Source organism: Coenobita brevimanus, chromosome 28 (assembly GCF_032717465.1).
Source record: "Coenobita brevimanus isolate Jiangsu-jjx chromosome 28, ASM3271746v2, whole genome shotgun sequence".
In the NCBI taxonomy this organism is placed as follows: Eukaryota; Metazoa; Arthropoda; class Malacostraca; order Decapoda; family Coenobitidae; genus Coenobita; species Coenobita brevimanus.
The window spans coordinates 6,464,914-6,525,850 of record NC_136981.1 but is presented as its reverse complement, the minus strand read 5'-3'; the positions used below and the strand labels follow the sequence as shown (position 1 = coordinate 6,525,850).

The window sequence follows — 60,937 nt, the reverse complement described above, 5'->3', positions numbered from 1 at the left end:
TCTTTCTGAATTCTGAGATACCATGGGTTAACGCACGATAGGAAGGGACCTGATAAGCAAATTAGTTCTTGCACGTGCTAAAGAAAATATGGCAAATGACTGATTTGAAACAGTATACCAAAATACTTTAGTCCGCAAGAGCACCTTAAGATCTTTCCATACAACATTAAACAGACGAAGATGACAATATATGGGCACATTTTCTCTCAGTACTACTAATAAGAATAGAAATGTTGAAAAAAAAAAAAATACATATTACAATTCAGCACATACATAACTATAGTCAGTTTGTTTTCATCTGACAGAACCAAGCAAATTTTATGACGAATACTGTACTAAGTTGTGGATCTGTTGAAATAAAAAAGCCTTAATGATGAGGTACGGATGAGTCTCCTTGGTTATTATTCAAATTAACTCTCCAGTCTGACTGCACTTGGCCATCAACCGAGCTAAGAGGTTATGAGTCTATGTTAGGTGAAAACAAACTGACTACAGTATAAAACAATAGAAATAAAAAGCCACCCCAAAATACGCCCATATCACTATATAGCATCAACACACAGGCGGCCACAGGAAAAAAATACATATATATTAACAAATAATGCAAATCATATTAACAACAAATTGTTTTACAAATAAAGAGAAACAACTTAGGATGATGATCAGTCTCTGGCATAAATGGAAGGAATCAACTGGGGATGTTTACTAAAGAGAACTGGATGTTTACTGATGGGAATCAATTCAGAATGACCTATTATTGGATATAAATGAAGGGAAACAACTCAGGATGCTGTTTAATTTCTGACAAATGGACGTTAACTAAGGGTAATCGTTAGTTCTAAATTTCTCAGTGCTCTGCAGGGCAGTTTTGTTTTTTTTCCTTAATGCAGATAATAGAGTGAAGGGATGAGTGTTTGTTGCTAGACAGGTGCTACGCGCCCGTCGTAGTGGTGAAGGGGTGCAAGGAGATAGTTCAGAGGAGCAGTGACCACTGAAGTAGCGACAGAAATGAGATAAAGATGCAACAGGCGGTGAAGAGACAGAGGTTGAAGGGAACCAGTAAGAGGAGAGTTAATGAGACGAAAAGCCTTTGGCTGCATCTTGTTGAAAAGAGCTGTGTGTGGAACCTCCCCACACATGAGTTTTACTCTACACAGGGGCGAATAAAACCCGTGTAGGCTACTGTATAGTGTCAACAACTGCGCAGGGGTAAAGAAAGCACAGAAGCGGCTTAACACCCCCAGTCTATTGGTAGCGGATATTATAAGAGGGGCAATAACTTCTTTCCAAGATAAATCCCCAGAGAATGAAACCTCAGGTATGTTTAAAGACGATGCAGTATTGAGCTGGATATTGTTAAAAATTAGAAGATTTTGTTGGGTTGATAGATGTAAGAACTGAGTTTCTGATGCTTTAAAAACAACAAAATTATTTTTATCCCAATGAGATATGAGCCATGTCAGACATTAGGTGTGCCATAGCCTCATCCCTTGATTCCTGGAGTAACTGCTGAGATGGATGCTGAGGGAAGGATAAGGAAAGATGATGGCCGGAATCATCACCGTATGAGTGGATAGGGTTAGATGTACAGCTTAGGTCATTAATGAATACAAGGAAGAGAGTTGGCGATAGGACAGATCCCTGAGGAACGCCACTATTGATAGCTCTAGGAGAAATATGGTGGCCTTTTACAACACCAACTATAGAAAGACCAGACAGGATGCTAGAGATGAAGGCACAGATAGAAGGACAGAAACCGTAAGACTGCAGTTTGGAATTAAAGGTTTATGCCAGACTCTCCTAGAATGGAGATTTCAGAGAATGGAGGAATGGACACGATGTGTTCCCTCTAAGAAGTAAGTCGAGGAATTTTTCATAGTCAGTAGAATTATGGGATAAGCAAACAGCACTGATATATTTAGTCAGAGAATGACAGGAAAGCCGGAGCCAGGGAGTAGAAAATTCAGAAGATTCAAGTTCAGGAACACGAGAGCAAAAAATGTTGCGTACGTATATACAACAACTACCTTTGGCTTTGAAATGAGTATCGAGAAAGTAGTAAGATAAAGAAAAAGGTTTGCTGTCACTCACCTCAAAGAGTCTCAGTTAGGAAGAGAAGGTGAGGTTTAATGGAGGACAAGTGGTGCTCAACAGAGAGAAAGTTAGAGGGAAGGCCGCGAATGTTGCAGAAATGAAGAAGTGTCAGACAGTGATTCCAGGCATCTTGCTGGGTTGTCACCGGGAGTGGGGAGGATGCTGGGGGAAGTTATGGTAACCCCCCCCCCCGGGGACCCCGAGGCTCGATTACTAGATATCATATTTTTTTTGTTTTTTGGGGGGAGGGGGGAAATTTTGAATAGGAAGTGAGGTGTGTAATGTGCATGTAGTCTGGTGAAGACAGTTAGAGGAACTTGTACTGCAGAGCATGCTGGCCTACTCTGTGTGTAACTGAAACACTGAAAACGTTCAGCAAAGGGGTATGGTCAGCAGCTAGTCTGGAAGGCTGATGAAACGGGAGCTCCAGCTCTCCCTGTCATCAGCTTTCCATCCACCTTGGGAGTACCACCCTGCTCGATTGGTGAGTTCGTGTCTGCGCTCTCGCACGCGTGCACACGAGCCTTTAAGTTTGTGTGTGCATGTGGGTGTACGTGAGAAAGGAGGGGGTGGGGGAGTCTTGCCAAAAATTTTCAGTGTCCGAAAGGAAAATGTGTGAAAATGTATGCTAGGAAAATGTACGTCCTTGTTCTTGAAGTGTAACAGATAAAAAACTAAGTAGTTTTTTTTAACACTGTCCTAAACTTATAACAAATACCTTTTAAAAGAGGCGGTGTCGGTGGATGGTGATATTTCCTCGGGCCCTTGACTTCCTTGTGTAAATATCTTCAGCCTGTTGGTGTAAATAACTTGTCCCTTGTAGTGTGGATATCTTCTTTCTGGCTCTAGTTTCTTTTTCAATTGTCCAAGAAGAAAACAACCTGAAAAAAGAATGGCCAAATTAGTACAGTAACTCAGTAGCAGTAGGAGGGAGAGGAGGAAGGCGAGGTAGAGACGGTGGGAGGGTGGAAAAGGAGGGAGGCGAGGAAGGGGAGGAGGAGAAAGAGGAAAATGAGGGTGACAAGGCGGCGAGATAGCTAGCTGGCTAGATAGAGAGATAGACAGATAGATATACAGAGAAAGAGGGGGGGGGAAGATAAAAGAAAAAGTACAATGGCACGCTACCGATAATGCATTAATGTGTGGGTTGTGGGAAACTGTATTTACATTCTAAAAAGTGCTCTCTATTCTATTAAAAGAATACACACACACACACACAGCCGGAGAGAGAGGACGTCCCAGGCATCGCTCCTAACCTTGAGTAGTTTCAGGAATTTTGTCTGTCCTGTCTCCTAGGGTCTTTCTTTAAATTTAAAATAATGAAAGTTGGTAGACTACCAAAAATGTAAAGATTTGTTGGCAATAGTATACATGAATGTTTGTGGCTTATTCGGTAACAGCTGTTTAGGTACTTTACCGGTACGTTAAACATGGCCGAAAATGTAAACAATGAGGGAATGGAATTTCAAGGATTTGATGCTAATACTAATGTCATGGATCTGGTGAAAACATTAATTATGAGGATTAGTGAACTCGAAAAAAAAGTAGAGAATCTAGTGATAAAGGATGTGTCAGGAAATACGGAAACCACCATTCAGAGTCTAATCCAGTCCAACGAAACAGCCAATGAAGAGATTAAGAATTTGAAGAGGGAAAATGTTGAACTGAGGAGGAAACTTGAAGAGAGTACTAATAAAACGGAGAAGGTGAGTAATGTATTAGAACACAAGGCAAAGTGGGCACACGTAGAAGAAGAACAGAAAGAAGTGGTCAGCTTAAGAGAGATCATCCAGGAAGAAAGGGAAATGAACAAGAAAGAAATGGAAGAAAATGTAGTGAAAATACTGAAGAGAAAATAGTGAGAGAAACTGTAGAAAGGAACAGATGTGTGGTAGTATTTGGAAACAGGGAAGAGGAAGAAAAGGTTAGGTTCGCAAGACTCGAGAGAGACACGAACATGGTGAGAGGAATATTAGGCAAGATTGACCCCGAAGGAGACAAGTGGGTAAAAGAAATTGAGGAAGTAAGGAGGATAGGGCCTTATAAGAAAGGGGAAACAAGACCAATGAGAGTCAAGTTTACATCAGAAAGTGTAATAAATGAGATACTTAAAGTGACCTGGAAATTAAGCAAAGAGGCGGGGATGGAAAATATTATAATAAGAAAAGATCTGAATGAAGAAGAAAGAGAAGTTTTAAAATCATTAAAGGAAGAAGTAAAGGAAAAAAAATGATAAGAGGACAGAGGAAGAACGTAATACTTTTTTTGGGAGAGTATTGGATATGAAAGTAAGGAAATGGTATTTAAGGAAATAGAAGTGAAGGAAACTGGGGGGGATGGTTGTGAAAGATCAGAAGTTGAGGAAGTGGTACGGACAGAGAGTAGGAGAGAAGAGGGTATTAATAATGTCAAAAATAATTTGAAGGTGATATATACTAATGTTGATGGTTTCATATCGACAAGGATCGAAATTAATGATTTCTTGAGAGAACATGAACCTGATGTCATGTGCTTTGTAGAGACCAAATTAAGAGAAGATATTGATGTTCATTTGGGAGATGGTAAATACAAACTGTGGAGAAAAGACAGAAAAGAAAAAAGGGAGGAGGAGTGATGATAGCAGTGAAGAACAACATAAATGTAAATACTGTGGAAATGGGAGAAGGCAGGGCTGAAGTGATATATATGAAATTAGAAACTGGAGAGAATGTTAAGAGAGATATGGCGGTAGTGTATGTTCCCCCAAAGACGAGAGCATGGAAAGATGACGAATACCATGAGATGTTGTCAGATATGGCTAGCTACTTGCAAAAAATAATTGAGAAAAGCAATAATATAATTTTGGTGGGTGACTTTAATTGTAAAGAGGTGAACTGGGAGGAATGGTACTCGGGAGGCGGCGAGGATTCGTGGGGTACTATGTTATTAAATATAATAATGAATAATGTGATGACGCAGTGGGTCAAAGAAGAGACACGGTTTCGAGGTGAGGACACACCAGCAAGGTTAGATTTACTGTTCACCAAAGAACCCGATGTAATAGAATCATTGGAATATCTCTGTCCTTTGGGAAAAAGTGATCACGTGGTCATTGAGTTCCAGATGTTAATAGGAAACGTCGAGCCAAGAGACGAGCTTCATAGACAGGGAAGATACAACTTTGGCAAAGCAAATTTTACAGGATTGAGAAACTTTTTTGAAAATGCGGATTGGAGAAAATTCAGAGAAACAAGAGAGATACAGAGGAAGTGGGATATCTTTCTAGACCTCTATAATTTGGGAGTGGAAAAATTTGTACCAAGAGTAAGAGGGAAAGAAAACAGGAAAAAGGAGTGGTTTAATAGAAGGTGTATGATAGCCAAAAAAGAGAGAGATAAGGCGTGGAACAATTGGAGAAAGAGAGGTAACGACAGAACAAAGGAAGAATATAAAAGAACAAGAAACGAATACACAAGAATACGTAGGGAAGAAGAAAGGAATTTTGAAAAAAGGTATAATTGACAAATGCAAGGATGAACCCAAACTGTTTTATAGATTTGCTAATGGCAAACTGAAACAAAGGAAGGAATCACCAAGCTGAAAGTAGATGGAGAGGTCTTTAAGGATGCGGCAATGCAAGCAGAAATAATGAACAAACGTTTCCAGTCAGTTTTCACTAAAGAAAAGGAGCTTGTGGAAGGGGGAGTGATTAGAAATGTTCCGGTGATGAAAGATATAAAAGTGGAGGTGCAGGAAGTGTATAAATTACTGGAAACTCAAGATGTAAGGAAAGCCCCAGGACCTGATGGAATTTCTAATTGGGTACTGAAGGAATGCAGAGAACAACTGGCGGATAAAATTCACAGCTTAATTGTATGCTCACTGGAAGAGGGGAAAGTGCCAAAAGAATGGAAGAGGGCAAATGTGGTACCAATTTACAAGGGAGGAAACAGGGAAGAACCCCTGAATTATAGACCAGTGTCTCTAACCAGCATGGTCGCAAAATTGTGTGAGAGAATCCTGAAAGACAGATGGATAAAATATCTGGAAGAGATGAATATTTTGGCTGAATGTCAGTTTGGATTCAGAAGTGGAAGGTCATGTGTTTCAAACTTGTTGAGCTTTTACTCAAGAGCGATTGATGTGGTACAGGAGAGAGATGGTTGGGTGGATTGTGTGTACTTAGAGAAGGCCTTTGACAAGGTACCTCATAAGAGACTAATGTGGAAACTAGAATATATAGGAGGACTAAAGGGGAAACTTCTGGAATGGATGAGAGACTTTTTGAGAGACAGACAAATGAGGACAGTAATAAAGGAAAAGATGTCTGGATGGAGGGAAGTAACAAGTGGAGTCCCTCAAGGCTCAGTGTTGGCGCCAGTAATGTTCCTGATTTACGTAAATGATATGGTAGATGGAGTGAACAGTTATGCAACTCTGTTTGCTGATGATGTAAAGATCTTGAGGAAGATAGAAGTTGAGGAGGATTGTAAAATACTGCAGGAGGATTTGGATAGGATACACAATTGGAGCCGGACGTGGGAAATGAAATTTAATGTAAAGAAATGTAAAATATTGGAAATGGGTAAAAGTACCAGGAGACCATCACTGAATTATTTTTTGGGTAATGAATTAATCACAAAAGGGAGAGAAGAGAAAGATTTGGGAGTGCTGGTCCAAGATAGTTTGTCACCAGAAAAGCACATTAACAAGATAGTTGGAGAGACTTATAAGCTCTTGACTAACATAAGAGTAGCATTTCATTAAATGGATGAGGAAATGATGAAAAAATTGATAGTGGCCATGATCCGCCCCAGGTTAGAATATGCAGCGGTAGTGTGGTCCCCACACAAAAAGAAAGATATAAACAAGATTGAGAGAATACAAAGAACAGCAACCAAGATGGTCCCCAGTCTGACAGACCTGTCATACAGAGAGAGGCTGGAAAGATTGGATTTGCCTTCGTTAGAGGAAAGGAGAAAGAGGGGAGACATGATTGCGGTGTTCAGGACCATGGTGGGAGTAGATAAAATTGACAAAGATCTGTTTGTATGGGATAAGAAAGCAACAAGAGGACATGGAATGAAATTGAAAAAGTCAAGCTGCTTGAAGGATATCAAGAAATATAGCTTTCCTTACAGAAGTATAGACTTATGGAATAGCCTGGACAAAGAGATCGTCCAGTCTAAAAACTTAAACGAGTTTAAAGTTAAATTCGACTTATTGAGAAGCAGCGACGGAAACCCACGAGCATAGTACATTCCGTGTATATCACAATTAGGTATATTCTTAAATATTTGGAACGACTTAGACAAAGAGGTGGTGCATGAGAAAAACATTCATGTGTGTAAAGGTAGACTTGATAAATGTGGATATGGAGACAGGACAACACGAGCATTGCTCAATTCCTGTATACTACAAATAGGTAAATACAAATAGGTAAATAGGTAAATACACACACACACACACACACACACACACACACACACACACACACACACACACACACACACACACACGGTATTGGTGGTTAGGTGGTACTGGCGATAGTGGTAGGTGGAGGTAATGGTGGTGGTGGTGGTGGTCGTGGTGATGGTGATGGTGATGGTGGTGGTAATAATGGTGGTAATGGTGGTGGTGGTAATGGTGGTGGTGGTAATGGTAGTGGTGGTAATGGTAGTGGTGGTAATGGTAGTGGTGGTAATGGTGGTGGTAATGGTAGTGGTGGTAATGGTAGTGGTGGTAATGGTGGTGGTGGTAATGGAGGCGGTGGTAATGGTGGTGATGGTAATGGTGGTGGTGGTAATGGTAATGGTGGTGGTGGTAATGGTAGTGGTGGTAATGGTGGTGATGGTAATGGTGGTGGTGGTAATGGTGGTTGTAATGGTGGTGGTGGTAATAGTGGCGGTGGTAATGGTGGTGGTGGTAATGGTGGCGGTGGAAATGGTGGTGGTAATGATGGTCGTGGTTTGGTGGTCGTAGTTTGGTGGTAGTGATAACGGTGGTGGTGGTTTGGTGGTAGTGGTAATGGTGGTGGTGGTGGTGGTGGTGGTGGTGGTGGTGGTGGTGGTTTGGTGGTAGTGGTAATGGTGGTGGTGGTGGTGGTTTGGTGGTAGTGGTAATGGTGGTGGTGGTGGTGGTAATGGTGGTGGTGGTGGTGGTAATGGTGGTGGTGGTGGTGGTAATGGTGGTGGTGGTGATGGTGGTCGTTTGGTGGTGGTGGTAATGGTGGTGGTCGTTTGGTGGTAGTGGTAATGGTGGTGGTGGTGGTGTGGTGGTATTGGTAATGCTGGTAATGGTAATGGTGGTGGTGGTTTGGTGGTAGTGGTAATGGTGGTGGTTGTATGGTGGTGGTGGTGTGGTGGTGGTGTGGTGGTGGTGGTGGTGTGGTGGTGTGGTGGTGGTGGTGTGGTGGTGGTGGTGTGGTGGTGGTGGTGTGGTGGTGGTGGTTTGGTGGTGGTTTGCTGGTAGTGGGGGTGGTGGTGGTGGTAGTAGTGGTGGTGGTGGTTTGGTGGTAATAGTGGTGGTGGTTTGGTGGTAATAGTGGTGGTGGTTTGGTGGTAGTAGTGGTGGTGGTTTGGTGGCAGTGGTGCTGGTGGTTTGGTGGTAGTGGTAATGGTGGTGGTGGTTTGGTGGTAGTGGTAATGGTGGTGGTGGTTTGGTGGTAGTGGTAATGGTGGTGGTGGTTTGGTGGTGGTGGTTTGGTGGTAGTGGTAATGGTGGTGGTTTGGTGGTAGTGGTAATGGTGGTGGTGGTTTGGTGGTAGTGGTAATGGTGGTGGTTTGGTGGTAGTGGTAATGGTGGTGGTGGTTTGGTGGTAGTGGTAATGGTGGTGGTGGTTTGGTGGTGGTGGTTTGGTGGTAGTGGTAATGGTGGTGGTGGTTTGGTGGTAGTGGTAATGGTGGTGGTGGTTTGGTGGTAGTGGTAATGGTGGTGGTGGTTTGGTGGTCGTAATTTGGTGGTAGTGATGGTTGTGGCGGTGGTGATGGTGGTTTGGTGATAGTAGTGGTGGTGGTTTGGTGGTAGTGGTTTGGTGGTTATGGTGACGTTGATGGTGGTTGTTTGATGTGGTGATCTATTGGTGATGGTGTTTTAGTGGAAGTGGTGATAATGGCTTGCTGAGAATGGTGGTGGAGATGGTTTGGTGTTAGTGGTGGTGACTGTGGTGGTTAGCTGGTTAATGATGGGCCAAGTGGTACTGCTATTGCTGGTAGTGATGGTAATGGTGTGGTAAACAGGACTGTGGTGGTGGTACGAGGCAGTAGAATTGATGGCTGTGGTCGATGGTGGCGGGGGCGGTAGTTTCGTCGGTGTTGGGAGTGGTAGTTTTCTCGAGATCTTCCTTCCTCCAAGTCCTCCAGCGGTTGTCGATTCAAAATATACTGAAAAAAAAAAAAAGGCTGAATCAGTATTGGAATTCTGTCTCACAGTAATAGCAGAATATTAAACCATTTCGCAAAAATTCTAGCTAACTTCCTACTTCAGCTCCCAAGCATCCAAACTGATTGTCTGCCTCAAGTAAACAATTATCTGCTTGAAACATATCCCATCAAATGTAAGGCATCATAAATTATCACAAGCAATGATAAAATGGACGTATTATTGGCGAATATTGGGACCAACTCACCGCTCCTCTTTAGACGCGTGCCCCCTCCGTCTCACGCAAGCTGGCCAACTGAGCCGTCTCGGACAACTACAGGGGTTCAGAAGATTCGAAGCTGGATGGTAGATTTAGCGATGGAGAGTTCGAACAGATGATTATGAAACAGGGTAGTTGAAACACACTTAATGGATAACTTTAGAACACTGATAAACTCAACATTCTTCTGATTATTACTCGGTTGGTATACTTCTGACTGGAATACAGTGGGTCGACGATAAAAATACAGATGCTTATTTCATCTCACCTTATTCATATTTGTTCTACTTGTCTATCTATTAACTTTCCATCTACCCATCTACTTTCGTAAATATCCACGCACCTATTTACATCCATTTACCCTTACATATGCTTTGATATCACCATAAAAGCTCTTTTCAGCATTCAGCAGAATTCTACCTATAATATGCAGGCATGCATACATAGCATTACGATGTCAGCAACAGCCAGTTTCAGATTGCCTCAACTGTAGTCTAGAATATTTAAGGCTCTGTGCCTAGTAGCCCACTGATACTCCCAGTGGCATTACTGACTGAAAACGCTGAAGAAGTGTTACAACTTAAGAGGCAGACTAAAAAAAAGACCTGGGACCAGGGTCCGTGTTCTTGTCGCTTAAGGAGGTTATCTATCAGCTCTTCCTTAGCAATTTATTTTTGGAAATGACTGGTTTATATCTTTCTGTATATTATTTATGCAAAGTATGTTGCTATTAGAAGGGTTTATATAACAGAAGAGAGCATTATGGTATAATAACCAAAATAAATTGCTTGGCAATGAGGTATTAGGAAGCCTCCTTAACCAACGAGTAAAAGGGCCAAAGTCATATAGTGAGAGCTCAGGGCTAGGGGACTGAATAGGGCGGCTGCCAGTGATTGAGCAGCATGGTGTGCCACTATCAGATGACCAAGGCTGACGCATGCAACCTTGTTGGAGCTTAGGCCCTAAATAAACGAAATCAAAAGAAAGACTCCAGCCACCTCTCAGGGATTCAAACCAATGTGCATGGTACCTGACCTTTACTTTTAATGGCATTTTAGGCCGCTAGATCGCATTACATTATCCCTCCGTTTGCCGTGTCACATGCTGTTTCCAGAACCTTTAATATCTCCCTTTCACACATCGTTTCTTTGCAATCTGCCTTGTTGCAATGGGAAAAAATTCTCCGAGCTAGACCTCGAGAGATCATGCAGCCCTGCTAGGTGACGGGAGAGTGCTACCTCTCCCAGCAAGGCAGCTATCCGGGCAGGGCGCGAACTCTCAACCTTGCAGACTCGGATCAAGCACTTGACCATTGAGTCACCCTGCCCCCTGCCTTTTTGCAAATATTTGATTTATACACTATAGTGTAATTAACCCTGCAGGACGACCTGTAGCTTAATTGATCTGGACTTCAGTATCTTAGCTATGGGCCTTCCTGGACCCAAATGGGGTAAAATGGGACTGAATGTTACTCTTTTACATCATAGTATCAAGGTATAATGGTGACAGAGAAGGTAACCTTTACAGAGTAGCACTGATATATAACTGAGCTGTTAGGTTATACAAACATCCCTCAACTCCCTTTCCATCCCCCTAACGGAGGATGGTGAACTGCAGGAGAAGGGCAGTGAATTTCATAAAAAGCAGACTTTCCTGATCTACCAGATGACCCGCCGACATGTCATAAAAGTACCCCCGCTAATACCAACACACCAGTCCTGTATGAGACAGCCCTAGCATGTATTCAGTATGGACGGTGGGTGTTAGCGCCGAAGTGGTGACATGTAGAGAGGTGTATGGTATGTAGGAGGACTACTGGGCCTTGAGAGCAGGCTGTGAAGCCTATGCCCAGAGTCGGACACATTAAAAAAAAAAAAAAAAAAAAACAGTTTGCAGTCCACTGGGTTCATGTCCAGAAGACCCTGGAGACACAACAAGAACCACTATGTATGATACTTCTATTTCAGCATGAAAGAAAACAGCCATGAATCCCATCAAGTTTATTACTTGCCTCCTCTGTCATGTCAAAACTGCTCCATCAAAATAACATTATCATGTTAACTCTGGCTATCTGACCAGGGTGAACACATCATTATGATTTCTGTCATCAGCAAGAGGTAAAGATCATTCGCAAGATACAGGTAGAAATCATAGCACAATACAGCACAAATCAAAATTATGAAGAACACACCAGCATGAAAATTTAACAAAGACTGAGAGAGAGAGAAAAAAAAGTACAGGTACACCTTTACCTGACTAGACACTAGGCTGGATCTTCTTTACTTGTACAGAACAAAAGGTCTGCTAGCAAGTTCCCAGCAATAATATAATGCATATTTTATATCAACAATTAGAATTACAATACACTGAAAAACTTAGATAAATAACTTACTGGCACTATATACGAGATTTGATAGTGTTTTAAATATACAGTATCTGATTCAACTGCTTAAACTATTACACATTGATTATGGAAGATTTAATATAAGTCTGGAGTGATTGCAACTATATATATATATATATATATATATATATATATATATATATATATATGTAATACCAGTAAGTGTAAACTGCATTACCCTGACAGTAAATGTACTGTGCACACATTCATCGATCATAAATTGATCCCATCTGCTTTGGCAGGAATTATAGTAGTTCCAGTATAGCATGGCCTATGTACTGCTGAGAGCAAAAGTTCACAGACAATCCCCTTCCAGCACTATACCCTGCATTCAACATTTCTAATTCCTTCCTAGTTGTCAGAGAATTCTTTCTTATATATTTTTTCCATGCATATCAGTATCAAAATAAAATTTCATGTAACACCTTCTATGACCACAGCCAACAGGGATGTGTCAGCAAATGTTTAATTAATTGTGATATACCAGTACGTACATGTAGCAACACAAAATGTACATTCTCATCAACTCTCTGTAAGTTGAATTTTTTGCTTGCAATTTTTTATGTTACTCAAGGCACTACATTTACTATAAACAAATGCACTGTAAGTGAATGACATTATGAACCATTACCAGTATAATAAACTTTTTATCTATGGATTTATGTCTTCATGCATTTTTGCACACTCCCATAATGTTATTCAATTTAACACATTAATGCTATATACAAAGGACAAACTGCTGATGAAAATATGTAAATTATCTAACAACTAGCAGAGTATTAAAAAAAAAGTAACTGATTGAGGTCAGAAAAAAAAAAATAAATAAATAAACATTCCATTAATTTCTGAAAAGGTTACTTGTGAACATTTATGCTACATGGAGATAAACCTGGAACAATCAGTGCTGGTGAAGTTTTAATGCAAGTATTCTTATGATGACCATACTGATATACACTATGCAAAAGCCTGCACTTCTATGGCTAACTCAATGGTAAAGTGCTTAAATATGACAGGTAATGACAAGAACATAATAATCTGCTTTTAACTGATGCTCACTAACATCAACAGCTTAGGCTGGTAAGAATCCACTGTTCTCCCAATATGAAAACAGTATTACCGTACTTTAACATCCTCAGTCCAGTGATTTTTTAGTGTATTCTTGTCACCTCTGCATTATTTTATTTAACTTAGGAGACAGATCTTATACTAAGAGTGATAATTAAGGATTTGCCTAACCCCTCCAGTTTGAAAAGTTGCTCCTAAACTAAATAAAAGCCTCTAGAAGCACCCAAAAATAATGTAAGAGCCATTCCCAGAAAGAAGTGATTAAACAACAGTTGCTTATGTTCAGCTCATTTGATCAGGAATTCCAGAGTCTACAGCTTCCTTCAAAAACACTGAGTGGTCAGAACCCAAAAAGAAAACACAGTCAAGTTGAATAAAACAAACCAGAAATTCAATTATTTAAGCATATAGTATTTAACATCCAATTGGCAGCCAACAGTTACAGCATTACCGGTTGCATTACCCAATTTAGAAATAAAGTGTGTGTTCAGTAACAATTGTAAACTGGTTTCAGCACTAGGCAGCAACAGAAAACATTTTACACTGAAATAAAGCTGAAAATATCTTTTGTATGTGTATGTCAATATTACAGGCAAATCATGCCCAAAAAGATTATTTGAAGTGTAGTCAAGTTAAAAATTTAAATAAAAACAAAATCACATCTAGTAATATATGTAGTATACATGTACGAAGCATCATCTCCAAAGCTTCGCTGCTTCCAAGGAACCCAGGGATGTGCTACTTTATTTGCACATGATTCCCTCACTCATCCCTCTTCCTTTACCTCACTGACTCACAGTATCACTTTCAGCAGCTTTCTTCAGCATCATGCCAATGCACATTTTTTAGATGTGTCTGTACCATCCCAATGTACTTCTCTTTAACAAATCTAAAAATTTACTTAGCACACTATACAATCTGAAAAATAATTCATTTATCATACATTATCCACATGAAATTCATATTGAGCAGTTTGTAAACCTAGTTTGTGCTAATATAACTCACACATGCAGCAGTCACTTCATAGGATGAGAGGGTTACTTACAGAGATGCTCAGATTGCATAATGGTCACTAATCCAAAAGTAATTAGAGTGACAATGATGATGACAATGAAAAGTGTGAAGTCATGCTAGGACAGGATACAAGCCTTGAATGAAACTTAATTAAATAAAGGAAAAGCAAAGAGCAATCAACTCAATAAAGAGAACATAATGGAAATTGCAGGAAACATCATGTTTATAACAATGTGTTACTTATGGTAGCTGCAAAGGGGAGCTTCAGGTTAGGTATGTCACCAAATAACAACTTCATCCATTCACGGGCTCTCAATAATAAGTTTTTCATAACAAGAGTGGGAGTAAAGGTCAAATATAACGCAGACAGAGGTAAGTGCAAGTACTGTATATGCAATAAGAACATCAGGAGTTCATATAGAAGCTATGATGCTATGAGGAAATGCAGAGGATTGCTAACTGACAAATGATTACCCCATACTATTTTGAACTTCAATTAAGGAAGAAAGGTGGTTCAAGAGGATGAAACAATGTAAATGAAGGACTGTGCTTGAACCAGGACAAAGCTGTATGGAACTTTTGCTTGTTGTGGCTATGCCTGATGAAAGCTCAGTATGTTCCATGACACGAAACACTAAAAGTAATCCTTGTTTTATGCAGCTTTCCCATGGACTATTATGCTTGTAAAATGTTTACTGTAAGCTGCGACATCACAAGATTCTGACAAAACTCCCATGGACTAAATACGATGTGTGCCACATCACAATCACACCTACCTGGTGTAGGTCATTATGGAAGGAACACTATTGCCATGCTCCATTCCATCCACAGTACCTTGATGGCACTGTATCTTACATCACTGACTTCTGTTACCATAATTACTGTTCACAGCTGGGCTGCTTCCTTGTCTGTGTCTAGTCCACATCAGTCTCTAGACTTTTCAGTCTCGACTCATCTGTATTAAGATTTGAAACACGGCTTTGTAAACAGACACCAGTGCACAACTGAATGTGAACAGAGTGTATGCACAATGTATTAAATACTGTGCATGATATCAATGTGTATACCACTAATTTAATTATATCGCTTAAGCTACAGATTTAACTGGGGAAGAGAGGACATAAATAGTTCAGAAGAGGCTTGTGTATCAATTTCTTAAATGTATGTTAATACTGTACAGGCTTGCTATATGCAAATTTAGTCACATCCTGCTTGTCAGAATATACATCCCATTTACTATAATGTGAAGACTGCCTGTTCGGCCAAGTACCATAATCTGAACAATAATCGTAAATGTTATGGCTTAGTTACCAGCAGCTCATGTTAACTCTTTCAACACACCTGATGAACATGGGTACATTAATAGATTAACCCAGATGATTCTGTTTATTTCAAAGAAATCATAGCCTTCAAGGGAGTGAAGGTGGAAGGACAGAATGGAAGGGTAGATAACAGGGAATCAAGAAACAGACTGACCTAAAGGTATGCTTGTAGAGGTCATATGAGATGTAGTAAAACTGGAAAAATATTAGTTTTGTTGAAGCTACGCCATATGGTTTGACTGTAGCCAAAAAAAAGTGGTGTATGCTAAATAGTCAGCTGGTATGGAAACCAGCAAGTCACTATTCCCTCCCACTTAGCATTAGTTGGGTCTTGTGGAAGATCAGTACAGTAAACCTTCTATATAGTGAACTCTGAGGGAACAGTATGTAGTTATATCTAAAAGTTTGTTAAATCAGATGTTTAAGAAACATTTATGAACCCAGGTTTATTATATATCTACCTTAGTTTGTCAGATACATTATGGATAAAAAAGGTTTCTTGTCCCCCACAGATTCTGATGTTGTAGGAAAGGGTAATAATGAAGTCACAGTAAATATATTGGGTCCTTGTATGTTGCCTTGCTAGGTAGGGTAAAATTAATTTGGTAGGTGGGAGACCAGCAGACGATGCATTTATTCAATGCGAGTCAAGAGCTACAATGAAGGCTCACACATGTTGCAGAACATGACAAACTGTCATGTGGTCACCAGCCAGTCAGCTGATTGCATTCTGCTGTATACTGTATAACAAAAAACTGTTCAGCTGGCTCAGACTGTTTCAACCAAAATTTAGTAAACTGGGCTTCAGTATAGAGAGGGTTTACTGTAAAGTTTGCGTTAATGAAATTCAGATAATCAGACTATTTCCTGCCCCAGTCAGGCATCAGACTCACATCCATTCAGACGTATCTTCTTCTAACCACTTGATCACCGTCCTTCATACTTGAAAACAGTGTAACAACCACTGGAGATCATAGTTTGACTACGATGCCACAACATATCAACCACAAAGATGCTTGATATCTAACTCTACTGCTTAAAAAACTACTTAAAGCATTAACTAAGAGCACTCTGCACTGACTAAAGACAAATTTTAGTACCTGGCTTTCCTCGGGTATGCGTTTAGAGCACATATAATACATACATTTTACATTGCTAATAAACACTAAAATGTAAAGAAATCACAACAATCCTGTATATATATATATATATATATATATACCAGTAGATATCAAACTTAGACAACAATTTATGATTTTCAAAAGGTTTCTCTGCTAAAAAAAACAGAGTCTATGATTCAGATATGGTAGTTTTCAATCACTGTACAGTCATGGGCTAAAGTTTGCCTAATACTTCAATTCCTGTACTTCTGACATACCTCTACTGGCTAATATTTCTATCTTGAAAAAGACTTCATATATTTCTCTACCAACATATGAATTCTTCTTTACACGATGTATATGGAAACATGGCTCATACCCTAAGTGTGAGCTAAGCAGGGCAGAATAACAGCATAACTTTTGCCCATGACTGTACCACTGCTGAGAAAACAAAAGACTTGAATTGAACTCTTCACTTCTCTCTTGGCACAACATTACACAGCTATTAATAATTCTGTTTTAACTCTTTCATCACAATGTTTTAGTAAAAAATTTGACTGAATCTGGCTCTTCCATTTTTATTTTTTTCTTGGTGGGAGCAATTTTGCAGGCTTCTAGCTTTTGGTTTCTTCTTCCTCGGAGAGAGAGAGAGAGAGAGAGAGAGAGATGGGGGGAAAAAAAAAAAATTGCCATTTACAGTACCTCTTCAGTAAAGGATATCATTTAAATATTCTTGCTACCAATGAACAATTTTATTCAGACTGCAGAGAATTCTAAAAGAGAACTGGTTAATGAGAATTGAGGTAGATCAACTTGGACTGGCTCAGGTTAGGTTGAAACAGATAATTTTAGGGTAACTTAAGATAAGTTTGATTACTTTCTTCCCACTAGATACTGCATGTTTGGACTTAGGTAAAGATGACATCCATAATCATCACTGCTAAAGACACTTAAACTTTCCCAACCAGTGAACACAGTTCAACATCTACTATCAACTTTACATATTGAGTTTGTGGATATTAAATGTGTCCAACACTATATATGTGCAACAGTCATCTTGGAATTCTATATGGAGGCAGCATGTGGCAGTTTGTGCCTCTTGAGTAACACACAGCCAGCCTGGCAACACCAATCATTCATGGGCAATCTAGCAGGTTACACATATTCTTATGCAACATTAAAAAAAACATATCTACAGCTCTACTGCACACTATCTGTTTAAAGTCTGATTATAACAATATACTCAGAAGAACACTCTGCATATTAACTTCATTTCAACAAATAACACTGAACCAAAAGTTAGGAAAAATGCATTAAATATAAACATCTTGACTGAACAAGAACTATGCCACACTGAGTCTATTTTCAACCAATGACAGCAATAACGGTGATGTTGGGTGTCATGTAGCTTCATCATCATCAGTGTTTCATCAACAAATACAGTGTGTGATTTTTTAATGGTAACATGTCCTTAATGTTATTGACCACGTTTTCTTTATCACACGCCAGTTGCCATCTAAGACCAATGAAGCTAGCCAACCCCAAGGAATCAACTATAATTTATAGATGATATATATAAATACTGTTAGTGGTAGTCATAGCCAAGATGTTTGACAGTAAACTATGTTGAGTCTGCTGCCCGGGAGTGTTGCATATGGCCTTTTACATAAGTATTGGCCCTACACCACTCCCAAAGCAATAACTCCTGGGGATGATAGTAACCATCCAATTCTTATCTACTACCATAAGAAAAAATGTATAATTTGCTTACTTATACTGTACAGTATACTTATATCAAATTAAACTACTGAATTCTACAGGAAATTCTGCACAAGACTGGAGATAATAAGTGTTCCATCCAAATGTATGTACAGAAAAACTGAAGATGAAAACAGCTTTTTTCTTAACTCCTCTCTTCATTCAAAGTCAATATTAGTCCTTTAGTTTTGCATATATTTCATTTGCATTGACTGCACAAAAATACCCACAATTTACTCTCATATGATGCACAATACATTAGAATAAGCTTGTAATTTCATGGTTAAAAATGACTCCAAATGAAAATGCTGGCTGTGTAAAAACTGCCAATCGTACTCTATGACCCTGGACACTGATCAGCTGTTATCCTCTGTTCAGAAAGTACCCAATTAATACTACATGATACCTAATTTGAAAAAAAAAAAAAAAAAAAAAAAAAAAAAAAAAAAAACAGGTAAATATAGCTGAGATGTTCCAAACTGGTTCTGTAACCAGCACATTCATTTTTCAGATTTTGTACTGAGAAGCTGAAATGCACGTGCTTTATATTATGGGAAAAAAAAGTACAGTAATTAAAAGTATTATTATCACTGTAAATGTTCTGCTTATTCAACTCTTTCAGCTTATACCCTCTAATTAATTTACATGGAAAGAGGCCCTAGGATTGAAGGGGTTAGATAAGTTGATCTACATCATGGTGATAATATGATACACAATACCATTATATTATACTTAAAATAATGTGATAAGACATGATAAATTATTAACATGGAAATCAATATTGCACATTCTCAGCACTCATGTTAAACTATAGTCTAAATCACTATTAAAAAAAAAAAAAAAAATCACAGGCACTCATACACACACATACAGGATAACATCTTCAAAACTCATGTCGGATACAAAATACTGTATATTCAAAAACAAAACTTAAATTTCAATCGACACTGGGTAGTAAAGGAATTCATACGGTCAAAACATCTAGTATGACTGCTGTCAGTGAGGGATAACAAACATTCCACTACATTCTTATACACAAACAAGCACCTACAGGTCATATTTTGAGCTGATAATGTATCTTGGTGTTTATAAGTTCTGTTAATAATGTTGCTATCCTATAAGTGATGTGTCAAAATAGTACATGCATTCATGGAAGCATGTTGTTGATTACAACTCTGATGAATCAACTGAAACCTATGAATAACAATCTCTACATGATCTACATTAATGAAATGAGAATATGTACCTGTGCAGGGTGTATTTTTCAAATGGTATGTAGGTACACTACTAGATAATGCCTTAACTAGTGCATAGTATCTTTCTATAACATATGGTACAGTACACAGCACTCAACATGCATCACTACAGCATTATGGCAATCTCTGATACCAACTGACACAGACTTGGTGAGAGCTAGACCACTCAACAATAATGATACCGAACTCCAGCACTATCTGTGTGATGTGCCAGTGGCCTAAATCACTAACCTCTTCCAACTTCCAAAATATGCCAGTGGCCGAATACATGATCAGCTGCGGCACCAGCATGTACTTACCTGCCAAAATCTCATTATCAAATTACCCACTAATAAATCACTCCATGAATTAATAGCAAATGGTGACTCAGAAACTCCTCTTCTATTACAACTTCTGATATATGCTAGTCACCACAAATACAGCCATTTGCAGCACCAGCATGTACTTACTTGCCAAAAACTCATTATCAAATCACTCACATTAACACCCAATGTTGACTCACAAACTCTTCTTCCTACGGCTGCCTTTAAGTATGGACGGTGAAAGTCGATGGCAGGAGCAGACTAGTGAGCCAAGCTGAAAAGGCTAACAGTCATGGCAGAGGCAGCCAAGTGGGTACTCTAGGTGAGTGTTGGCTGCTGCAGATCCAGAGTCATGGCCTCCTTGATGCATGCCTTGAAACCCTGCCATCCTTCCCTCGGCTGCTGTTGCTGGGGAAGATATCAATCATTTAAAATATGCTAAAGCAAATGATAAATGTATAATGAAAAATCCTCGCTATATATACCTTACTTTTGTAAGTTTTCTTCTGCTTGTATTATCATGAAAAATCCTCGCTATATATATCCTATTTTTTTAAGTTCTCTTCTGCTTATGTACAACTATGAGCAGATGTTCACCAGAAATCCTATGTCAGTATTATGAACTAAAATCTGTATTTCTCATTCCTTCTCATATGACAGAGTATCCTTCTTTCTCATACTCTTTTGCTGTGTGGTACATACTGCTATTTTATAAATACAATTCATGGTACACCTTCCACTGCAACAACTGCTAGTGATGTATTGGGAAGCTTTTGCTCAAGGCTGTACAGTGTCTTAATCTATCTCTCTATCTATTGCCAGATGCCGTAATCCCTTATACGGGGTGGCCACAAACAAATCGCCTCCACGTCATCTTGTCCTCCGCCATTTCACTGCCCTGCTCCCAATTCACACACCCCTCTCTCATATACCTCTTCACTCTATCTCTCCATCTCATCCTTGGCCTCCCCCTCCCTCACTCCCCTTCCACCTCACTCACATACACTCTCCTCGTCAGTTTCTCACTCTCCATCCTCTCCCCATGGCCAGACTACCTCAATGTGTTTCTCCTAACACTTCCTATCACATCCACATCTTAATTATGTCACCTATGTTGAAGTAAAGTACTTCTTTTTGGACCTTTCATACTGAAGGGGTTAATGAATACAACTGTAAATCAAACCCCTCCAGTTTGAAAAATCTCTCTTAGGGTTAATAAAGCCCTCTGGAGGCACCAATAATAATATTTAAAATTCATCATCACAGTGAATCAGTTTAAAAGTCTCTCTTATGTATAGCAAAACTGTTTGGTGGTAAAAAAAAAAAAAAAATATGTAAGATGTCACTGCATACAGTACTGTTACGGCAAACCTTTCCGTTACTTCTCCTCCCCACCGCATCTTGGTACTACCTGACAATTTTATTCAACGTGATTGAGATTTCTTGAATCTGAGCAGTATGACACAGCCATACTTAACACATTTACCATCATGTAAAGCCAGGATTCCAAGGACATGAATGGTGGGTGAATGGAGTGTGACTTATTCAACTGGGTAAACTGGTTAGAATCTCACTGTCATTCCCAACCCCCCTCCGAACCCTACTTCACCCGACCTTGGAGTGCAAATGGAGGTCTGGATGATGATGATGACTATGATGACTACTGGTGATCCTTGGTAATCCTTGTTCAATAGAACATCTGGTGGTGGAGCATTTGCAACAAAAAAGACACCATTGTAATGTGGAGGTTAAGATTAGAGGAAAAATAAACTATGGGATGATAAGAATAAGGATAAGGTATGAAAAAAGAAGTGGATGATAGGAATAACAAGGAGGAGAAGAATACAGAGGGGATGACAGTAATAAACAGGAAAACAAGAATAAATAGATACATGACAGGAACTGAGGGCAAGGGAAGGATAAAGAAAGGATGACAGGAATATAATGGGAGGGAAGAATAAACCATGAGATGGTACAATAAACCAATATGTGATAATGAATATAATGAATAAAAAGGAAGTCAAGAACTGAAAATGAGTAATAAGAATAAAATGGAAGGGAAGAGTAAAGCATGGAATGAAGAAAAAAAAAAAGCAAATGCTGATAAAAGTACAGTGTGAGGGGAGAATACACCAAACACTAGTACAAATTTAATGGCAGAGGAGAATATACTAGAGACAAGAATAAACCATGGACTGCTAAAAATAAAGTGGAAGGGAGGACTAAACCAAATGAAGACAAACAATAAAGTGGAAAGGCAGACTAAACCTATACCTGATATGAATACTGCACAGTGGATAATATACTAAGAACTTGTGAGAAAAAAGTGGACAGAATAATTCATGAGCTGGAAACATCAAATTCAGACAATAATGAATAAAGTGGAAAGAGTGACTAAACTAAAAGTTGATAAAACATTAAAGTGGAAGAGTATATTAACTAAAATCTGATAATATATTAAGTGGAAAACTGGATATATTATACTAGTAGAATAAGATCAGGTAACAGGAAATGAATAAATTACAAGCTGAAACATCAAATCATGAGGTGATAAAGAATAACAAGAAAGGACAGCCCATACATGACACTAATCAGACTTAAATATAAGGGATGATTAAACCAAGAGCACAGAAAAATAATAATGTGGCACCTTAAAAATTCAGTGGTCCTGGAGAATCTGGTTACCTAGGTCTTCACACCACCGCCTTCATCTCACTCTTGACACACTGCTTGAAGGCATCCCATCCCTCACTCCTGGAGGTTTGCTGAGGAGAGGCACACAGCACCATGCTTACAGTGGTTTGTCACATAATGCCTGCACCTCCACTCCTCAAATGCAGTTAATAGCACACACAACAAAAATAATAAAAATATTAATAATAATAACAAAAAACAGTTATATACAAAGGGGTACTAAACACTGTATTAAAAGATGCAGAAGTATGCATACACGTGTATCTTCTCACAAATTATGAGTAATATATCTGAGTCGCATGGCCTACAAAAGAAGCTTGTAAAGCGTGTGTGTATATCTATACATATATACATACATATCTATATCTATCTATCTATAGATAGATAGAGAGATAGATAAATAGATAGATAATGTGGTATGTAGGGGTGTTCACCCACTTACTCAATGTAGTGTTGCTCTCGGATGCCTGCCCTTTTCTCTCTTCCTTCTTTCCATCATTCCTCTTCCGTCTTTCTTTCCTTCATTCTTTCCTCTTCCTTCTGACTACGAGTGACTCTACACTGAGTGACAAGCCAAATGGTTTCCTGTACACCAGGAAACCTTTTACTACACTGGGTGGTAGCCAAATAACCAAATTATGGCACCTGGTGGTTTAGAGAGCAATTATGGCACTCCAATTGGACTGAGCCGGTGTAGGTTTATATCCAAGGGATGGTTGGGGTTTACTGCTTATGTAATGCCACTCAAGGATTAATGAGGAAGGTCATTCTCATCTTAAGTGTCAGGACCAACTTGCCTAGCCCTGGGCTTCTATGCTTTTCGTGGGGAAGCACTGGATTAGATTATGAAATTACATATATATATATATATATATATATATATATATATATATATATATATATATATATATATATTTGTGTGTGTGTCTGTAAAAATTCAACAGCAAATTTGTACAAGAAAATAACTTTATTAGATAATGGTCTCATCTCACCCACATCAACTAAATTTTAAGCACACATCCAACATCACAGGATGTGTTAAAGCCATATCATGACACTACATTTACAGTCTAAGTAGTTACATCAAACTTTCATCTTAATAATAAGTGTCTGTATACCCATCAGACTAGCAAAATAATATTGTTATCACTGATATATTTGTATTAATAATCACAAATTACCTAAATGAGTTTTGGTAGTTCATGTGGGAAAAATACAGTGCTGCATTTGTCTGAAAAAAAATTATACTTATTTCCATTCTAATATGGTACAGTGCTAGCAGTGTTTGCTCCACAGTTTAGTCACAGGCACAATCACCTTTCATGTTCTGACTTTTCTGACTATGGGACTGTGCAAAAGTGACATTGCTGTTGTTGTTGTGGTGGCCCCAGATGCACTCTAATATGAATCCAATGGCCCATGAACTTGTGAATTGTAAAATTTTAGATGAACTGATTTCCTCCCACATTCACATTAAAATGAACAGAATCAAATTCCCAGGACAGCACTTGTAATGTAAATGCACAATGAAGACATACATGCATCTCAGTCATGAAAATTTATGTCTATTAAGATCCAGGTTACTTCACAGAGTCTGCCATTTAACTCCAAGGCTTAAAATGATCATCCACTTTACCCATCCCATGAACCTATCAACCAGATTATACTACTTCTGCAAGAATAAATAAGAAAGCATGGCACAAATGATTTTTGCATTATTTCCTGCTAGAGGTGATCTATAATCTAAGATTACTGTTTTGTGCTTCTATTATCCTTAGGACATTGTTTTGTGGTTGCTGGAGCTTTCTTCAAGCCTGACTGATACAACAGAAGTCTAACTTGGGCTAGCATAATGTTCTACATATTCAGTGCTTGTAAACCATTATCAGTGAATTTCTGTTGGCCAAAAGTTGTGTGTAATGAGTTTTCAGTGAACTGAGTTAACTGATGGTCCACGGACTGACTGAACTGTGTCATGAACAGGGTAATGTATAAATATACAGTATCCTTGTGAAGATACACCATATATGTAACTATGCATCTGTATAAGAGTTACCACAATGTGGGATTAAAATACTTACACACAGAACATAAACACACACAACTTAAAACCATTAATTTTAAACCTCAGAAACTGGATATTAAATAGTCAAAAGCTACAACCCATATGATACACAGTGAAGAAATTAAAATGAGTTTACTGGGATCAACTTACTTACAGGCAGTCAAATATTTATCTTATTGATTCAGTACTGTTTTTTGTTCATGGATAATACTCATACAAGCTTTAAGCAATGCATGTAAAATGTCAGGTTAGGAGAGGAATTCCAGTTATGCTGACAATGCATGTACAACATAACAATAATCTTTCACTAATTAAGTATTAAGTGAACTCAGCAAGTGAGTGCCTGTACCACCATTAGGACTATTACCTGAAAGTCACATCAGCTACTGAAATTCCCCTTAATGAATGGATATGCAACTGCAAGATATCCCAAATATCACTCCATGCTAATCAGCCAATAATGCATAAAGGCCAAGAGTGTTACAAGTTATCATCACCATCTTTACTGGGTAAACTCAAGAGGAGCCTGTGCATTAAAAAAAAAAAAAAAAAAAAAAAAAACTCTGCCATCACAGCTTAACAAACATCCAACCTGACATGTATGGCAATGTATCAATGTTTGACAGGAGAGATATGCCAATGAAACAATAAACATTACCTGAATCAGCAAGAAATGCTTTATCATAATTCTCATCCTGCCCCATCGTCTCACCTAAAGATGGGGTAGACATGATCTCAGAAAAGAGAAGGTTCAAATGTTTTTAAATACAGTACTGTGCTTGATGGCTTAGCTGGATCTTAAGCTTCATGATGGCAAAGGTATTAATCTCATATAATAACTCAACTACTCCTCCCCAGGCAGCTACCTTGAAACCACGGTGTAGTCGGTCTCGCATGATGGCTATGAATTCCTTGTAACTAAGCTGGCCATCACCATCATCATCAAAGATCTTGAAGACAGTGTCAACAATGTGTGCACTTAACTCTGCTCCTGTGCAAATTTTGACAGCACGGTGGAACTCCTCTGAAATACAATGATTATGGAACTGAACATTATATTTAGCTTTATTACATCCTCATCAAGATTATATTACTATAATCTTTATATGGGAATGTCACAAGTTTTGAGTGAGTGAAGGATAAATTACACTACTTAAATCTTTACAAGTTACTGTACATGATTACACTGCTTAGGCCTTCCAGCATCATCACCCTATGTTCTGCTATTAATTTAATTTAATTCTATAAACTTACAGTATGAAACATGAGAGAGCACAAGACCCACACATATATCCCAGTATTCTACTTTTCCATAAATGTGGGACTTCAGATGAGAGACTAACAAGTTACCACAAAAGAAAGTTAAAAACCCTTTGTACTTTAATGATGTAGCATTGTAATTAAATGAATATAAAAAGTTTATTGATTCCCATCTGACTAACATTTGACCCTAAGGTTTTACACTGCCATCCAAAGTTCTCACCCTGGGAAATGGGTTGATCAGCAAGGGTGTACATGCGCATGGCAATGGCAAAATCATCCAAGGTGTTGAGGAACTGGCAGAAGGATTTGAACTCGTGAAATGTGATCCCTCGGCCCTCAGGGATGCGATCCAAAAGCCTCTCAAGGTACATCTCATACCTGGGTACATAGCATATCTTAGACATTTCAAACTGTTCTATCAATTACCTACATACAAAAACCTAAACCAAAATATTAGCACAAAACTCATATCACAAACTGATAATTTGAATCATCAACTATTATGTAATTCTGCTTGATTTCATGACTATTGTAAATTTCTCAATGTTATGGCATTCATCTTTGTTATTTTAGTTTACTGGACATATCAACCAAGCTTTTACCTAATCCTGAATTCTGTACCTACTCTACTATGAAGATTAAAAATTGTGACAAATACATTACAGATCAATTAATGCAATTTTGGGGAAAAGTTTTTACTGCTTATAATGTACATTTCACAAGTTTAGACTATTATTATTCAATACAAAAACTTTAATAATAGTATAACTTTCCACTGTCTGTGTCACATGATACAAACCAGATATACTACACATCACTAAAGAAAACTAATAAAATAAACGATAAAGCTACAGTATATCTTTTTGGTGGTAAGAACATCTACTAAAACAGATTGCTACCAAGGACACTATGTTATGTGGGCCACATTGTATTTGAATAACTTTCAATGTAATATATAATAGAGAAAACTGTATACAGTATACAAAGCTAAAGCTGAATACATTATATAATTACATAAGGACTTCATCTAACAACTAAGATGGTAATAACAGTCTGAACCAGCACAGTACCATACAGTACTTGTACACACTAAAGTACTTTTTACGTAAAACACTGATGGTAGCTTGAGTCATAATTGTACTATATATACCCTTGTAATAGTATCTACACAGCATTATAACCTGATCCAGGAAACTAAAAAACTAGAGCAATTGGAGTAGCATCAACCAAAGGAATCGCTATTTTAACGACGGCATAATCATGATAGTATAAGAAAATTAAGAATGCAATTCGATTAATTTAAACCAAGGGGGGAAAAAAAAAAAACTGCTGAAAATTCAAACTTTAACTAAAAGACAAAAGTGAATTTCAAGTGTAAAAGGCTTTAATATATAAATTTATAAAAAATGCTGTAAGTATGCATGCTTTCTCAGTTGATGAAAGTTAAGGAGGTATACAACAAACATTTACATCACCATCAACAATATGGGGGAAAAAAAAATAGGTGTGAGTCTGAATACAAAACTCATCATCTCTTGTTATTTAGCTACATCATGAGTAAACCACACCACCAAGTTCAATATGCAATAGCTTCAGGAAAAAGAAAAAAAAAAATGATACACAACAATGAAAAATTTATGACAACTTGAAAACTGCATCTAATTATGGCTTCCAGCATTTCTTGTGGTGTGCAAATATCACTGCTATTTGAACTCTGGCATGAGCTAAATAAAATCTACACTTTGTGAGATTATCTTTTTTTTTTTTTTTAATAGCATAGACTTGAACACAAGTTAACTAAGGCCCGATGAACTTTTAAACTCTGGAATAACTGTGCACAACTGGCTTGACAAGAACAGACTTAGCCAGCAGAAAGGAGGAAAGGAAGATGGTAGGAGTAGGAGGGATGTTTGAGAACATGATGTGAATCCTCTCCTAACTGCTCTCTTGCTCTCTCTCTCCCTCTCAGATAATAATGATGGCAAAGTGGGAAGGGTGGTTGCTGAGGTTTCCCCTCCTCCTTTCTCATTCTCAAATGACAGAGGTAACTGCAAATGAGGTGTACTGCAGTTACATGGGGTAAGAGGACAATGGTTGGGAACTCATGAGGAAAAGAGAATGTCTGGAAGGGTGCCTTGACAGTAATCTGTTAGCCAGGATGGATGGGGTGGGTAACTGTGTTGCTGGAGGGTGAGAGGGATTCTTTATGGTACATAGATCACCCTATTGTTGTATCTACCTTTTGTCACCTGAAAGAATCATTCTAAAATGAAAGCCCTGGCCCCCCCCCCACCTCCCCCACCAAATAAAAATTCAACTTTATGAACTGTCACATCTGCTCACCACACACCTTATGGGTTAAAATCAATAGATGTGAATGATGTAATATCACAAAACTCCTCGCATACACACCACATGCAAAATATTTTAATTTTGGGAAGATGACTTTATGAGCAAGCCCATGATGCTACTTAAACTTTGAGACTTCACCTTACACATGGGAGTGATAAGGCTATATTTTTCTTTTTAATGCCTCAAGACACCCAGTATCAAAGTCAGATTACTGATGTGCAAAAGGAATCTCCATCATCATTAGAGTACTTTATGCTTAAGTACTACAACTCTTTATGGTATATAAGAAAAAATGTACCCATTCATCAGTCTGCTTGTCTGTGGTGCAGCACTGCATCAAGTAAAGCAAGTTCTCTAGAGGCAATGATGGATACCTCTGCAAGTCAAAATAAACACAGTGCTTTGATCTTGAACAGGTGAATATACTGGAATGGTATGGTACTGCTTAAATTTTGGACTCAGCAAAAAATGATGCAAGATCAGGTTTTTATGAACACATCATTTGATCAGAACCAATGAGAAGTAGAGCAAGTTACAGATTTCATGAAAGAAGAGGATACCTATACAAAAAATTGCTACAATGACAAACTAAATACTGTACAGAACAAAACACTGTATCTGTGAGAAGTATAAAGATCAGACCTTCTACTAAAGCTGTGTTGGATCAGCAGCTAAATTAGTAATTATACTATCATCACCACCACAATAAGAAGTAAACCAAATTGTAGAAATGAAGTTGATCAATAACTCTGGGTAGATATGCAGAGTACTGAAAAATAAAGCTAAACATAAAAACACTATATACATACCTATATACACACACACACACACACACATATATATATATATATATATATATATATATATATATATATATATATATATAAATAATTGGATTCAAAATATTGTATATATATATAAGAAGAAGAAAAAGAAATCTATGGTAGGTGATAAGTGTACTGGGCCAGGCCTGGTATGTCTATGGCTGGCAAGTGGATGTTGATGACAAGTGCACTACAGTATTATCAGAAAATGGCTTGATAAATACACTGGTAAACCAACAGCTGGTCCTTCACATCAGCAGTAGTGTACGTGACCATGATCTACAAGTCAGTATGTCTCTGGAAGTGTCCTGTCAACAGGATCTTTAATGTAGCACTGAAACTACAAAAGAACTTAGAAGTTGCAATATGAAAGAAAAATAAATTAAAGTTAAGACATGTTTCCAAGTACAGTATAAGTCCTAATAAAGAAATTTATCATTTGGGAAAAAAAAAAAAAAATCAAGTCCAGTACTGTAATACTTTGCAACAACAGAGTAAACCTGTATCCTTATGACATCCATCAACATACTGTATATTTGTTTATACTAGGTGATGACTATCTACAGCAGGTGTTGTTAGCAAGGTGGTCGTGTACTTATGAGAGTGCACGCTTGAAGTGTTGTTAGTAAGTCACCTGCTCCGAAGCCCAGGACTGAGGCACAGCAAGAGACACAATTCAGTCACAGTACACTGATTACTGGTACTTACTTAAGTTTTATAATGATTTTATTACAATGTATTACAAAACTTATCACATGAAAATCACAACAAATTGAAAATATCAGCCCAAGTAACATCAAAGTGCTGAAAGTTAACAAATAAATAAATACTGAGACTGTAGTTGAGCACTTGAAAAAGATAAAAATAAAAATAAAAAGCAGCAAGAAGTCAAACGGCACCTCCCACTAGAGTCAACTGAGACAGCTGCTACCAGTCTGGCCTCTTACTCATTATCTTTATGCTTATCCTTCCTGTCTTCACACTGGGAAACTGTGTATGTTCAACAAAATTATAGTAAATTATGTATAATCAATCAATAATTCCCTAAAGGAAAAAAAATAATTTAAGCACACATGAGTACAAGAAAGAACAATGACACTTAATTCAGTATCTCATTAGTGATGTTCAGACCCATCTAATATAAAAAAACTATGCTATGTTTCCCTTTCAGGAATCCCTGTACTGGGGCTGGCCATGGTACACCTGATGTTTTCTATGAACTGGAAGCTACACCAAATGCCAAACCTGTTAATTACACCCCAACAGCTGCAAGAAGCCACTAAATAATGGGGTAAGTAGGATAAAAAATAGGAAAAAGGAAGCATAAAAGTAAAACCATCTTCAGGTTACCCACTGGAAGTGGCCACATATCAATTTACTCTAATGCTTTCACCTTCAAAACTCTTCGTTACCCCCATGCAAAAAATTTCCTCAAAAATGTTCTTTTTCAACATACTTCCCAAACACTGATGGAATAAAGTTATTCTATGGACTACCAAATTAAAATGGATGTAACTATCAACATATGCATAATGGTAAAGAATCATCCATCCACTTCATTCTGTAAGTCACTTGACATGTATAAAAGTATTTTTGTCCTGCTAATACTGTTATGCATTTGATTCCTGCCAAAGACATGTCTGTTAAGAGTCTAAGAGATTCTACATTAATTCCAATTCTCTAATATACATTTCGATACTGAGAAATGGAAGGGACAGGGTTGACACAGAGGCAATTTGTTTGTGCAAGGGACAGGGCTGACACAGAGGCAATTTGTTTGTGGCCACCCCTTGTTGGATTAAAGTATCTGGCAATAAACAGAGATACTGAGACCCACTTTCTTGTACCGGCCATTTTAGTCAGAGATGTGGGAATTCCATTTTGATTCTTAATACCTTACCTTTTGCAATTTCCAAACCTAGCTGTAAAACATATACATCTACCACAATCCACTCAACCTTATACATGACCTACACTGCATCTACCCACCTTCATATACCTTTTAACCCATCTTATCTAGCTATATCAAATCTCTTTACATTATATAATAATCCCATCTACTGTAACCACATTCCCTACCATTTTAACTACAATACTTCAATAATATAATGTACTTCATATTTTACCACAGTTAACACCAGATGATTATATGCAGCTTTGGAGACAATTTTCTAACTGGACGAAGCAGATATGGCCTTCACTAACCTCTTCACTACTTGAGGTCATCCCTAAATTAAATAAAATTATCTGAAGGCAGCAAGAAAAAAATTGATATGTCACCTCTGGACTTTTATCTTGGTCCGCCTACAAAACCAGTGTACAGTATATGTATGTTAAACTATGGAATGTAATAGCAGCATTGTAATATAAATGGTATTACTCCAGCAATGACTGAGAATTAAATATTTACAATGAAAAGTTGAAAACAATGGACCTGAGAATACAGTACAGTACTATAATAAATTGAAAATACAGTATCTTCAATTAATAAGCATTATGAGTCAAACATAACTGTTAATATGTATAAAAGTAATGACAGAGGGAAGCAAATGGAGACAATGTTGCAGAATGCTCACACTACTTTAACTTTCCTCTCTCTTCTATCACTGCAATTTCAGTAACCACAGCAAAGTCCACTCATGATACCCTCACAGATACAAAAAACCTAATACATAAACATGAAAAATAATGTAACAAAAGGGTTACTAGAGGAATACTAAGTAACATACTGGTCAGACTGAAGGTATGTGTATCTCAGCAGAATTCTGGCAAAGTCAAGTTCTGTGATGGCAGGAAGTCCCTTTGAGAACTCATTGAACTCAATCTCTAGGACCTCTGTCTGCAAGTTTTCCATGAACCTGGAGTGGAAAATGAGACTTCTTGAGGAGCAGTAACACATGATTGTAACATTTATTATGTAATTTTTAATCTGAAAGGAAGGTCCAGGTTTGTTCAAATGATGGCCACTTAACATTAATGATAAGCAGACTTCCCTAAGCCAATACTCTGGGATTCATCCAATTTAATCTAAAAATGATGCTGTGTTTCCTCTTAAGGAATTTTCTTTGGGGGGTTTGCTATGGCACAGCTGATGTTTTCTACAGACTGGAAACTAAACAGTCCCCAAACCAGCTAATGACTTCCCAACAACTGCTGGAAGCTGTTACGAAGAGAAATTTGAGATACATAATAAGGTTTGTAACAATGTGAGAGGTTCGTAACAATGTGGGATTCACACCCCTTAAATAAACAAAAGCATTAACCTGGTGAAGTACATGTCAAAGTATCCTTTGGTAGCACTAGAATACCATCGTGGAGATATTAAAAAGTTTATATAGCTACTTCTCAATTACTGACACTAAAGTACAAGTAGGCAAGAAGAAGATTTGTAAAACTAAAAACCTCAATCTGGACTGTGACTATATATTTATATAGCTAACTTTCCTGCCTATGAGTGATAACTGTATGGATGGTTATCAAGCTTGTAGCCATACATCATTCCTATGGTAGTACAACCCATGGTCTGTGGAAGCCAAGTATTGATTAGGTACCTACTAATATTCACTGAGATGGCAATGGATAATTCCATATTTCCTCACTGGGATGTACAGTAGGAAGCCTAAGGTTAGGCTAAAGTATTTCAGAACATTCAAGTTGCTGGAGATTGACCTGTGCCACTGAGAGCTTTCTCAATGATAAAACAATCCCTAGGCACCTTTAGTATTTGAACCAATGCATGCAACATATGACCACCTCAGAGTTCACAAATACTACAACAGCCTGGCTCTCCTACACATACCCATCAAATTAAATATCTCTGAATATCTGTCATCATAAGAGGCATAAGCAACTGCTGCAACCAATACTCAGTAATAATGACCAATTACATGCAGTTTTTTATCAATATACAGTACTCACATTTTGAATTCTTCAAACTTGAGATCCTGCTTTCCCTTGCGGCCAAAAAAGTGAAGAAGGAGGGTTGTGTCCACCATGTGACTCTTCTGAAGCTCATCCTCCACCACTTCTGCATCGTTTTCTTCTGCACATATAAACCTTGTGTTAGTCAACTATCTGCCATAAACACTGCTGACTTTCTGCTAACCATTCACATATATGGTTATGAAAGACAAATCTAACAGCTACTCTCACTCAAGATTTCTTACTCCATCACACTACTCACTTTTCTACTCTGCTTTTTACCAATCTGGAAGTGCTTCCTTGGTACAGGTTCTCCCATAATAACAAATGGCTCTTTTTTTCTATCCTATACTGTGGCTGCTAGGGGCTTCCCTCTGAATGAAATTACATAGTTATTTTGTATAATAAAATAAACAATGATATGAAAATCCAAGGAGCACCACCGATGAAAGGAGTTAAATTTTTGGTAATAGGAGTCCTGTAAAAGCAAGCCTAGGTCATAGTCTGGTGAGACTCCAGTGAGGCAAAACAAGTTCTAACATGCAAGGGACCAGTCACTCTTTCCTGAGTGGCATTACAGTATGTGAGCAATAGACTCCCATTAATTCCCAAAAAATATTTTGATGACATCATTTACATTCATGCCACTTCATGCGACTATGAAATGTCCACCCCTCTTACCCTTTTGGCCACAGTAGGGCATTTCAATTTTATTCTCATTCCTACTATACTTTTTTACTTTAACTTGCTTTAAAACTGTCATCTCTTCATCCAGAATACTGAGTTGTAGCAGGAGACAGACATTAGACCATAATGACAGTCATGAAGAAGTATAACGGAAAGAATGCAGAGCCGCAGTACAGCCTTCTTTCTGCCACTGAGCTCTGTGAAATAAGATCTAAAAGGCCCAACTGATGTAAACGAATTACAGCCCACGCTGATGGAAACGAATTAAAGACCATGTTACTTAAGCTTAGGAAAGACCTGTCATATTGAAGGTGTTAATAAAGGTGGTACCTAATCCCTTCTAGTTAGTAAAGTACAGAAAACCTCACTATAATGGACTAATTGGGGCCCAAGCCATTCCAAAAAAGGCAAAATTTCGATAAAAGTGACATCCAGACTTCCCCCTAATAACCCAGACTTCTTCCGATCTATCAGACATTAGTTCGGACTGCACCAACAGTTTTTAAACCATTTTAACTACCACTGCAGTACCATACTGTATTATACATTCAATACAATTATCAAAAGGTATACAGTAATACATACTGTATAATAATACTGCACTGTACACCAATAAACATGTCTTATATTTACCTTATTGTGGTGAAAATAGCTGAAGTGGTCAGGCAGCCTGGACTGCTTCTGGCTTATCAGACTTTTTCCAATATAAAGGAATTTAGTAAAATTTAGTCAGGTAGCTCTCTGATTCTAATAACAGAGAATTCCGGTCTACTGAAGTACATTATATCGAGGTTTTACTGTATCTCCAAACCTGTATAAAATAACCTGGAAGTTCTACAGCAAGAATGCTGTATAATAAAAACTGTATCCCTGGTCAACAGGGTAAATTTCATCAGTCTCTTACTGTACATCAATATTTCATTACATGCACGACAACCTGAACTAAATCAAAGGTACGATCGGCATCAATAGTCCTCCTGCCTCTCTAGCTTCTGTCTCTGAGGACTTTTGAAAATTGGTACAGTGTGTCTGCAGCTACTGACACTGATAACTTTATTTGGCCACAGACTAGTACCATCAGTGTCAGCTGCTGAGGATTCACCACAATGATTTTCAAAGTTCAAGGAGACAGAAGTAGGAAAAGTGACAGAACTTTTGATCATGGCTGTACCTTACCAATGTAACATCAATATTATTACACCATAATATACGACAATGGCAATCAACAAAAGTTATGGTTTGTGCCATACACATAAATTGGGCCTAACAATACAAAGCTATACCACAGAACCTGGGTCAAAAATTCCTGGCAGGTTGTCATTAAGCACCTGAGTTTGCATTCAGATCAATTTTTTGGTCAGTGTATCATATATTTAAATTACTTACACATACTCTCCCATTATATGATCTAAGCTCATGATCTCAACACAAAACAGATATCTGAAAGCCATTAACACCTCCAAACTGAGAAGTTTCTTGTTTTTATATATTCTATATAGTTTGGATAATGCATGAATCTTTAATTCAGCTGAGGATACATTCATTATAGAGTTAAGAACAATTTCCATATACAGTTCCAGTTTGAGGGTACCTATTATATATAATTTTGATCAATACCAGACAATCTAATTCTGTTCTAGATAGATCCCATGGGTTAAATGGGCTAATGTCATATTAGGAAGATTAGTTTAATAACTGAAAAACACAAAAATTATAAGCAGATTAAAGAATAAGAATATATTTTGCAAATTCCCCATCAACGTGAACCCTGGCACTGAAAGATCAGGTCTGACATACTTTTCTACTTTTAAATTTCTGGCACTATGTATAAGCCTTTACTTGCAATACAGGGAAAGCAAGACTTGCAAACTATCACTGCAGCACATACAGAATGACACTAACACAGCACTAATACTTGATTATATTCCAGGATGACTTTCACTGTAGAGTACCATATATGCATTTTCATCATTACTGTTCCAAACCTCAGGCTCTGAGGTTCAGCTTGCTTCTTTTCTTAATCCCTTGACTGCCATGGTTGACCGTTCTTGAAAGAAAGAGAAAAACGAGAAAAAGAGGAGAAAAAAGTTATGAATGCCACGGTCGACCAGTCTCCCCCCCCCCCTTATTAAATATTGTACAGTACATGTTGAGACGAAGCGTGTCCACCCCAAGAAAACATAAGTGTACTGCAAAAGATGATCCAACAAGGGTGACTGTTTGCCTGCAGCTGATTGGTCTGCTTGACCAGACAGACCAGGATTACTCTGCTACTACTACTACTAGACCTACTCTCTCCTGTTTCTGGGTGTCAGTTTTTCTTATGTAATGTTCAAATTTAAAATGTTTAACAAAAATAGTGTGCCTTCTGAGCTACACACATTACCTCTTGTGAGGTACTGTATATCTGAACATAATGTGAACAAATCTGAAAATTTTTCAATTATGGCCATATTTTATAATACGGTAGAATACTGTTGTTTCAGTCTTTCATACAGGTTTATCAAAAATATAAAATACCATATATAAAAATGTCATAACTGTACAGTACTGTAATTCATTTTTTTCATTATGAAATGAGAAATTTTAGAAAAGACTGCTGAATCAACCAGTGTCCCAAGTGTTAACACAGTGTATGTTGAAAGATAATTTTCCATTTACAATGCTGTCACCATCAGTTCAGCAAAATAACAAACTCATGAGAGCAAGCTAGTCTGCCTGATTTACCTCCAAGATCTGTGACTGTGGCTTCAGCTCCTATCATACAATCTAGGAAAGGGGGGAGGGGGGGGCACTTTAACCCTTTGAGTGCTTGGTCATATGTATTAGCAGGCTGAATATGTTCAGCTACCTACTTCCAACTACTGAGCAAGCAAAGAAGTTTTCAGACTTTAAGGAGTTTCAGAATTCCTTTATATGCACAGTGGATTACAACAACTCTCGTCAATATGGGCTGCGTTGAGAAAACATTCTCATTCCACACATGCACAGTGGGAGTGGAAAAGGTTGCATCATTCTTCCTGAAGGTGCTGGCACTTACTTACCAAGGGTAATTAAAGCACAACAAGGAAGCAGCCCATTACATGTTTAGCAGAACATCACTTTTTTTTTCATTATCATTATGCTTTACTTACCTTTCATGGGTCCACCTAATATAAGTGAAACACAGTTGTTGAGAGGCTCACCTCCGTCCTCAGCTTTAACAGCCCCAGCCCCCTCCAGCACTCTGTTGAGGCGGTCACGCCGAGCAGTGCTGAAGATTTTCTCAAGCTGCAAACAAAAGCTTGTGTCACTAGCCTCCTATGTTGTCTGGTACACCACCACTAACGCACACCATCACTCACTCACTTTCACACACACCTCAATAAAAAGAATGCTAAGGCTATCAATAGTTTTGTATGCATTGAAGGAAAAAAAAAAAAATGATGTGTAATCAAAAAAACAATTTTTCCTGCAGAAGCAGGCTGTGAAGGAACTTAGGAAGGACAGCTTTCAGCTACCCTTATGAATGCTACTAATATCAGTTAGGTGAGGGAACCATCTCAACTCAGTCTCAAAGTTCATAAGACAGGTGAAACATTGCATTAACTTCACTGTGCCTGGAAGTGGTATAAAACTGCCCTTACTGTCAGTGGGAAATGAGATATACAAATGCCACAGTGTGCCAAGGGTTGTGACTCTCTAGCAACAGAACCAAGCCAACCCATGCTATACTTTTGTCACCCAAACTCAATAACTATATCCTTGTATAATTTTGTTGACCCACTAAGGGTGGCATGGGGTGGATGAGCAAGTAAGAAGACTCAGGTGGAAACAAACAGTTATGCAATGCAAGTGGACATTATAGAGTACAATAATAAACATACATGAATAAATAAGCAAGTATGGTCAACACTACCAAAGAGATCCCAAGATACAAGAATGGAGCACAAAGAAGTAACAATAGTATAACTGTGCCAGAAGGCTGCAAGGTGCCACAAAAGCAAAATCTTGCCTCAATCAATATAACATAAAGCAAGATAAAAAGCAAAGAATATTTCCTACGATAAAAGGTAAAGTACAAAAATAGTCACGAGATCACTGTTAACAGAAAGTGAGTGTAGCTAAAAATGGCTATAAATATTACATTTACAATAAGGTTGCAACATTAAAACAAGAAAACCCTAAATGAAAGCTCAACATTCTTAAAATATTGAGGTACAGTATAAATCATGAAACCATATACAGAATGAACTACAGCGGAAAACCAATGCTGCTGGGCACATCAGCAATAGCCACATTACTACACAGTGTATCATAAATAATACTGCTGTCAAAAAAAAAAAAAAGTGCAAGGAAGATGCTGAAAGATAACTGAAAAGACAGCACAAAGGCAGCCCAAGGATAATCCATTAAAATATCACACACAGTGCAATGTGGCAGTACTTAATAATACCGTGATGGAATGGCTTTAGACCAGATGTGAACAATAGTGTGAGTTTGCTAGATGCCATGTCTAGGTAGTTACAACCCTGGCTACTCTGCAATGTATAAATTTCTTTTTTCCTATTAAAAACTTCAGGGTAATTTTTGTTAATTTTTCCACACCTTCTCTCCTTGACTTTATGACTGAATCGAGACAATCCTCTCACCACAATAACCTCAGCAGCAGTCACACAACGAGCTGAAGTCTGCTCTTCCAAGGCACCGCAGCACTTACTGGAAACAGCAAAACATACAAGGAAGACATCTCATATACAGTTATCACATGATGAGACTCTTCTTAGACCTAATTCAAGCAACTTACAGAACTCTGAAAACAGTTTTTGTGTAACTAAGAAATGTTATTTCAGCCAGGGCAGGAATCAATGCATATAATCTAACATTCACACAAGTATTGTATATAATAAGTGCTTAAACTGCAATACAACAAGGAATATGCCAAAAATAATTTCTGCCTAAAACGAGAGGAGCTAATCAAAAGATACCCTTAAGTTCTATTAAAGTGAATATTACTTGAATAATACAGTAGTCCAAGCCATGTATACCACCACTGGGAACCATCCTTTAAGAGAGGCAAAATGAACAGTAATGCTCATCAAATCACAGGTATACTGCAATTACAGCATTGTACTAATGCTGACATCATATGAGGTACTATTTATTTCAAGTACAGGACTAAAATAAAACACTGACATAGGTGTCCCAGTCATGTCCTACCCTAGCTTGGACTGCACCCTAGTTACAGTTCTTACATAGATTGATACCACTTCTAGTCAACATGTGACGACATTATTAAATGTACTGTACTGAAATTTCCTAATAACCACTGTTTCCTACATTACTGTATCTGACACTTTATTCACTCAGTCAGTCATACAGGAGTCAAAGTTAGACTAAGCTCTACAGTTTTAGTTTACTAAAATCATACATGGAAGCTATGGATTTTTCAACTATTTTATTATGTTAAATTCTACCTCTAGTTAATCATTTGCTTTTAACATTTATCATTCTCAGTTAGTCAAGAGTTGCAAATCAACATATACCTCATGAAACACTGATAATGATGAATTTTGAGTAACTGCAACACTTCCAATCAGTTTAAACTGTCAATAATAAACAGCTGAAACCGAATCACTGGTGACTGACTCAGTACAAACTGAAATTGCTTAATCTGAATAATGGAAATGGCAGGAGAGAGATAAGAAGGCACCTTAGTTCACTGACCAAGCCACAGGGAGATTAAAAAACCAGATGAGAGCTAGCATTAATCTAGATAATGTGAGTAATTCACAAATCCATAAATAATGGATCAATATCATACATTTTTGTAAACTTCATATTTTCCCTAACAAGAGGTAGGGATAATAATTACCAACTGTAAACAATGTACAAGTTTCCAGCACCTGCTGGGGTTTAATAAGCTGCTTCTAGCACTTGGTTACCTTGCAGGCTACCATTCCACAAAAAACATTCAGTTGTATAGTACTCAAACTTAATATTGGAACTTCTTAAGAAGAAGCATGATGTCATTTTGATGAAGTGCTGTAATGTATGGAGAGAATGGTTTGCTTACCAAAAGTAATATGCCACTACATAAATGTAGCCCAGAAAAAAGAAAATCAATTTTCTAATGATAATTCTCACTACAGTGTGATATGGTGTATGACAAACTCGTGGGTACAGAGTATCACTATAGATGGGGAAAATGAATGTTATCCACATATTCTCTGTGTCCAAGTTATAATGACAAACAGGAAAGGGATATGTGTAAATAAACCTGAAATTTGTAGTAGGAAGATTAATACCATCCACTCACTCGATGTAGAGCTGCTCTTGGATGCCTGCCCTTTCCTCTCATCCTTCCTTCCTTGCTCTTCTGTCTTTCTTTCCCATCCTTCTTTCCTCTTCCTTCTGTCTATGGGTGGCTCTTCACTAAGTGACAGGCCAAATGGTTTCCTATACACCAGGAAACCATTTACTACACTGGGAGATAACCATGTAACAAAATTATGGTACCTGGTGGTTTAGAGGGTAATTAAGGCGCTCCAGTCAGATTGAGCCGGTGTAGGATATATCCAAGGGGTGGTTGGGGTTTAGTGCTCACATAATGCCACTCAGGGATGTGTGAGGTTGGTCACTCAAATCTTAAATGTCAGGACCAACTTAGGCTCCTACACTCCTTATGGGGCAACACTGGATTAGATGATGGTGATGATGATGATGATGATGATATTAAACTAGTCTTGCACACATGCAACAGTACTGTATACTAAAATCTGTGAAACATCTCAAAATACAACCTCAATTCTTAAAACAGTATCGAAGATGTTTAAAATTAGGCACTTAAGAACTCAAGAATAGACAGCAGTTTCTACTAACTGCTTTACACATTATGGCAAAGGATTCTTTCAAAATTAACAAACTGCAGTGATTGTGGTGAATAGTTCCCTGTGGCTGGTACTACCTACATGATACAATAAAGTTTGCAACATTTCCTCATCAACCAAACCTTACCACTGTGATAATACATGATATTAATACTGTTACTGAAATAAAAACAATAACACTCCTTATATTTAGGCAAAGCTTGGCTTAACAGCAATAATAAAGCAGAAGAATTAGGATGATTAAAGTGGAGAAGAGTAAGAGTAATTGCCAGGAAAAGCAAGAGCTGGTGTGCAAGAGCTTCCTCAGTGTTACCTTAGCTGCTTTAACCTTCACACAAACACCAGACTGCTAAACTATTTTTGCTAATTATCAATATCAGTATATAACAAAGTAATGCCTTACAATTAATCATAAAATAGCACCTAAGCACTGAAAAGATACCTATACCTCATTTGTTTAGAAGCATGTACCACACAGCTGACAACTTGTACATAAAACTTAACCTCCCAGTTGGTTTCATGAGGTACAACTCTGATCACTACACAAGAATTTATCACATCATTAACATGGAAGTAAGTGCTTTCTTCCACTTTCAATACTGTTCTGTATTAGTAAACCATGTCATTATACAAAGTTTTACCTTGCAGTCACAATAACGCAAGTACAGTACAGAACTACTGCTTAAGGCAACTGATACTTTTGTTAAATGTTACTGTGGTTTCAGCCATTAAGCTTAGTAACTAAGCCAATATTTTCATTGCTAATGCAACACAGATTTCTAAGTTAACTGCACATAAAGATCATTTCTACAATACTCTCACACCTTACCCTACGATGTACACACAATCAAAAACCCCACAACTACGGACAGAGGACTCAGGAAGCATGAATCAGTAAAGAGGCAGCAGCCAGTCTACATGTAAACACCACCAATGACAGCAGCCGGCCCCTGTCAGTCAATAGTCAGCCTCACATCAAAACAGTGACGGGTATTTCAGTCACGTTACAACCAGATGGTGTTTCACTTCTACAGTTTGTGTCTGCCTTAAAATGTCTTGAGTATCTAAAATGCATTCAGCAAATGTATGTATGTTGGGCAAGTCTACTCTTATTACTGTACTGTTTATGTAATGTATGTAAAAAGAAGTGATGTACTGAATAATAATTCTGGTGGAGAGTGTGAAGAAGCAAATAGTAACACTGACAATGATCTGGATGTTATTTACTGTAGTATGTGTTGTACTGTAACACATTAGAGTGCACAGGTGACCGCTGGCACACGTGAGGTACTGCTTTCCAGACACTTTTGGTGGAATCAGCATACAACAGTGTCATTTGTTATGATGCTTAAAAATTTGCTGTGGCTCAATGCAGGCAAGCACACATACCCTCACTCCAACAACACTATATATACAATATCTCAGTACAGAACATGAAAAAGCAACCAGATGAATAAACAGCAATGCTAACCAAGCAGCGGCACCAACTACATGTAGTTCTTGTTTAAAGTTCTTTCATTATTAAGCTGCTGGCTAAATGAATATTTTTAATCACTTAAAATGGTTCACAATTCATTAAGTAGTAGTTTTGAAGTCAATATTAAGTGATTTTTGCATTTAATACTCCAGCCTTGAACTAAGAGCATGTCCCACTTACAGTTTATTCTTCATGAGTAGCATTTTGCCCACCGACATCCTACACTTTAAAAGAGGACTATCTGTATAACAGAAAAGTTGCTTTATATATTTATATATATTATTCTACTTGCAGTAGAAAATGGGAGGTGGAGTGAGAGTAGTGGCAGAGGCAGGTGTGGGTCTGAGTGAGGGCAGGACACACAGGGACAACTCCGCCACACTGACACACATCCAGAACGTCCAGAGAGAAGTGACAACAACAGGAACGGAGCGAGGGCCGGCGGTGAGCTTCACGCGGCACGCCACTACAAATGAATGCTATATTACCCCAAAACGAACGTCAGGACCAGATTTTCCCAGCAGCAGCTCACTTACGACCTGCCTGGTGGCCTCGTCCTTTTTCCGGTCATCAGTAGCCTCCTCTCCGTGGGTGGTGTCCGAGACCCAAGAGGCATATGCCCGGAACACACCAGCAGTGATCATCCCCATTAACTGTTACATGGGGGTGGTTAGATACCAAGCCTCCCCCTCATTCACATACCTTCATAACTGACTCACATGCAAAGTATAAAAGAAAACAGGCACCTGCTTTAACTAAGAAGATTAAAAATTTACAATGCCAAATGGATACAGGTATTAATATTTTCTTTAATTATTTGTTCAAATGAAGAAGCAACACACTCTTTAAAATCTGTATAGCACTGTGTATTATAAGAAATGAAGTGAAAATAGATAAAGGTGACAGGAAATACTCTCTCAAAGATACTGTCATGAAGGAATAAGGTCATTAATGCAGTACTGTGTATCTGCAAGTCACTGAAATAAAATTATTCAGTAGTACTGTAATACTGTGAACCTGGAAACAAAATTCTCCTGAACCTACCGCTGTTGTCACGTCACCTCTCACATAATAATGTAACTGGAATGAAAAACAATAAATGAATACCGTATCTACAAAACATACTGTAGAGAAGCAAGAGGAGATGGCAGAGAATATAACTGAAGCACCTGTAAAAACTTTTAAGGAATTACTGATGATTGCCTGAAAAAGACAGTAACAAGTAAGCCAAATGGTTTAGAAATAATAATGATAAAAATAACTGTGAATACTGCCATTGCTGTTTATGTTTAAGCTTTTCATGCACAAGGAAAACTGATTAGGCAATAGAATAACATGCAATGACTGATTATCTTTAAAGCACTATGTCCCTACCAAACATACATTGCAACTCTGCTACAGCTTCTCCTTGAACCTACCCAATTAACTGCCAGATCTGCTACAAACCCTGTCTCAGACTCTCATGCACAATGTTCAGGAGGACCTTTGAGGAACAAAAGTAGTATCACTCAGTATAAGGTCTTCTCCATGTACTCAGTCTTAACTCCATTGCTGAGGATGCCCTTTAAATTTATTCCTATTACCTCCACATGAATTTTATGAAACTTATGAGAATATCTGAGGGATTGGATGTAGACTTTACTAAGCATATATAATTCAAATTTGTTTACAAACTTTAAAACTTTATGATCAGCAAATGCAGGGGTACCAATTCTCATAATCTACTGACTTAGCAAGCCTCCTAGAAATCAATAATGTCTGTCTTATCACAAATAAAGGAGTTAACAAGGTGTGCAAGGGATATAACTTAGTTCTTAATAATTCAGGGGTGTATTTGGATGCACAGACAGTCTGCCACTAAGAGGTCTTGGATCTGATTCTCTGGCTGGGAAAGAATCCCTGGGAGTGTCCTTACCATCCTCCCACTCCCCCCCCCTTTTTTTTTTTCCAACTCTGGGCATAAGTTTAAAACCTGTTCCCTGATGCCCAGCAATCCCACATATCAAACACCTCCACATGTCTGTTTATACCTAGGGCTGAAAAAAGGTCTGGATATTTTCATCAGGAGTTGTATGTTCCAATCTGAGGAACTGTTTGCTGTGATTCTACATCACATCACACCCCGAGAACAAGTTAACACAGCATAGCAGAAGGATCTGCAGACTAATGCAAGGTGACAGATCCATGACGAGAAAACTATGCAGCTAAAAACAATACTCACCACCAGAAACTCTTGCTTGTCTACGCGCTCATTGCCATCAGTGTCAAACATGTTAAAGGCGATCCGGAACCCAGTCTGAGGTTCTGTAAGGATATATGAGCTCTCAGGACCATCTTTTCATCGGTTTAAAAGCGTAGACTCAGCATGTTAATTCTTTTTTTTTTTTTTAAATAAATGATGACAATCATACCTTGAAATCAATGGCATTAATAAAAAACAGTATAAACACCATAATTTCATATAATTTATTTTACAAACACAGAATAAAAGAATCATCAAAATGGCAAAATCCATACAAGTGGGAATTTTCATATATTTACCAATCAAATTTTTCATTTAACAATTCCGTATACCGTTACCTGTTGCAGGGAAAAATACTGCCCCCAAAAAGCTGAGGGGAGGGTCCTGACCAACTATATCGCCCCCATATGGATTTGAAACTCATTTACAATGCTCCCTACCATCTGCTACTTACTTTTTTTTTTTTTTTTTTTTTTTATCAGCAATGAGTGCAAGGCCCGGGGGGGAGGTAGGTTTATGATGGGAGAGTTGAGAGGCAGGATGGGACTGTAGTGTATTAGTGTTGTGATGAGGAGAGGTAGATTGGAATGGTCTGGGCATGTGGAGAGGATGGGGGATGATAATTGGGTGCAGAAAGCGAGAAGTGTTAACGTTAGTGGTAAGGCTGTGAGAGGCAGACTGGAAAAGACCTGGTATGAAGTGACTGAGTGTGACATCAGGGATAAGGGACTCAATAGGGAAGCTTCCAGAGATTGTGCGGCATGGACAGTCGCCATTAGGTGACCATGGCCGACACATGCAAGCATGTTGGAGCCTTTAAAAATGAATTAATCAATACTGTACAGCAATCTCTTGAATGCTTTCCTGTAATTTATGTCACTATTAAAAACAGTACTGTAGCCTAACTAATACAATACTGCAAGAGAATAACAATATGCAACAGGCATATTAAATCACTGTAGCCACAGATGCTAGAAAGCTTCCTCAGCTCACATGATTATGGTCTTTCATCAACTTCTTTCACAATACACTATTCTCAAGAAATTCACATAAACCCTTTAATATCCATCCATCCATCATCCAATCCTACATTGCCCCATGAGAAGCATAGGAGCCTGGGGCTAGGAGGTTGGTCTCGACATTTAAGATGAGAGTGACCAGCCTCACTCATCCCTGAGTGGCATTACATGAGCAATCAACCCCAACCACCCCTTGGACAGAAACCCTCACCGGCTCAATCCGATTGGGGCGCAATAATTACCCACTAAACCACCAGGTGCCAAAATTTGGTTATATGGTTACCACCCAGCGTAGTAAATGGTTTCCTGGTGTACTGGAAACCATTTGGCTTGTCACTCAGTGTAGAATCACCCACAGGCAGAAGGAAGAAGAAAATATGAAGGAAAGAAAGACAGAAGAGGGAGCGTAAAGTTACCAGTAGGCAGAAGGACAAGGAAAGAAAGAAGGAAAGGAAGACAGAAGAGGATGGAAGGAAACCCTTTAACATAATAACATATATTATATTTTATTTTGGCCTCTTGATGATTTCATTACTGACCTAAGGATGCACTTTTTGCCCTGGCAAAGTTATGTACTGGCACCAGTATAGCTTTCACTCACCCATTCACTACTTGAATACTCTTGAATTAAATAAAATTATCGGGTTCAAGAAAGAATGACATACACAACTGACACACAACTATGTCACTGTAGTGAAGAAGTTCATCCACAAAATCTCACTCTTTTGATTTACAATTCATCAAATCCTTACTCATTTTTCAGTCCCCTCCAAGTATACTGTACACATTACTTCACTGTTCTCACTCTTACTGAACTTCCTCACCCATGTCATTTCCATTTCATCACTTCCTTTAGGTCAAAGTTTTCACATCACTACCCACCCTTATTTACCCCTTGAATCCAGTGGCAAGGTTTTCATCAGGCTACTACCAGAGTACTGAATGCTGGAACCTTAAGAAATAGAAAAAATAATAATAATAAATAAAATAAAACAATTTCTGATGGCAAAGGGGTTAAGGAAGGCTATATCACCATTCTGAAAGTCTCCTCTTGTCTCAATTTCTGTAGATTGTATGAATTGCCCCCAAATCATGTCATCTAATTCAAGTAGTTATTTCATCCCTTTAGCTATCAAGTTACTCTACTGGGATTTAACTACTGTACATAAAATTTCAAAATCACTTACTTGTTAGAATTGAAAGCAGGAACAGGTACTCCGTGTAGGATATGATGCCTAAGGAGAAACTTTATTACTGTATCATACTATGCTTATAAAAATACTTATTTCACTGTTTTCTTTTTTTTATGACAAAGCAAGTTACTGTACATTCTTCTTAACCATGCAAATTAAATAAACTTATAAATAGGAACTGAAAGAATTTTAAATACTATTCAGTACTGTAAACAGCAGAAGTATTAGGCATAATAATACTTTAAAAATCTGTACATGAGCCAGACCAATGAGGAATGGTTCAAACAGAACTGCTGTATGCCACTGTTACAGAAGTTTGCCATATCGCTGAAAGATATCCTACTTGGGATGTTATCCCAGCACTATACAAGTACAAGTGACTATACAGGACACCAAGTCTCACCCTTGTCATATATTGTCCTGAACATGTCTGGTGAACCCTTGGACAAAGGTGGAGTCTCCTGCACAAACTGGTCTAAGTCCCGTTCTGCTAGCACACGCCGTTTCATCCTTGCTGTAGATCAAAAGAACCATGTATTAAAAAAACAGTCTGTATTAGAGCAAAAGTCAAGACAATTATCTCTTAAATCAGTTAATTTGTAAAACAGTACCATAGTTAAAGTAAAAAATATTAATTCATTTACCAATTTGATGGAAAAAGGAGTTCATTCATAAATAAAGGTACCGGTACTACAATATGTAAACTGGGTGGTTCATATATGCATCTACACAACTCTGCAACTGTTATTTGCACCATCTGTTCTCAATTTCTCAGATGTTGATGTCTGCCTACTTGCCTGCCTGCCTCTCTACCTACCTTCATGTTTGTCTGCCTAAAATGTTCATACAAAACAATAACGCAATAGACCTAAGGGTAAATAAATGCCACACTGTACCATATGTATCTTTTATGTACAAAAATACTGCTTGCAAATTCTAGGAATGTACAGATTCAAATGAAAGTTCCATGCAATTTCTGACATTTGAATGATGTGAAGAGGATATAAAATATATGCCAACTGTCTAAAAGACCTGAAAATTAAGACACTGTTTATACTTTGTCAGTTTGTATTTAATTCTTAAACCAAGATTATGAAACAAACTATATTTTAAGAAAACAAACTATTAATGCCCCCTCCCTCAAAAATATTTGTATTTACACTGTACATAAGCAAAAAATTTCATATCACAGTAACATAACCACTTCTCTTTGATGATTTTTTATATATTTTTGTGTCCCACAGATATCATGCTGCTCAGGAAAGACCTTTCAAACAAATGGGTAAGATACAGTTTTCAACAGGCCACTCAGTACACGATCCTAAGTTGAATAAAACTGTTTTGAGAAAAATAATACTATAAAATTTATGCCACTGCACTGAAGAGAATACTGAGAAATGATGCAGCAATGCATACAATTTTCTCAAATGTCTGGTCTACTAGTTTAACATCATTCTGCTTGAAAGATTTTCACAGCAACACTAAATACAAGCAGTCCTCAATACATGTAAAGGATATGCTTTAATACAGTCTAACTTTTTACATTCAGATGGTACTGTGAATTGAGGGGTAACTGGGATATCACCTTTACAGGAAGCAATAGAACATAAAGAGGCATTTCAAAATACATTACTATGGACTTAATATCTACCAAAAATAGAAAAAAAAAAAAAGTTATTATAGCTATAACAAGACTTCCTGTATGTAAGTCCACAAGCACTGATGTTGCTGGTAGACTCTGACAGTATATAATAAACTTGGAAAGGTTTTGGGCTGACTTCCAGCAAGCACTTCTGTCAACAGCATATCTGTGTCATGACAACATAACCATTATGGTCTTTGATCTTCCAGTGCATGCTTACTAGAAACAAATGAGTCCAACTGTCAATTAAGTCAACTGTGTTCCATCCAATCTCAGACTTACTTTGGACACACCAAAATTTTTCTCAAAACACAACACAAAGGACTCTCATAACCACGATGTTTTAAAACTCAGACACTATCTTTGCATTAAAGAGGGAATCACTGAAAACAGACTATACAAATAATTACAGAAGCCCCAGCTTGGTTTGTACCTCAGCAGCCACAAACATGGAAAAGCTGCAAAGTACACAAAATGAAGTCTTGCAAATATTAACAGGATGAACAAAGACCACTGCTTCAACACAAGCCATCCCATCCTTATAATAATTAACCCAAATGCTACAACCCTCTCCCCATCACAAACAAAAGATCAACAGGCTCTCCATACTACACTGAATACTTCAAAAACATCTCCTCCCCAAGCAAACACTTTGATAAACAGAAGTACACACACACACACACACACACACACACACACACACAGAGTCACCCAAGCCTTTAGTCAAAGAGCATCTTCCATGAACCCAAGCCAGACATTCATCACCCAGAAACTGCCCTTTCCAGAGATACATGACTTAACCTAGCCTGAGTAACATGTGATCATCTCCCTTCTATACTTCAGTACCAACACAAAAAAAATATATACCTTACAGTATATATATACTAAGAAACAATTCACTCTGATTCCAATGAAAAGCAGCCCCCCTGCACACCAACAAACTTGCTCACATTAAGCATCACGCACTCAGAGTACAGACAAACCTTCACTAAAACCTCTACAATAAAACTCCGGTTCTGCCTTGTGGAAGTGGCCAGATTCCTGCAGCCCATCAAGTTCACATCCAGCTAAGCCTGAGGTCATAACAACAGTAACTTTATACTGTAATGTGCGTAAAAAATAAGCGCAGAGGTTAAGTAATGAGAAATACAAAAGGTAAATTGTTAACCTGGAGGAAAAATTAGTTAGATACTACTCCAGAAATTAAAAAAAAAAAAAAAAACATTCTTCACTCGTAGTGGGTAAATTTGAAGGTATCCTAGAGGGTGAATTTCAAGCCACTTTTAATATCATGCAGGAATTAGAAATGAAGATTGAAGGAATCATCCTAGACTCAGACAGCTAAGGAGAGGGAGCAATGCTTCTTGTCTCCAATTATACTATGGTCTTCACCAGACATAAAGACCTTCCCCCTTTGTCATTAATGTCTCATCTGCCCAACTAAGCAAGTGCTTGACTCCACTTGGGTGTGGAGTGGAGAGTTCATATACAAGGTATGGCCTCATTAATGAATGTTGGTGTTGTCACCACAATTAGTGTGTGTGGCTTCAATCAGTGAGATGAGGAAAGGAGGAATATAACTTCTCTAGGGAGGGTCTAATGAAATGGGTGCCTTTACTTGCTACATGTCTGTGATGGTAAATTCTGTAAATAAGACCAGATTTACTTCAGTTGCCTTCATACCACCTAGGCTATGCCTGCAAATTTTCACATTGGATGAAGTGTACACGACAGATCCTGTATAACTGCATGTATTTAAGTTTGGTCTCAGGAATAGCTACTGTAAAGTTTGCAAATATATCTGAAAGAAGGCTGATGCAAGGGGATGAATGTAAAGTGCACTTTTGTAGCAACACTGGAGAGTCAATGCTGAGATGTTACTGCCCCAAGATGTAGTGCATGAAGATGGGCAATGAGAGTGCATGAAAACTCAACCAGACATGGGGCCTCTTACTGGATTTCTATTACTACAACTTTTAATTTTTCTGTTACTATTAGGGTACTTCAGCTTTCATCAACTGTAATATTATTCTTTAGTCAGTTGAAACTATTACAGTTATCTGCATACAGGGTACTTTAGCTACTCAAGTGGATAATCCTTAGGTTGATAAAAAAAAGTAGATAGCTAGAGTAAGAGCAGTATGTTCCTCAAGACAATTTTACTGTAACTCTGACTGCTAGGGGTTTCTCTCAGTATGACAGAAAAATCTGAAGTTAATAAAATGCCAATATACTCATTATAACAGAAAAATTTGAAGTTGACAAAATGCCAATATAACTGAGAAGTAATAGAATATTACATACTTCTGTCACATCTTAGAGAGAGAGAGAGAGAGAGAAAAAAAAAAGGTTGGAAGAGGAAAACAGAAGTACCCTGGCCATCTTCAGCTGAAAGTTGTCAGTGTATGGTACTTTACCTATTTTTTCCCCTTTTGTTTTGTTCCTTTCATACTTTTTTTTACAGCTGTAGCTATACAGCCACTGTATTTCATCAGTAGCAGGTGGAGGCACCCAGCATCCACTTACTCGATGTAATGCTGCATTCAGGTGATTCTAAAATGAGTGACAAGCCAAAAGTTTATTGTAACCCAGGAAACTCTTTACTGTGCTAGATGGTAACCATATAACCAAATGATGCCTGGGGCCTTGAGGGTTACAGCATTCCAATCAGTGGGGTGGCTTGGCTGTATTTCCCACATAATTCCACTCAGGGTGAAGTGAGGCTGGTCACCCTCACCTTTAATGTCACAAATGAATGTTCTAGCTCTGGGCCACTATGAAGCAACAAAAGACGGGATGATGGGTATATTTCCATAAATGCAATAAATTATTTCGGTCACAAAACCAAAGCAGCAGTTCAAGAGGAATATGTGTCCACTGGCAGCAAGAAATGTAGACTTGTACCAAAGACAGTCCTAGGTCAGAAGGCACAGACAATGAAGAACAATGACTGTGTGTCTGGTTGTGAGGTCTGTGCCTGTAGAAGAGCAAGATCAACTCCACAAGTAGAACAAGGGCTGAAGAGGCTCATGTGATGGTAGTATAGTATTCAGTATCTGCTTGAAGATTCAAAATAAAAATGAAGTGGCAGGGTAGTTCTCTGGAAACAACGAAGTCCATGCTACGGGAGAATATCTGGAGAAGAAGAAGAAGAAAAAAAAAACTAACAGCCTGTAAGCTGGGCCACTGCTGAAGTATCTCCTATGACTCTGTGCAAAAGAATGGAGATTTAAGTAATTTCATCTACTGGTTTAAAACAAATAAGCGTTGGTACAACACTCTAAAATTTGATGCAAATGCCTTGAAACTTTTCCTGTGGAACAATTTTTAGAGTTTTTGCCACAAATCCAGTCAGAGATCATCTCTGACAGGCAGTCATATATGATGCAATTCATGCCAAAATGCCTGGAAGTGTTGTCATAAAAAAAAAAAAAAAAAAAAGCTACCAGTATATACTTGTACTGAAATAACAAATGAAAAAAAGCTACTGTAGCTACATTACTTACGACGTGGCTCTGAGTCAGTGACAGATTCTATGAAGTCCTGTGGAGTCATGTACAGTTGTCCCTGGTACTCTGCAGATGCAAACTTGATAAATCTACGTTCACGGTGATTCAGCTTCAACCCACGTAGGGACTGGTCATCAATCTGAAATGCAAACTTAGCTATCTCACATAAATGTACACAAATATTGGACACAAAAATATCAAGTGCATTATGCTGCAATACTGTATTATGGCTAAGAACATCATATTTTCACTTCACTAAATCTCACATACACCACCTAGATAATTTGTTTTCTATATTTCTTAACCAGAAAATGGGAAGGTCACCTGTGCTTATATACCACACTTAATGACCTGCCAATTATGTCCTTGCTTATCTGTAATTATATATGCCCATTTATATGGCTGGGGAAATAGTAATGTATCATAAGTCTTTGAGAGAGGTGAAGTCAGTGAATGTACAGCGAGGTTGGATGGGGAGGAATTGGAAAATGTGAGTACCGGTACGTTTAAGTACTTGGGTAGTGTGATGAGTAAGGATGGAGGTTTGGAGGGTGAAGTGCTTGAAAGGGTACAGCAGGGAAGAAAGGTTGCTGGTTCTTTGAAAGCAGTGATAAGAAACAAGGAAGTGAGCATGGAAGTGAAAAAGTTGCTACATGACAGTATTGTGATACCAACTCTAACGTATGGAAGTGAAGCTTGGACGTTGTTGGAAGGACACAAGTCAAGAGTGAGAGCAGTGGAAATGAGTTATTTAAGAGGAGCCTGTGGAGTCACATGGAGAGACAGGCTGACGAATGAGGATATAAAGAAGCGTTGTGGTGTGGATGTAGATGTGATAGGAAGCGTTAAGAGGAACACACTGAGGTGGTTTGGCCATGTGGAGAGGATGGAGGGTGAAAGACTGACGAAGAGAGTGTATGTGAGTGAGGTGGAGGGGGGAAGAGGGAGGGGGAGGCCGAGGATGAGATGGAGGGATGGGGTGGAGAGGTATATGAGAGAGGGGGGTGTGAGTTGGGAGCAGGGCAGTGAAATGGCGGGGGACAGGGCAACTTGGAGGCGATTTGTTTGTGGCCACCCCAAACGGGATTGAGGCGTCTGGCAATAGATAGATAGATAGATCATAATTCTGGATCAGACATAAATAAAATCTGATCCCCAACTGGTGATATTTAGGGAAACAGCCAGCAGATACCACAACTGACAATGAAGGTTTGCATTTTCTAGCACTGACAATTGTAGGGTCTTCATTCTAAATCACATTTTTATATACACTGTAGCATAGCTACTTAATATCAAGTATATACATGGTAAAATAAGAAACTGCCAATTAAAGATCTTGTTCTCAACACACAACCTTCTCTTTCACCTCTCCACATCTTTATTTTCTGTATTATTCCATCCAGTTAATACCTGATATATGCCTTCTTTTATTAAACAGTTCAAAGCTATTTACCAATAACAATACAATAATTCATCAATGTCACTGCAAAACTTCTCCCTCAGTAACCCTGAACTCTATCATACATATAAAAAAAATGTTAAGGAGGAACAGTTCCACCAAAGTTTAATATACTCATTGTAATTTTATGGTACCAAATGCCCCAAACTAAAGACTGACAAGCTCTTTTCGGTGTTCCACCTGTTCTTACCTTATTTTTATTTTTCTTTCTTTCTAGGCTGATTCACTGTTAGTGTCTTTAGCTTGTAGTATGTCCCAACAATCTTCACACATATGTTAAAATGAAATATGATGATGAGAGCAATCCAGGAAGAAATGAAACTGTTTCAATCTTTTGAGCACTGCAGATCCAGGATGACAGCTTTTATCTCTAGACTTAAAGATAAAAAGTAAAATCTAACTCAACACTCGCTAATCGTGAATAAAGTCTGTGATTGAGGTGAATCATAAAAGTAACCCAACCTGTGGTAACTTGGAGGAGAGTGAATCTGCAATGCTGAAAACATGTGTCCTACATACAGCAGCCTATTAATGGATGCTGTTAGAGAGAGAAAACATGGCAAAATCAAGACAATACATATCATATGACCTAGTGATTATTGTTATCAAATTACTAACTCCCTGGAAATGTTGTAACATTAGTGGTGGATCGTGGAGGGGGTGGGGCAATTGTAACATAATCGTCAACATACAAGGCAAACTGGACACTGCCACCACTTACGGGATTAAGGCGTCTGGCAATAGATTGATATAGATACTGCCACATTCTGGGCACTACAAGGATATATAACACTTAAGGTACCAATTTTCACACACAAACCCATCATTTTTCCTGGACAAAATAAAAAGTACATACCGGACGACGAGAAGGCTTGCTGGCTGCCTGAACAACAGCAGATTTCTCCAGCCATTTTAGTCCCAGGTAGAGGGAAGTTGCTGCAGCAGTTCCATAAATACACAATTTGGAAGCTTTCTTAATATCACTGTGGAAAGCACTGGTGCTAAAAGTTCTCGTTCGCTGAGCAAATCGTCTACCCAAGAGGGCATTCGTAACACATCGTCTCACTGTGGCCGCCATATTTGTTGTTGTGAATCGATCAGCTGATGATATAAGAGACGGATTATTCTCAGCCTGGGACCAGTCGTGGATGCTTCATAATAATGCAGTAAGAAATATTATTTCCTATATATCACAGCAATAAAATTAATTCCTCCGAATAGCGATTACAAGTAATGAGTATGATCACCTTCAACTATTTGGGATACGAGATAGTGTATCGCCGCAACAACTTGTCAAGTACCGCCAAATTCAAACTCAGTTATATGATGAAATTCAAGCATCAAGGTAGAAAAGGCCATCAGGCTGGAACACCACCTACACACGAGTTTACACTTTCTTTTTACTTATCGAACTTCCTTTTCTTCTCTCTTTTCAATGTCAAAATATCATCAAAAGGGCTGACAGCTATTCTGTGATAGAGTGAATCTCTGCTGGTCCGTAACTTCCGGTCATATCTACCTCTCCTTTCACACAACACCATTCAGCACACACAGACGTCAAAAGATGCCTTGATTAAAAAAAGCTATGCATGCTTACTTTCCTTCCATCTCGTTGCTGAAGAAAGCTTTGCATTAAATCTTCCCAGGGCGTATTTCCTTTACTTCGACCACCATTCCCTTGTCTGCTTTGATCACCCTTTTCCTAATATATCAACCCATTTAACCACCTGAACACCATGGGATTCTGCTACCACTGATGCTCGAATGATTAGGGATGGATGACTTGGTGCCACTTCTTTAGTAAGTATGTTGTATAGTGGACCTTAATTTCCAGTTTGCTCATTACTTGTATGCTTTTCTTATATCGACATGGCTTGCATCTCTAACAATAAGACGTAACAGGTATGATAAATTGGTTGAGAAGAGGTGTTACGAAATCTTTTATGAGAACGAGAATATTAATCAAAGCTGATTATACAATGAGAAAGCTGTCAGATTAGAGAGCGAGCAAGATGTCGTACTTGCTCGGCATGAATGCTTCGTAGCACCTCATCCGTAGCGATTTTTTTTTTCATATGTGACATAAACATTCTCTGTTATGATAGTTATGAAATCACCGAGGAAGAAGTGATAGGAAGCTTCCTATGACGAAAAGCAGACGACTCTATTTTCAGCTAATAATTGGCAAAGTAGTTTATCTGACTGTACCTCCAGGTTCATCTGAAACGGGGACTCAGTGGACTGCATGCAGACGTTGTCTTCTTCCTGCAGTCCACCATCCTCCTTTCGGGGAGTAGGAGGGATCAGGGGTATTTGTATAACCTGGCAGTTCCACCACTTAGTCAATATCGGTCCTATCATATGAATGTGTCCGTCTCCAGCACTAGTACCGCGAGCAACTCTGTGAGAAATATTCAAGCAAGCAAAGGCAGAGTTGAATTGAACTTGTTTGGTAGCCCCAGTTTGTACCTACACATCCCGGTGAGAAAAGTGTTGTGTTTCCTCTTATCACTTAATTTCTGATAGCCAGGGAGAGGACATTTCGGACGCAGGAACCAGAGCAGAGATTAAGAAACTGAGATAATTTCTCTCTCGTTACAAAGAGGAACAAGAGACATGGGGACAATCTGCCCTCTCTCACTTTCTTGTCATGTGAGGTACCTACAGTATAGTCAGTCTCTTCGTAACAATGATTTGGTTTCTTGGTGTCCCCTCGTGAGCAGTTTTCTTTTTTTTTTCTTCTCTTTCTTTCATTCTCTCTTTCTTCTTCTTTTTTTTTTTTTTGTGAGGGAGGAGCAAGATACGTGGGATGATACTGCACCCTCCCTTCTTTGGCCCTCTGGCAAAAAAAAAAAAAAAAAAATGTTGGTTACCACAAGAAGCCGATCTTGAGTGTATTTGTGCATCAAGGTCCCTCAGATGTCAACACCGCTGCGGCAATCAAATGAGGGGCCGTGTTCGTCCTTATCTCGCCCACATTCCTCAGGTAAACACTACTGGGGGAGGCCATTAATTAAAGCTTTGCCTGTTTGGAATTCTCCTGCATAAACAAATTCGTCTTGCTTGTGCCTAACGTAAGCTAGGGGTTCTTTGCCCAGGGTCCACGGAAAACCGGAATCCACAACAAAAATATAAGGATTTCGCAGAACCTTCTAATTATGGCTAGTCCTGATGCCCGTGTAACTATCCCCAATTGTGAGTGAGATTCATCCAATATAAGAAACTGTTCGATTATGCAAGAACAAATTATTGATCACGATGCTATAACCTGTCTGGTGAAACTAATGTCCATATGTTTAGACCTTAGATTTCAAAGTGGAATACACACTCCCACTTTGTGACGAGAGTTTTTGAAGTGCATAAACGAAGATGGGACATGTCTCGCCTTCCTATATGGCTGCTGACCGCACTCTGTCGTGTGGGATGCAGGCTAACCATAACTGATAACAGCAGGCGTTTCATTTAGGATCGCCAAAAATTAGTGATACACACACACACACACACACACACACACACACACACACACACACACACACACACACACACACACACACACACACACACACACTTCACGATGAAAGTAAGCACACGGGTAAAGTCACACTGATGGAAAAAAAAAAAAAAACGTAAGGAGTCTGCAGGTCTTCAACTTCTGATATGAAAAGATGAAATTATCCTTGCAATTTTTAAACAAGTTTTGCTGATAGAAATAAAGAGAGTCCATGGGGTTTACTGAAGTTTCCAAAAGAGCAATGAGTCTGTAATGATTGAAATATAATGACAAACGTGATATCCCAAGCTCCGAAAGAGGTTTATTGGGAGTGCTTTTAATCCTATGGCTGTCAGAACTTCTCTCATCTGGGTAAGTATTGTCTAGTGCTAGTCTGGCTAAAGTATTTTAGTGTATCTACAGCAATGTAGTAGTAGTAGTAGTAGTAGTAGTAGTAGTAGTAGCCTAGTAATGATAATAGTAATAGTAATAATAATAATAATAATAATAATAATGATAATAATAATAATAATAATAATAATAATATGATAATGATAATAATAATAATAATAATAATAATAATAATAATAATAATGATAATAATAAAACTTCTCCGACAGTCCTCTGCCAGCACCGTGTCTCTCCTTCCATATCTCTCACTCCTCCTCAGACGACAGATACCCTAACATCTCTTCCTTACCTGTTTATTCTGCATATCACACCTCAGCATCCTCCTTTACTTTACGTTACTGATGGAAAATATATTGAAACTATAGTGGCAAAAAGAGCATTCAAGGATATTAGGTGCAATAAGCAAAATAAATAGCCACGAAAATGGGGCTACGAATCCTCTCATTTAAGTAGCCTTTGCAAATCTACGGAGGATACTCGCCAAGTTTTATTTGATTTTTTTTTTTTTTTTTTTTTTTTCCTCTTATCGTTGAATGCGGTGGGGTATTTTATGACTTATTCTTAGTACCTCCGTATTATTATTATTATTATTATTATTATTATTATTATTATTATTATTATTATCATTGTTGTTACTACCATTACTACTACCATCACTATTATTATTATTATTATTATTATTATTATTAGCATCGTCATCATCAGTTGGGGAAACATCTCGTAGTGAAGGGGTAAACGAAGGCTAAATCTAATTCCTCTAGAGCAAAAAATATTCCTTAAGCTGAATTAAAACGCTGGAAAAAAACAGCAAAATAATTTCTCTTCGATTTTATTAAGATTTCCTGGAAGTTTCGACCAACCGCTTACGACAAATCTTGCAAAGTTTGAGCATAGTAGGTTACGACTGTTTTTTTTTTTTTTGTAAGAAAGAAGGAACCAAAGGCCAGGAGCCCACGAGACTGTTCCCTCTAAGAAGAAAATAGAAACGAGGTAACAGAGACACAAATTCAAGCTCCGTTCATTTTGAGATTACAAGGCAAGCTCACTGTTGACCTTGCCCTGTGTCCTTCATCTTTAAACTATTGTTCTGAAAGATTGTCAGGTTCACCATCGACTACCCAGCAAAACCTCCACCAAATTTGGTTAAATTCGATGGCCCTGTATCGCTATTTCAAGGCCCGAACTCTTCTTACGGCCGCCGTGAGAACAGTTCCGGTCCAGTGAGAATAGATCCGGCCATGCTAAAAAGATGAGCACACACACACACACACACACACACACACACACACACACACACACACACACACACACACACATCATCATCATCATCATCATCATCTAGATAAACCCACACTACTAACATTCACTCACATCCATTTTTACATTAATACAAACAGAGATTTAGTTCAGTTGTTAATGAACCGCGTATGACAAAATTCTCTAGGTCTGAGCTCAGTAGGCCAAACATGAAGATTACAGACTCTATATCCTTTTCAAAGCACTTCTTCGTGACTAGCATCATAGTTAAAGGTTATTATTTTGTCACAGGCACCGGTGAAGATGGTGAGATGGCATATTTACACCTGAAGTTCTTTCACCTTATCTTGGCCAAGTTTTCGTATTGTTGTAGCTTATTTCACGCACTTCATTGGCAGAAAATAATGATACTACGGCTCTGCATCCTTCTCATTGCACTTCTTCGTTACTAGCATTATATTTTAGTGATAATCTCTCTTCACAGCACAGCAGTGAAGATGGCAAGATGACAATTTTGCGCCAGTACCCTGTTTATCCTAACTTGGCCTAAAATTGCTCTCTCTACATCTCGAATACCGATTGTAACAACAGATAAACACTGGAATATGATACTAGTCACGAAGAAGCGCTAGGGAAAGGATGTAGAGCCGTAGCATTGTCTTATTCTCCTAGTCGTGAAAAAAGCTACAAAAGGACGAAAATCTGGGCCAAGTTAAGGTGAAAGAACTAGAGTTAAAGTGAAGAGAGTTTAGTTAGGTTTCTTTATAAATGTAATTCGTGGGGGGAACCAAAGTAAACATGAGATACCATCAAATAATAGGCTGAACACACACCAGAGGCTCCATGTACACGGCCAGCACTCCACACTCTGGCAGCGTCACTCCTTGTATCTGGTACCCCGCCCCTCTCTCTCTCTCTCTCTCTCTCTCTCTCTCTCTGCCTGCCTGCCCGTGTGTGTGTGTGTGTGTGTGTGTGTGTGTGTGTGTGTGTGTGTGTGTGTGTGTTTTCTTTATTCTTATGACTATCAGACTATTTTGTTTAGGTTAAAAAAGCTTTTTTTTTATATATATATATGACGAAGGGGTAAGATATACAGGATAATAGACTTCAATAAACACATCAGTACGAGAAGTTTTGCTGTTTGTTAAAAAAAACGGGAAAAGCAACAATAAACACACACACACACACACACACACACACACACACACACACACACACACACACACACACACACACACACACACACACACACACACACAAGAAAGAAAAAAAAAGACATAATCGTAGTGACGTGGCTAACCTTCCTACGACACCTAACGTCATTTTTTTGTAGTTTATTTCATGCTTACACCAGACGATTTTCTTAAGCTTAGGAGAAGCCCAATGCCGAGAAGGGTTTAGAAAGAGTACATAACCCATCCACTGACCTACGACCGGGTTGGGTTAGGTTAGGTCATGTTTGGTCAAGGTTGAGTAGAGAGAGAGAAAGAGAGAGAGAGAGAGAGAGAGAGAGAGAGAGAGAGAGAGAGAGAGAGAGAGAGAGAACACTTACAATCTGTTTCCCTACCTTATCTAAGACTATATTGTCTGTAGGGAGAGCAAGAAACATAGGATGATTTTTGCCCTGTCTCCGCGTCTATGGTGCAGAAAGAAAGCTTATTTACAAGGAATATATTGTAGGTTTTTCAAGTAATGTCTAGTACTAAGGCTGAATAATGTCCAAAACACCAACTAATATTCTGGTGGTGTAGTGGTGTGGTAGTGGTGTTGTGGCGGTGTGATGTATTGGTAGTGTGTTGTTATAGTGGAGTGATGTTGTGGTGGTGTGGTGGTAATAGTGCGATTCTGTGGTAGTTACGTGGCGGTGTGGTACTGGTGTAATGGTGTGGTGTTAGTGTGATGATATTTTAGTGGCTTGATGGTGTAATAATGGTGTAATGGTGTGGTGTGATGGTGTAGAAACAGTGCTGGTGGTGTGGTGTGATGGTTTAGAGACAGTGGTGGTGTGGTGTGATGGTGTACAGATGGTGGTGGTGTGGTGAAGTGTGGTGCTTTGGCAGTGACGTCGAGGAGTGGTGTCGCGTGACGGTGTGGAGGTGATTTGATGGCTTAGTGGCATGGTGTTAAAAAGGTGTGATGTCTGGTTGGTGGTATGGACGTTCGATGTGGCGTGGTGTGGTGTGGTGTGGTGGTGTGGGGGGCTGCTGGTGTGGGGTGGGGATGTGGAGGTGTGAGGGTGGTGGTGGTGTGGTGTGGGGTGGGTGTGTGGGAAGTGGGTGAGGGGGTGGTGGTGTGGACTGGAGGTGTGGTGGTGGGGGTGGTGTGGAGAGACATACACCACCTTCATCCAATAAGGGCAATCTCACTCACCACCTCCTTATTGAAGTTGATGAGGCAGGGGTGTGACAACGTGGTGAGACAAGCTGGTGAGGCAGGGATGAGGCAGGGTGGTGAGGAGGGGTGGTGAGGAAAGGTTAAGGTAAAGGTGAGACAGGTTGGTGAGGAACAATTGCGAGGTAGGGGTGAGGGAGACAGGGATGAGACACATGGATTGTAAGGCAGGGGTAAAGCAAGGAAGGAGGTAGGCAGAGGAGAGGCAGAGTCAGGTGGGAGAGGCAGCACCTAAGTAA

General features: G+C 38.5%; 1 protein-coding gene across 1 annotated transcript; it reads right to left on the bottom strand.

Moving 5' to 3' along the window:
- Window positions 1-19,959: 19,959 nt before the first annotated feature.
- MICU3 (Mitochondrial calcium uptake 3) lies at window positions 19,960-54,227 on the bottom strand. The gene is made up of 12 exons (XM_080268431.1): window positions 54,006-54,227; window positions 51,688-51,829; window positions 46,943-47,053; window positions 46,534-46,581; window positions 44,307-44,389; window positions 42,574-42,738; window positions 36,925-37,009; window positions 33,050-33,173; window positions 31,861-31,989; window positions 26,176-26,333; window positions 25,559-25,716; window positions 19,960-20,341 (listed from the first exon to the last, which is right to left on the bottom strand). The coding sequence occupies exons 1-12, from the start codon at window positions 54,225-54,227 to the stop codon at window positions 20,252-20,254; spliced, it is 1,515 nt and encodes a 504-aa protein (XP_080124557.1). The 3' UTR covers window positions 19,960-20,251.
- Window positions 54,228-60,937: the final 6,710 nt, after the last annotated feature.

Coding starts and splice junctions, on each gene's coding strand:
- MICU3 (XM_080268431.1), bottom strand. CDS start 54,227: ATGGCGGCCACAGTGAGACGATGTGTTACGAATGCCCTCTTGGGTAGA. Junction 47,054..51,687: donor CACTGACTCAGAGCCACGTC/GTAAGTAATGTA, acceptor TTTGATCTACAG/CAAGGATGAAACGGCGTGTG. Junction 31,990..33,049: donor AAGTTTGAAGAATTCAAAAT/GTGAGTACTGTA, acceptor TTTCCACTCCAG/GTTCATGGAAAACTTGCAGA.